This window comes from Melampsora larici-populina (genome assembly GCF_000204055.1).
Source record: "Melampsora larici-populina 98AG31 unplaced genomic scaffold MELLAscaffold_65, whole genome shotgun sequence".
In the NCBI taxonomy this organism is placed as follows: domain Eukaryota; kingdom Fungi; phylum Basidiomycota; class Pucciniomycetes; order Pucciniales; family Melampsoraceae; genus Melampsora; species Melampsora laricis-populina.
In genome coordinates this window covers 130,313-200,087 of record NW_006768829.1, presented here as the reverse complement: position 1 = coordinate 200,087, position 69,775 = coordinate 130,313, and the positions used below count along the sequence as shown (strand labels likewise).

Below are 69,775 nucleotides of genomic sequence, written 5' to 3'. Positions count from 1 at the left end.
ATATATCAGAGTCAAGCAACAGATGACAATGAAAATTAGCCGAAGTCTTATGCGCTTGCTTCGGGCCGTCAGAGGTATAAAGGCGCCCTCTTTTACGGTGGTAGGAAGGATTCTCTTTGTAGATGAGTCAAGACTAGAGCGCATCCTTGAGCTTGATGTAGTAAGTCTCTTGTCGGGTTCGATGTGATGTTCGATATTGAAGTGGGGATTAGAAGTCTTATGAAATGTGCAGTTCACCGTATGGCCAGGTCTTATCAAAGGCTACGATGTAAGAGAGGATTGCGAGCAGCGGCAAGTTGAGGGGCTTGCTGATTGGGTGTCAAGGCAGGTCGTGGAAGTTTTGGGATTGCATATATGGCGGCCCATGGCGGCAGTTAGCTCAATTGAAGCACGTTGCCAACGATACAAACGTGTTGCAAGGCTTGAATTACAATACATTTGTTGCGAGACGAGCTTTGGAACCTAAGGACCAGGTCGAGGTTTTTTAATCATCTCGCAATTGTTGCAACAGGTCCAATGACTTTTTTTACATGAAGAAACACAACTGAGAAAGAAAACAAGCAGGCACACTGTTTTACCAATGTTCCTAGCAGCCATACTTTCAGTGTGATCCGGGAAAACTTGAACAGGATCCGCAAAATTTTTGCCCGCGACTCCCAAGTTGCAGTACTTACAAATTTTAAGCCAGCGAGCAAAACTTGAGACTCATTTTTTGGGGTCTACTTGACCCCCCTAATGATTAAACTCAATGTTGCACCCATGGTGTAGTAGGCTATCTTGAGAGATTCAAGATCCTGTTTTTGTTTTTTGGTTTGTGTTTCGATTTTTTCTCTTTCTATTTTTGTAAATTTCTTTGATCGTAACCAGCAGTAACCAGAAGGTCCGCTACATTGTTATTTTATCTTCGGTCAACCTACACACTCAGTACTTACATACGAGGAACACAAGATGTTTGATTGATCATTTTTTGATGCATTGCTTCAAGTGCTGTTAGAGCCTTTTGGGTTGATCATTTTTCCCTTCTGAAAATTGATCTTTCATACTCAAAAGTTTTGAAAATTGTTTTTACATACTTTTGAATCATTCATCATCATCAATGTGATTGAGCAGAAGTCATTCTTATAAGAGTGAGTAGATTCCATAGATGGTGCACTAGTGGCATCAGCTGCACCTCCCCAGATGGAACCATAGGACTCCTGGCCTCAAAAATTCCTTTGTGTGCTCAGATTACCTGTTGATGTGCTATTTCTTCAATATTCCACACAAAGTCTATGCCCAGGTATGTCCCATGTGTAACACATTATGTTGATGGATAGCAGATTTGTTGGAAAGGATGGAAAACTTGCACAAGCTAGCACATAAATTTGAATCTATGATTATTCCACAAGTGCATAACAGATGAATGGGACCAAACAGCCACTCTCCAAATCTTTATGTTGTCCAATTGGCAAACCTGCATACTGGCTTTAGGTACAAACATTCTGGTTCATATTAAGTGTCCTACATAGCCTAACATAGCAAGCTTGCAAATGTCTTGCAGGTGGTAAAACCTGAAGCCTGCGTAGGGACTTGCACCAAATGTAGCCTGCCTGACATGAGAGTTTGTGAGAGGTTGTGAGATTTGGTAGGGGGGAAATGGACTCAAATAAAAATCTTTGCTATAGTTGTTACCATCAAGACTCAATGAGCCTTGGGTTGGAATCTTCAGACAAATTTGGAGATTTTCACAAGATTGTTTCTCATTTCATTCATCTCATCTGCCCTGTACATAGTCAAAATCATCAACATGGCCACATGATCTTGTTGGTTTGCATCAACCCAAAAATCAACTTGATCCAATCATGTTCAAAATCCTAAAAACCGGTTGGTGCAAGTAATTTTTGTGTAATAAAAAACAGCCAACCTATTCTAGAGCTTGATGATGGCAATCCAGTGCAATTTTCCAAAGTTGAATTACACACGGAAAAGGTGGTGAACATCTGTTTTTGGTGATTATGGCGGGTAATTTTGTAATTCCATGACCCAAGGCTTTTTGAGTCTTGATGGTAACAACTATAAGGGTGTGTTCACTTAAGAAATTTCTGACCAGAAATCACATTCTGTAAATTTTTAAATGCAAAAATGAAACATGCAACATCAAATAGACACTTTAAATTTTGCAGAATGTGATTTCTCACCAGAAATTGCTTAAGTGAACACGCCCTAAGTGCAGCTCTTTCAAAAAAATGACATTCCGATTTTTTTAAGGTTGCACTACAATTAATGACATAGCTCCAATCCATTCTTCAAAATTGTTCCACTCTTTCATCTTTATACATCATCGTTTCACTTATTCATAGTCATATGATGCCTTTTGTGAAGTACACAGTGCAAATCAAAGTGATTGCACTTGCTAAATTGATTACTGAACAACCCATCCAATCAATCAATCAGGATCTTACCGCCACAATCTTGGCCAAATCCTTTGGTTGATGAAAGGTCCTTTATGATCACACACATGCAGTTGTCAGAGACTCAAATAACTATCAAAAACAAGGTCAACCAATGTTGTACACCAATGAAGACCAAGAGTTCATGGTTGAACTCATTGAAGCAGATCCTACCCTCTTTCTTGACAAGATTCAACAAGCTATGTGCAATCACACTAATCTGCTTGCTGGTAAAGCCGCCATTTCAAACAAGCTGAAGGACAGGCTGTTCCTTACCGTCCACAAGGCCTCCGCTGTCAACATCAACCACTATCCAGAACCCCGGGCTGCATATTCTAGTCAAGTATGACATCTGCCACCCGAGTATCTGGTCTTTTAGGTTAGTCATTCTTTTCTTCTTCTTTTTTTATTGGATATTATACTGATTTTATTCTATTCAACATAACCATGTCAGGTCCAAGCAAGGCAAATGTCCACAAGCTTTGAAACAATCAAGAGCCAGCGTTCACTACAGAATGCTTGCTGCAATCTATGAATTAGGCCTACTGGTGGTTAATGCAAATGTTAATGTGTACCATCAGAACAAATTTGAAGCTTTCTTGAAGAATATTTTGGTAAGTGACTCTCACTTTCAAATTCAAATGATTATAAAAAACTGGTTGTGTTTATTTATTCAAGCTTCCTGTCATGGCTCCATATCCCATCAGAAACTCTGTCTTGGTGATGGATAATGCTACTACATATTCATTGCCGTGGAGCAATCAGACATCTATGCACTGAAGCGGGGGTAATGTTGGTCTACTTAACACCATGCTTGCCTGACTTCAACCTGATTGAGCACACCTTCAAGGTCGTCAAGGAAACCTTACATTGAACCCTGGATAAATTTGAGCGTTTACTAGGGTGATAAGCCAGGGTTGTACTAGCTCTTTTATTGTAAATATAGACAAGAACTTGTGGTTACATAAAATGTCATAGTATTATAATATCAAGTTGTACATGTCCTTATTCCTCAATGTGTTGTTTTCAAATTCCTTACAAAAAGTTGATGGTCAAGAAATAAAAAGGTAATTATACCCATTTCTCAAGACAAATCAAAAACAACACATTGAGAACTTGAATAAAGCTCACAGTAAAGAAGCAAAAAAGTTGATTGTACCCATCTCTCAAAGTGATTGACAAGGATCTTTGAGAAATTGAGGTTTATTGGTGGGATCTCAAGAAGGACCTAAGATTCACCTTCATTCTCTCATCTCAACACTCCTGATCAGGTTAAATTGTTGTTTGGGTAACAGTTTTGTTGATTGAACAACATGATCTTATTCCAAAGCAACCAAAAAACAAGCACAAATTCAGAAGGATGTTTCATTTATTTGATAGACCAATTTAGCTACAATAATATAGAGTATGATACTCTTTCACAAACTTGCTTCATATGATATCTTTTTCATTTGAGAGAGGATGAAGGCTACTTTCTCTGCTTTTTAAGAAAATCACAATACAATTTGGTGTTGTCATGGAGATGTAGAGCAGGCCCAAATTGGAAAGCAAACTCAGAAATCTTGGCAAAGTTAAGCTTTGGTGAAAGGAACATTTCAAAACTGGCTATGCCAAAGTGATGAAGTAGGTCATGAGATTTTTTGATTGGTTTGGTCAATTGAGCAGAAAGCAAGATACATAGTTTTCAAAGTCAAGAGGCAATCTGATTGGGGTGCAGGTGGTTGGTTGATGGGGTTATTGGACAAGGGAAATCCTCCAGGCAGAACTGTTGGTGTTTGATAGCTGAATGGGTTAGATTGAGTTTAGGGTGCAATATTCATCACAGGTTGGTTATCTTTGATTTTCTCATAAATGAAGTCAGGTCCCTTAGGTGGGCTCATCACCATGACACCCAGTGTTTTCAAACTATGTATTTCAAATTGAACAAAAGAAATTTGAAATATTGGAATTCAAAATCATTCTTTGGAGAAAAGAATGAAAGACTTACAAGTTCTGTTGCGGAGATATTGAACACAAAATGGGATAGATATTGCCTGGGTTGAGTCCCCAGGGTTGATTGTTCCCATACAATCCCTACCCCCAATCAAAACCTTGCCATACCTGATCACAAGATCTGTGTGGTGAGCCTGAACACTTGTTTTAACTCCAATACTCTGTTTCAAGACACAAAGTCAGTATTAAGATCAAAGTATGAAGCAGTAAGAAGAAAACTTACGTTCATTTTGAGCTCATTGTGTCAAGCAACATCGGACCCTTCCATATTCCCGTGCGCCAATGCTTGATTAAATTGCATCTCCTGTTGGGTCATTGCATTGAGATATGAGTCAAAAAACAGAAATTAGAAATGAAATGAATAATATTGTGATAAAGTCAGTTTGACTTACTCTGGAGTTGTTGTGTCCTGTAGTCTTTGGGTGCCCCATGATAAGAGGGAACCCAACATCTTTTCCCTTCTCAAGTTTTATCATTGCCTTGAATGCAGTGAAAGTTGATTCCATTGTCATCAATGCTATCAACTTCTTACCAAAAAATTTGCCATTAGTGAAGTAGCACTGGAAAGCAACGTAACCACATTCATCTGCTGCCTTGAGCAAGCACCCACACCCCAGGTTTTTTTGTTACAAAGTTTGTTAAGAGATTCATTCTAATTGTAGGGTGTAACACCTTAAACTTGAATCATGATATTGAAAGGTGGTCTGCCTGAATGATCACTGTAAGTTTGAGAAGTACTGTTTTGTCAATCATTGATAGAAAGTGCATTAGGGAATAAGCTCAAAACTTGACCTTGGTTGGGGTTGGTTTGGGTTTGGATCAGGATGAGTGGCTTGAGGTGCTGGACTAGGTGAGAGAGTCAGATCCACATCCACAACTCGACAAGATATCTGTTCCAATCTTTGGGTTGGATGTAAAATGAAGAGAGACTTATCAGAACTTATCACATGTCAAGTTTGCTGATTGTCCTCTTGAGATTCTACCATTGAGTTTATTCAACTATATTCATTGCCTACGGATGATGGCAATGCTGGACGGTTTTCAGGGTGGAGGCGGCATCAGAACTCTCAAAGCTCAAATTTGGCATCAAGGTCTATGTACACTACTTCAGTGTTGACACATTGACATTGAACCAGTGTACAATCCACCAAATAATGACCGGATCTAAAACAATAAAATCAAATCCTTTCAACCATCAAGATATTTTGATAAGACGGAATCAAACAATAAAAACTTACTTTTTGAGATGGTGAGGTGTGCCTTCCCTGCCACAATGAGGGCTAAGCCCCTCCGCTCCAGCTTGTTCCAATTTCTTGTTTGCACTAGCAAGACAAGAAATTGGTTGCTATTGTGAAAAAGAAAGAGATGAACAAACACAACTCACACATCTTGTAATGTTGGTTTTGCCTCTCCTTTGGGTCCCAATTGCTGTTTGCCTGGCTCTTGTGGCATACTCAACAGATTGGAAGGTAAGGGAAGGGTACCAATGATTGGACTGGTGGATCAAGGGCAAAGAGAATATCTGGTCAACAGCTCTTTGAACTTCAGCTCTTGATTGAAGCACATGCTTGTAAATGTAGCTGTATCAGTCATGTATCAAGTAATAAATAAATTTCAAAATCTTGACCAGCCAAGCAAAACTAGTTTGACTGTACAAGCTGTAGTCAACTTAATCAGGCTACAAAGCGTGCAAAAGATCAAATAATTGCTTTCTTTGTATGTATTCCAATGCACAACCTTTTGTATGGTTGTAACCAAACTTGAAAAAGTCCCTTGCAGGTGGTACAACCCAAAGCCTGCATAGGGACTTACACGCAATGTGGCTCTCCTGGCATGAGAGGTCATGAGATTTAATAGGCAAAAAAAGGACTTGATTAAAAAGTTTTGCAGCAGAAGACTTTTTCAAATTCCGCCTGGGGAAATTTCAACTCAGATCACACATATTTGGAGTTGTTCTGAAGTCTTCATTGATGCCCAAAAAGCATATTTTTGATTTTAAAGAATCCAAAGCAGAGGACGATGTTTCACAAATGAAGTTGTATGCAAAAATTGAAAAGACACAATTTGGACATCAATAGAATCTTGAGAAAATAGAATCTTGAGAAGCGTTCAAGATAAGGAGGATCTGAATAGAGGGTCTTGCCCAGAAGAGGAAAGAATTTAATTTGTCAAAAGGAAATATGTTTGCTGTAAATTGCTGTGAATTTCACACTCTCTACACTGTGCTAAAAACTCTTCACAATTGTCTAGGTATGAATTTCACAGTTAACATGGCTAGGCATGGTTGAGGGAGGACCAAGGGATTTGGTCAAGTTTTTATGAATGTAAACTGTGGTGAAGTGTGTGTAGTGTAAGAAATTTTTTTACATCATGCACCTTGATAAGAGCTCTCCGGGGTCTTGGAGAGCCACATTGCGCGTAAGTCCCTACGCAGGCTTTGGGTTTTACTGCCTGTGAGAGACTTTGTTAAGTTTGGGCAGTCACCAAAACTCAGCATCAACTCAGCATCACAATGGGCACCCTGGCACCATCAACAAAAGGGCTAGCAAGCTTCATTCCTTGCAATTCATCTCCAATTGTTCTGGTCAGAGTTCACATTTCAGCTCAACACAACAATGTCCAACCAGCGCACTCACAATACCCCACTGCAAGTCAATCCATTTGTCATTTGTTCAACATGCTCTCTAAGCCGTTGAAAGGGGGATTTGTACATACAATCTTCAACATTGCTTGTATGTAGAATCTACACCAGTAATTTTTGCAGTGCAACCTCAAAAAACCCCCCAAGGATGACCTTTGTTCTCAAAATATTTTGATTTCCTCTTGAATTGAAGTCCTGCTTCTTCCAGGCATGACCCTTGATTCAGATCCTCCATATCTTGAGACATTCTCAAGTTTTCATTGCCATCCAAGTTGTTTCTTTTCAACACTTATATACCATTGTGTCATTTGCGTAAAATTGTCCCCCCTTGTCCCCCGCTTTGGATTTTTGAAAATCAAGAATATGCTTTTTGGACATCAATGGAACCTCAAAAACAGCTCAAGATATGGTGCATCAGAGTCACGGGTCCTACAGGACTTCAATTTCCCCAGGCACATCTTGGAAAAGTCTCCTGTGGCAAATCTTTTTCTTGGGGAACATCTTTCCCCTACTAAAACCCACAACCTCTCACCCCAGAACAGCCGCATTTGACGTCCCCTAACCCAAGAAAGGGTGAGGTGGGTGAGGATCTGAATCTTTACAGCGAATCAAATGGCCTCAAACAAGCATAGATTGATGATTTCAAGGTTGGGACAATAGAGGATCAAAGGCCTGATGGAGCTTACCAGCCAGGAGGAGCGGAAGGTTGAACAAACATAGGAAGGCAGGCGATATGACATCAACACTCACCAGGTGGAGATAGAAATTGATTTGGTAAGATGTACGACTTGGATCAGTCAACGAGAAGATGGGGAAGAATAGGGATGAAAGATTCACATCATCAGTATCAGCAAGAAAAATCTCTGGGTCTGCTCACTTGGAAACTTGGCATCTCGAAATCTGAATCTGGGATGCCATATTGTGCGCAGTTCGGAGATGCAGAGTCTGCTGTTTTCCCTGCCAAAAAACCTTGGCAACTTGGAAACTTGGCAACTTGAGAGATATCCCTGTCAGCTAACTTAATCAAGGACGAGGAAGTAGTTGAGAGAGGCTACTCGCTTGTCCGAGAGGGGAGTTGAGTCAGCCCTTTGAGGTGTTTTTCTTCCAGCCAAGAAAAAGCTTAGCAATTTGGCGAGTCAAGATCCAACTTTCCAGCTCTTGATTGAGCACGACACCAAAAGATACCGGGTTTTAGGGGAGCTTCCGGGATAGTATTGACTGTGTCAGGGAATCCACACACACAGTTCCCGGTTTAGCTTAACAAAGCCCTCTCTGCGCGGCCACGTCCGCGCGCCTCGCAGAGGGGCTTACGACTAATCGTCGATTTTTGGCGTGAACACTCCAAGCGTTAAGTGGCCTTATGTTGTTTTTTGCATTTCAACGCTTCCCTCGCAAACAAACACCACTTCACCCTGCAGGGAAAGTGGTTCACCAATGTTGTCTACATATTTTCATCTATTCATCATCTGGGAAAACCTGCTTCATCATGCTTTTTTTGAGCTTGATTGTGAAGCCCTTATGTCTCACTAGTAACATAGCTCACGGCTTGTATTCACACTTTAAGTGTTTTCGAGGACTTCTTTATGTCTGAAAGTCAAAAATTAACCCAAAAGCCCGCTGTACAGGCGGGATTAGTGAAAATCTTCAAACCTCTTTTGTGGCCGCATCACTCAGAGTATCCATGGTGTTAGGCCATGAGGACATGTAGAAAGCATTTAAGAACCACTTTCCCTGAAGGGTAAAGCGATGTTTGTTTGTGAGGGAAGCGTCAAATTGCAAAAAACAACATAAGGACACTTAACGCTTGGAGTGTTCACGCCAAAAATCGACGATTAGTCGTAAGCCCCCCTGCGAGGCGCGCGGACGTGGCCGCGCAGAGAGGGCTTTGTTAAGCTAAGTCCCCGGTTGTTCCCCTTTGATTCCGCGTTCAGCCATTATGTACATAACCTTACCCTACCCCAACCGAATACCGATCCGCGGTGAACCGATCGGGTCTTGCGTCACAAGCTCTCGTATAAAAGGTCTTAAATCGCTCAGTCAACAAGCCAAGTCAACCACATCCTCACCCTCCTATATACCTTCAATCCATTCAAGTGTTCTAACCCACCGCACCATACATACAAAATGGCTATCACTAAGATCCACGCCCGCCAAATCTTTGACTCTCGAGGAAACCCCACTGTCGGTAAGTCAGCTTGTTGAGTATCTGAACTGGAGTCATCTCATCCATGACTGATCACTGACTTTAAAATCTTACCCCCTAACTCTTAACTTCTCAACAGAGGTCGATCTCACTACTTCAAAAGGTAAGAGAATTTACTCAACATCTACTGCGCCTCAAAGTAAGAGATGACGAATGGGGCTACGAGCAGGTCTCTATCGCGCTGGTGTTCCATCCGGTGCTTCGACTGGTGTACACGAAGCTGTCGAGTTGAGAGACGGCGACAAGTCCAAGTACCTTGGAAAAGGTTCGTTCAATTTTGTGTTGTCTAGCCTATGCAGTGTGAGCTGATAGCGCACTTTTTTCTACCATATCTCTATCCGCAGGTGTACAAAAAGCCGTCGACAACGTCAACAACATCATCGCACCTGAGCTGATCAAGGCTGGGATTGCTGTTACTGACCAAAAGGCAGTCGACGACTTTCTTATCAAGCTTGATGGTACCGCCAACAAGGGAAAACTTGGTGCCAACGCCATCTTAGGCGTCAGTATCGCTGTCGCTAAGGCTGGTGCCGCTGAAAGTGTGAGTTCCTATCTGACAGTTTATCAATTCACAATTGATCACAAACTGACAAAAACAATCATGAAGGGCGTACCTCTCTATGCTCACATCGCCAAACTCGCTGGCACCCGCACTCCCTACGTGCTTCCTCTGCCTTGCATGAACGTCATCAACGGTGGATCGCATGCTGGTAATGCATTAGCATTCCAAGAATTCATGATCCTTCCCACGGGCGCTGCTTCGTTCGATGAAGCAATGAAGATGGGCACTGAAACTTATCATGCTCTTAAGGGTGTCATCAAGACCAAGTACGGTATCGATGCTACCAATGTGGGTGACGAGGGTGGATTTGCTCCCAATGTTCAGGGAGCAGACGAGGCTCTTGAGATCTTAACCGAAGCTATCAAGAAGGCTGGCTATGATGGCAAAGTCAAGATCGCACTTGACGTTGGTAAGCCCATTTCCCTGCTTAACTTTGCGAACAATCGTCCCTTAATGCTGCTTGCTCTATCCATCTACAATAGCCTCTTCCGAGTTCTACAAGGATGGAAAATACGACTTGGACTTCAAAAACCCCAAGTCTGACCCTTCCAAGTGGCTTACAGGTGTTCAACTGTCTGAGACTTACATCGCAATGTCAGTTGTAACCTCGCATTCTTTGAATGAGCTTCAGTTCTGACAAGGTCATTTATAGGATCAAAAAATATGGTATCATCTCGATTGAAGATCCTTTTGACCAGGATGACTGGGAAGCATGGTCACACTTTACCAAGCACGCTGGAATTCAAGTCGTTGGTGATGACTTGACAGTCACCAACCCTCTACGTATCAACACGTGAGAACTTCCCTCTTGATCGTCGATGGTATTTGATAGCTGAGACCTCGAATATCATCGGTAGCGCTATCCAGAAGAAAGCCTGTAACGGTCTTCTCCTCAAGGTCAACCAGATTGGTACCATCACAGAGTCCATTGAAGCTGCTCGATTAGCCCAGTCGGATGGATGGGGTGTGATGGTCTCTCACCGGTCAGTGATTCAGAGACTCCCTCGAGGATTCACGTGAAAGCTCATCCATTATTTGTCTTTGTAGATCTGGTGAAACAGAGGACACTACTATCGCTGACGTGACTGTTGGTCTGGGATGCGGACAAATCAAAACTGGTGCCCGTACGTTTATATCATCTCTCCCGTCTGACATTTTCCTTTGCTTCCTTTATCTGACTGGTTATTCATATCATACAGCTGCACGATCGGAGCGAGTGGCCAAGTACAACGCCCTCATCCGCATTGCTGACGAGCTTGCACAGGCTGGTACCCCTGCCAGTTTCGCTGCTGGCCAGGGTCTTAGCGAAGGCAGCTCTGCTCCAGCGCTATTAAAGAAGTAAACAATGCCACATTTCACTACCGGCCGTCCGATATCCGCCTACATTCCTGACGGCAATAGATATCAACCTAAGCTCTTCTTGTGATCCTCGTCCAGAGTTCACGATGTAGCTGCTTGAACAAGTGCAAAGAGTTATGGACCTGGTCTTTTGGCTAGGTTGGAAAAAGGAAATAAGTTACCAATTGTCGAGGTTTTAGAGCTATCTGAACAAAAATAAAAACATGTATATAAGAGAAAGTTGTACAGCGACAAGTTGACGCAAGTATATGAAATCGTTTGCCTCCGCCTTTTGCAATACTGTACTATATACGAGGTTGAAACTGAAGAGAGTATACCACTTCTCAGACAATGTTGTGATACCCAACATTGAAAAGTAGAAACCACAAGGTATCAGACCTTGTGGTAGCTTGGAATACGCCAAATCACCTGCGTTGGCCATGGCTTTGCAAAATAAAGCTCCTTCCCAAAAATGGTGTGCTTGTAAGTTGAACATTCTTTCCACATGCTCTCCTTGTTGCCTGTGTCATTTGTTGAGAGACATTTAAACAGATCATAAGAGTCCAGAAAACCAGATACAAGGCAAGCTATGGATCTGTCAACCACCACTCTTCACATTTTGACTTATAATGAAGTAGTATCAAAATGTGAGATAAATGCTTATCTCAACTGGACCGCGACATTTTCGAAGGTGTGAAAGAAGCCAGGGCAAGAAAGGGTAGTCCAGAGTTTTGTGGGTCGTCTTTTATGGCTGAAGCTTGAAAACACTGACAGGAGTCAACGCGCTGAGCAATAAGGAGCGCATACACACCGATTCCGCACTTGCACTAGTCAATCCAGCATAAATGTGGTTGAGGCAACATTCACCCAACATCTGAATTGTATTCCCGCTGTATCTCTGACGACCAAATTCTACTTACAGGCATCAGATGACTGGAGCCTCACAGATAGCTGACCATCCCCAGTGCCCACCTAAAGGCAAGATGTGATGTGAAGCAACAGTGATGAGTAGAGGGCTCCCACAGTGACATCAAGATAACAGCACTGCTGGTTCTGGACGTGGCTTGCTCTGCTTGAATGACAAACAATTGTGATGTGCTTTCAGGTCTAGTTCTCGATTTTTGAGAAAACTGCTGTTGAATGAAGGCATCAGAAATTGACCAAACAGGACTCGCCCCAATCACTCGACAAACTGGGCCGTAGTTGCTGACACAGGCAAGCACATCAGTCTACAAAGATCAACTTCAGTATGATCAAGATGTACTGACGCGCGTTCACATGGCACCTCATGGCACATTGCCTGACAATGATCATTGATTGAACAGAAGGGGCTCAAAAGAATGTCGACAGGCTTTTCTCGCTGAACACAGAAAGGAAAAAGCGATTAATTGGTTCTGAACGGACGACAGATGAATGAAAACGGGGCAATGAAAGAAGCAATGAAAAGAAGTCTGCTTGACCGTGAGCTTGACTTTGGAACGGACCTCGAGATCAGGAAATTTGGGGGTTTTGAATCCACACCAGACGATTACAACCTTCTTGAACGTGGATCACTTGGACCCATGGTCATTGCCATCACATCACTATCGGTTGAGGCGTGATGCCCGTGAAAAAGTTGATTGTCAAACCTGGGTTCAAACAGGTTGAAGAAACCAATTATCAGCAAACTCATGTTGTCGAAGAAGTGTTGGAGGATTCTTAACTGCAATAGAATGAGAAGCGTGAAATTCGATGGTGGTCATGAAGATATCATGGACGGATCATGATACTGGAGTGTGAGGACTACCATGATGACAATCACCTTCCTGCTAAAAGAGCCTGCGTCACGATCCCTGACTAATCCGCGTAAGAACACTCTTCAGAACGCCAATCTTATGGCATCTTTTGGCAGATCTCCTCCCATAGGTAGAAGTACCTTGTCTCGTAAGTTTCTGGTCTGTGGACTTCCATAGAAGTCAAGGCGCCTGCCGGCGTACAGTTAGGTAAAGGAAGTTATTTGACTTCGCACATCATCTGTTTTGGGTCAAAGCTCTTTCTTTCGATCGCTCAGAGGAACCCGATCAGGAAATAATTTCATTTCATCATTCGCACGTCCATGGCTTCAGCCGCTCTACTTGACCCTCAACCGTCATAGTTCAATGCTATAATCGCTGTGAAAATTCGAATCGCGATATCGCAACAGACTTGCACGAGCTACGTTTCACACCTCTCCCACCTTACATCACCTCCTCAGCCTTTTCGAACTTGGAAACCGAGGTACTGCATCAGATACCTTGCAAATCAACATGGCTCGAAGTACTTCGATCAAATATGAACCCCTGTCGATGACATCACCAACACAAGACGCTTACTGCATACAAACTTCACCATCTCAGCGGAAGTTTGCGACGACAAGGTTAATTCTGAGGGCGATAGCATGCCTTTGTTTTTTGGTTTCGGCGTGTTTAGTGATCACATGGACCGGCATCCCTCGCCAGCCGATCAACTATGACAATGCCATACGTACCACCAAAACTTCGAGACCATTACAGCCCCCGGGCCCGCCTCAAAGTGACCTTTCACGTCAGAGACAGAAACAAATTCGCGATTCCTTCCAACTGGCGTATGCAAACTTTGTTACTTATGCAGGGGAACACGACGAAAGTGGGTTCCATGTTTTGTCAATCAGTTGCGCAAAGCTCGAATATGTTTTGATCTTGTGTGAATCTTATCAGTCCGACCTGTCTCTCTCGGGCACTCTGATCCCCGGAATGGATGGGGCGCCACTACTGTAGACTCTATGACTACATTGTTTGTGATGGACCTTGAGGTGAGTACTGTTAAAAATACAATCAATAGCCTAGATCATTGTTAGCATGCTGACGGTCATATTTTAGGAGCACTTGCAAGCTGCAATTAATCACACGGTGCACACTGATTTTACAAAATCGCGAGTACCCGGTCAACATACTTCAGTCTTTGAAACTAACATCAGGTATCTTGGTGGAATTCTCTCAACGTACGAGCTTACTGGCGCAAATCACACCGAACTTTTAGACAAAGCAGTGGACATCGCTAATGAGTTGGGAGTCGCATGGGGTGGAAACTCGAAAATACCCCACCCATCAGTATCCGTTGACGATAATCATGCTGTTTTACATCATGATACCACTCTTGCTGAAGCTGGTCAGCCGCTTTGAGCTTAGATTCCCTGAGCTTATTTACTCAATAACGAATTTGAAGCTGATATGAAGTCGGATGTCTGCAGGATCCTTAACTTTGGAGTTTGATAGACTTTCTTATTGGACTGGGAATGACTCATACCGATTCACAGCGGATAGCACAAGTCGTGCATTGATGAGTACGACAACCCTAACCTGATTGGCATCCATAATTATATCTACTGATCAAGACTGCATCAGGTAACCCCCAAGTATTCCCAGGTCTCCATGCACAAAACATCTATCTCTACAATGGATTGCCTCAGGGAGATTATGTAGGATGGGGCGGCAGTTCCGATAGTTTCTATGAGGTTGGCGCTTGGTACCATTTGGGTTGGAAATCTTGCGCTCATTGTTTTCTGCATTCGGACCTATTCTACAGTACGCTGTCAAATATTGGCAATTGATTGGGGACCAGGCTGTGGATTACGTTAGATGTGAGTTTTTTACCCTCTGCTGGTGTATTCATAAAGAAGACTCCCCTTGACACTTGATGATATCCCCTTTCAAATGTATAGATTGGCAAGAGGCTATCATATCTTCGCGAAAACATCTTCTAAGATGGTCTGAAGATCGCAAGCATCCTTATCTAACAGAATATTCCGCAAATGGAGGTGGCACTAGAAACTTCATGACACACCTTGCTTGCTTTGCACGTAGGATCATATCAATCCATCTATCGCCCGTTTTGTGAAAAATAACTGACATCACACTTTTGATCTCTATGTGTGCTCCACAGCTGGAAACTGGATGCTAGGTGGAAAACTTTTGGAGAAAGATGATGTTTTCGCACTCGGTACGGAAACAGGCCCGGTCATCTTTCAGAAAGATATCGTTCTAACTATCATGTCTCAACAGGTCTAAAACTAGCCGAGACATGTTATGATTCGTACAACTCAACGAGTTCAGGTCTTGGACCCGATGTAAGTTGAGCTATCAATCCCATCCATATCAAAAGTGTATCCTGATCAGTCCTGCCTTTTTAGAAATTTTCTTACGACAAGTCCCTCGTGGTGTTGAAAGGAGAATTTGTGATGCGACCAGAAGTATTGGAGAGTATGTGGTACGCGTGGAGATTGACCGGTGACCCTGTATGGCAAGAGCGCGCCTGGTTGATCTTTGAGGCTATTGAAAGAAATTGTAAAGTCGATGGCGGTTATCGTGGTCTCAGAAACGTCGAGCAGCCTGGATGGGGGTCTATAGACAGCAGGTATGTTTGATTTTTTTCTTAAGCTCTTCTCAAGTGTGAACTTAATAAATGCCTCCAACTTTTTGCGCTTTTAAATCATAGTGAATCATTTGTTTTTGGTAAGTTTCCGTGTGATGTTCTACCCATGAAAAACAGAAAATCATATTGGCTAACATTCCTCTTCAACCATAGCTGAAACTTTCAAGGTAATTGGTTATTATTTTTATCTGATTGACCAAGCGTGATTACCAATCTGACGCTTCATGACATTCTACTTCAGTATCTTTACCTCATGTTCTCCCCAAGGAGTCATTTCTCCCTTGATGAATGGGTCTTTAGTAAGTAGCTATCAAACTTCCATTGATATGTGAAAAGTACCTGAATATAATTTGATTGCTAATGATTTTTTCTCGTGATTCAGCTACCGAAGCCCATCCTTTCAAGATCAGAGTATCCAAGGATCTACCTTTAACAAATCTCTCGAATCAAACTGACAGCTCTAACAATCAAGCATGATATATAATTTCACAATCCATTGCATTCATAATCTCCTTATCTCATAAATTATTCATAGTGACTGGAAACTCATTGACTTGTATCAACGTCAAATGCTGTCTTAGTAATTTTTTTTTGTTATCTTTCTCAATTCTGAAGTACAATATTTGTTTAATTTATTTGATGTATGTAGATAGCCTTAAACTTGACAATCGTTTTACTCATCCCACTCTTCAAAGGACATTCTTTACTTGAATCATTGATCGGTTGTAATACACGTTCCCAGCTGTGGGTATTTTCATCACGTGATTCATTTTTATCATAATCTTACATTTTAATGCATTCCCAAGAAATTTTTAGTATCATTTGCTGAATCATATATTTAGACATTTGTTTTTGACATGATGTCTTAATGACTGCCGGTTGTACTGATCCCTTTTTGGTTTGAAAATGGCCAAAAATTTCTTGTGAGTTAAGTGACAGCAAGCTCATAAGTACTACATACAGTGAGATTCCTTTATAAGCATGGTGATGGTTGCATCAAATCCCATGCTAATATAAAAAATGCTTCTTATCGGAACAGACCTAATAGCCTATAGGAGCATAAAACATGCTCAAAATTATGCTATGCTTGAATGTCAGGCTTGGCACTTGCAACTATTGAAAAATATGTACTACAGAAACCTAGAAGCAAAAATTGACAGACAGTTTTTCAATTGATCTTCGCTTTTCTACTCAATGCAGCCTAATTTACTCCACTTCACCTACCTTTCTTCTCCTTTCTTGCATCACATAGAAGCATAAACACGTGAAAGAATCATGTTATGCTTCTTTTTTCATGCTTCACATGAAATTATACAAGCATATCAGTCAAAACCTGAAGCATATGCTTAAAATGCTTATAAATCCAAATTTACTGCCCACCAAAAATGGTCACATCATTTTTGATGCTTATCAAAAAATATGCTTGTAAAGGCAATGCTTAAAAAGGAATCCCACTGTACTCGAATATTGCAACAGATGTGAGACATATTGCTCCTGGCATCCCTCATGCTGGATCAAGTCTGTCACTTAGGAAGTGTCCAATTTGAGAAATAAGCTTCAGTTCTAATTAAGAGCCGTCAAAATCCAGGTCTTCATTAGACAAATAAATATAGCTCATTGTTCAGGCTCACAGGTTAAATTCTTCAAATTCTTTAAATTGTGGGATTTGGGTTTGCAATTGGCATGGAACTGAACAAAGGTATGACATCACACATGTGATGAGGGCCAACTTAATATTATTTAAGATCCTGGATGGGGTTGTTTATGTCTGATAAATGTCACCAGGATGCCATAGTTTTTTTCTAGAATATTTCCAGATTGTTCACGGTACACTCTAGGTTTCCCAAGGAGGCTGTTTCAAAAAGGGGTAAAACTGGTTAATCCAATTTAAGCTTTCCTTAAATGAAAGGCTTGATGGACGCAGGCCCAGGGCATGCAAGGGAAGAGATCAGTCAACTGTTGAAATTTGAGCAGGTTGTTGTTTGGTTCGTTGTTAGCATGTGAAGTGAAGGTGAAGTGATTGGTGGATGATCATAGTTATTCACAGTCACAGGTCAGAGTCCCCGCCAATTTGCTGGAGGTTTGCGGGCAAATTTGATCAATCTTTTGAAGATTGAGTTATCTTGAGCGGAATCAATACAAGGAGTGGAATGAAAGACCTCACACCCAGTGACACCAAATATACACCCTTCTTAGTGAAAATTGAAATCATTGGAAAGCGATAGAGTTATGATCAGTTTCTTACATCATTCGTCATCGCTTTCGGTAGCTTTCGGTTCAAAGGGTGACATGTTATAAGCAGAAGGGTGAACTAAAAACCAAGGTCCAATCTCATCAGTCATAGCCACTGGGCGTTTCAAATCTGATTCTCTTTCTTGACCTCCACCTTCCCTAAAACTTGCACTTTAGTCTCCTCTTCTCTAAACTGATCTTCGATTAGCTTAGGAGTTTAAAAAACAAACAACCTCGTCCATACTTCTCTCATCGATCAAGCCCATCTGGCTCTTGCATTGTAAATCAATCTAAACCTTTGATTTACTCATAATTCTGCTATTCTGATTTGCCCCTTTTAGTTTCCATCATAGAACTTTGGATGCCTTCTCACCTATCGATAGGTTTTTAGAAACATTGATTGCATGTAAAGTAAACCTCATTTTACTCTCTGGGAGTCCGCTCTTGGCTATACATATATCCAATTCATCGTTACGATCACTCAAGATTCACACCAGCGGTGATCGAACGGTACCGCTCATCATACACGGCTCGGCTCGGCTCAGCTTCGTCAACCCAGTAGCTTTTGATACCCCGGCAATTATACATGGCTCAGTTGAGGGCCTCAACAACTTCATTCGTGGCAGTGTCGATTGTCACCCTAGCCCTTTTCCTCTACGGGATCCACCGCCTCCACTCGTCTTACACACCTTCATATTCTATCTTCTTTCAACAATCAGTAACCACCAACAGCTATCTCGATATTGATCATGATATACATGGTCATGTACCTGGCCGGATCGCTTACCTTTCAATCTACAATCGGATCCCTGATCCACTTAAACTTTTTGGATTGGTCGGACTTTTGATCTGGTTATTGATCCTTTTTGGCTGTGGGTCTATCGTAGCAGGGGACTACTTTTGTCATAATCTGTCTACCATTGCCAGTGGGCTAGGCTTGAGTGAGAGTGTGGCTGGCGTTAGTTAGTCATTCATAACATCTCCCATCCTGTTGATCTGATTACATTGAATATGTGCTTACTTTGAGTCTCACCTTTTGATAGCATTTCTTGGGTTCGGCAATGGCTCTCCCGATGTGTTTTCAACTTTCACCGCTATGAGGGCTGGTACAGGATCATTAGCTCTGGGAGAGTTATTGGGAGCTACTCTCTTCATTGTAACTATAGTGGCAGGCTCTATACCTTTTATTCGACCTTTCCAGGTCCCTGCTCGAAGTTTTCTACGCGATGTTTCGTTCTTGGGGGTAGCAGCAGGCTATAGCCTCTTCATCATGATGGATGGGATAATCCACCTTTGGGAAGCATCTGGATTGATACTTCTGTATCTCATATACGTTGTTGTTGTTGTGATTGGAAGCTGCCAGACTGGTCAAGAGATTTGCTCTTCTGATAGGTTCGTATTTTCTATCAATCCCAATGACACCCTCGATAGCAAGAAAGTTAGGGAAGACAATGGCCTCTCAGTTCAATTGGCTGGTGAGTGCTTTATTCATGTGTAAAGTGATTTTTTCTGAGTTCTTTGGTTTGGCTTTATTTATAAAAACCTCAGCTAGTCAAGATATCCACCCAACCAGTTCCTCTCAGACTCCATTGGAAGAGGTGAACGGTCAGCTCCGAGATCCCGCCGGACCGAAAGATCAAGTTGGTGATGTAGCTCATCTACATCTATCATTGGAGTCGACAAGTGATGGTTCGAAGGCTCTACGGTGTTCCTCAAGTCGACCATTGAAGTGTGAACCTCATCAAGATTTAGAGGTCATGCCTTGTCACGTAGGCACAAGATCATCTCAACAATTTACCATTCGTCCACCAGTCCATCGACCTAGCTTTTTGAGTGCTATCGAATACCACGAGATGCTCAGCGAGTTGAAAAAGATACCTTCTCAACCCGACACTGGATTTCTTCCAAGACGGCGTGGTAGTCGTTCGCTTGGAGAAATGGATTTTGATCGAGTGGCTATATCTCGATCTATTCACTCGACCCCTTCAAGTCCTACAGATTGTCCTTCACATAGCACACCTATCGATTTTTTCAATTACAGCTTGAACCAGTCTTGTCCTTCACAACGCTCGCTACCGAACACAAGGAGGGAAGCCACGAATCCTGAACCATCTTCCGCTCACTCCGATATCTCATGTAACGCGACCTTGGATCACTTGACTTCTCCGACAAGGAGTCAAATCACAAACGAGACTGATCCAGCCTTGGGTGCACCAATTGTAAAACAAGACGTCATGAGAAGTAACTCTTTTGACTCTGAACTACCAAGAGCCTCTCAAAGTGAAATTCGTATGAAAACAATTACTCGAAGAATATTCAAGATCATGTTTCCAATGACAGAAAATTTTTGGGAAAAAAGTCTATTAGCCAAGATAGTCGGAGTCTCTTCCTTACCGGCTGTAATTCTTTTTAACTTGACTTTACCAGTGGTACGTACAGATCAAACCGAAGCAAATGAAGATGTGCAAATTAGCATGATAGGTGAAGGTGCGATAGGCGAGCTAGGAGACGAAGAGAATAGAGTTGGACAGGTTCCGCGTATCCAAATCACAACAGCTGATAGTATCAAATCAAGACGTAGCACAGAGGAACTTATGGAAGACGTGAAATTAGGAGAAGAACAAATTATGAAATTCTTGAGAGTGGTTCAGGTGATCATTGCACCTATATTTTGTGTGATTGTATTTTGGCCAGAAAATCAAACGGAAAAAGACTATCAAATTTATATGGGAGGTGCCGGTATTATTGGTTTGCTGAGCGGGACTTTGTTTGGGCTGATAGGTGATAGATGGCGTGGAATGTATATGTGCTTGGCAATGGTGGGATTTGCGGTCTCGATCGCTTGGATCTCTACTATCATCAATGAAGTTGTAGGTCAGTCAATAATGGATACTTCCATCGAGATATTGCTTCACACTGACCCAATCTCTATTTCCAGGAGTGCTAGAATGTATCGGTAAAATTTTGGGCTTATCAAATGCTATTGTCGGTCTTACGATTTTTGCTATTGGAAACTCTTTGACTGACTTAATTTCAAATTTAACGAGTATGTATCTGATCTAATCGAATCAATAATTGGTTCCTTGACAATGAAGAGCTACTAATCGCGATTGTTCTCGATGTTTAGTGGGTCGCATGGGATTTCAGGTGATGGCAATCTCAGCTTGCTATGGAAGGTCAGCATACTTCTCACTGAAACCTTGATATCCATCTAATCTGAACAACTTCTTTTTGTGGTCACTTTCAGCCCATTACTCAATCTTCTTCTTGGAGTTGGACTCTCTTCAACCTATTTAATCGGAATTAGTGAAAGTCAAGGTCCTTATGTCATTGATTTTCCACTTACACTTATCGTTAGCGCTATCGGATTACTGTTTATTCTTTCGGCTACTTTGATCTTTGTGCCATTAAATGGGTTTCGAATCGATCGAAGATGGGGTTTTACTTTGATCTTTAGTTATTTGGTTATCTTCTCGATTAACATATTGGTTGAACTTCGAACTTCTACTGATTAAAGTACCTTTTAGTTAGATTCTTCTTCTTTACCTATTGACATCGTTTTAGAAAGGACATTTGTAGGATCGGGTAATATTTATTCCTGGGTTGTTGGTCTGAAGAGTTATAGTTCATCTCATTGATTTAGCATTTGGTTTTGCATACGTATATGATTTCTTACCTCATTATATTTTTGTGAATCTTTGGTTTCAACAAGTCATAAAATTTGTATCTAGGAATTGTGCTGTGTCGTTTATACAAGATTATTAAGTTGTAATCTATAATCTAATGCATGTTACTTTGGTAAATATCTTGGGGATTTGTGGGTATCTATAGAAACAATGGATCATCAGTTTGGTAAATTCATTTATGCAGAAAGGTTGGGTCAAGTAAAGAATATCAATTTATCACAAACAAATGTTTAAATTCTACCATTACATTTAAACTTGTCGGTACCAAAAAATGATATGATGTATATATTAGGGTAGAATTGGTAGTAATCAGAGCATGAGAAGTTTGGCGCATGATTTGATCATGATTCGCACAAGAAAGGTTTGGCTCTGTTTCTTCCAGTGAATTTAACATGACATCTTCTGAAAGATCTTGAAGACTTTGGGTGCTCTCAACAAATGATCAAAGCATTCCCATCAAAGTATTCCCACCAGGGAAAACAAAAGTCAAGACTATTGAAAGTATTCAAAAGATTAGCATATAATAGCCCCATCAAAGATTTCAGACCTGCAAGTGTCAAGGCAGTTCACCAAAATTCCTAGAATCAGGTTCAAGTTTTACTTTTAGCTAAGACATCACATATTTGGCACTGGTTCAAGCAAACCTGTCTGAAGAAAGAGATGGTTGTTTTTGCAAAGGACATCTCAACATTTGGACTGTGATACAAACTTCAGATATGTACAAGAATGCTTAAGTCAGAGAAATCACAAGAAGCTCACCAGTGACCAATCCGTTAAAATACCCATCACACAACGATAAACTGAACGGGCCAATTCCGACTGTCGTCTATGTTGGCCCCGAGACCAAGTCGGGTACCATAGGATCGGGTAATGAAATTTGGCATGAGTGAGACGATCTCGAATGAGTTCATCCAAAACAAATTATCCACTCAAGATCGATACTCTCATGGATTCTCTAGAACCAGAATGTACACCACTAAAAAAATCTTACGATGGTTGCTTCAATCGATGGTTTGAAAGATATCTTCAACTATCTAATCAAGTACCCAAAACTAACGGACGTGAAGAAGGAATGCTTAAGATGAAACGAGAGTATGAAATCGAGTGTGGTCAACAATGGACAGCTTATCAGACTTGCTTAAATGTTAGAATCTGTTTCTCTTTATCTGATTCTCTCTTTCTTTAATTTGTCCTGAATCTTTTCAAAATTTATGTTTTATGACCTTTCCTGGAGATTTAGAAAGCCATTGAAAGTCGACAACTTAAGCCTCTCTTAGATGCGGCTCGGCAGGAAGATCCTTTGAAGTCTTACAATGATATCGAGACTAGTACTGGACGTTAAAAGTCTCAATTGATCAATACTCTTGATTGGCAAAGTCTATGAAGTGGCACAATATCAGGCGTATTGAGGTTTCAATTTGTCGACGGTGAATCGTCAATCTCGGCAGTAAAAAAGACTTTATTTCCAATGATTCATTACAAGGCCACACAAAATATTCACAAATGTATAGAAAAAAGTGGTCGGGCTTATGAAAGCTTTGCATACTGATGTGTTAACAGGCCAAGAAGCAAAGCATGAATTATAATTCACATGATTTCGTCAAAACGTAAATAGTTGAAAAGATGGTAGCCGTACAACATGAGGATCATAACTGTTGAGATTGAGGGATACAATCAACTTCAGAAGATAAGATAAATGCAAAAAAGTCGAGGTTTTTTTTTTTGAAAACTCGATGTGTTTTCTCTCGTTTAAACAATATGCCATGCAAATGAATGACAAATGTCCTAGGATGTAGAAAGAAATCATCATCAAATGTAACGAGTTGTGGTCGGGCTATTAATGGGGGACATTGGCCTTTCCTCGGAACCTTGTTCGAGATCATGCTCTTCCGTAGTTTGAGGGGGAGGTGAAGAAGATCTGACCAGCGCTTCTCTCGCTCCTGCCCCACCCATACCCATTGCCATACCACCTGGCATGGCGATCAAAGCTCCTAGGTTTTTGAATGGTGGGACGGGTTGACGCATGACTGGAACACCTACATGACTAGGAGCATAAATTGTGGGGCTCATAGGACCTTGCCCATAGGGAAGAGGGTGAACGGATTCGGCTGGTTGTGCTCGGTAGACTTCAAAAGATGGATGCAGAGGGTTTTGAGGAGCTCTGTGAGCTGGCTCTTCTTCCTTCTCTCTACTTCGAGTAGATTCATCGAGGCCGTGGTGTCGACGGCGCATCTTGACCTCAATCCCACCGAGATCGGGAGAATCGTCGATGTCATCTGAATCTTGCTTGGGTGTTAATGCATAGTAGTCCACACTCTTTAAGCTATGAGAAGTGATGTGGATTGAAAGCCATAAGCGGTTAGCTACTACTCGTTCTCAAGTACAAAATGTAACGCTTACAAAACATAGATCATAGTCGCGAGGACTGCACCAACGGATGGGCCGATCCAGTAAACTATAGATCAAACCAAAGCAGGGAATGGTTAGAAACAGGTGCGGTTGATTGAAGACTCCGGTGACACATACTCCAATGTTCTTTGTTAAAACCAGTAATCTGAAATGTGTCAAAGCAAGGTGCAAAGCAAGATGTCAGTTTCGTGCGGTGAAATTTATGAAGCGTATATTGGCGCGTACCACAGAAGGTCCAAAGGCACGAGCGGAGTTCATCTGAAGGAATTCAAATTAGTGTGTGCGATATGAAGGAGTGAATGTAAGTCTCTACTTACAGCGGCTCCGGTGAAGACGACTCCAAGCAAGTGAGAAGCAAAGAGAACCAAGCCAATAGCTACAGGTGCAAATGGAGTTGACCTATGCTTTTCGACGGCGACTTTGAAAGACACAGCATGTTAAATTGAGATCAAAGGCTTTGAAAAAGATGTCATGATGACTTACCAAGTAGTACAGTCAATGTGAGCGTGCACGTAAGAAAGGCCTCAATGAGGAATCCTTGAAAAGGTGTAGTATGGACACCTAGCGCACATCCCACGGCAAGAGGTCCAGGTAGACAAGCGTGTAATAGAGCGGAAGCTGCGATTGCACCCAAAATCTGTGGCAGAACACCATCATCATTAACTGTCTCGCCAGAGGCAGGGACATGGAATCCAAGGAACATACCTCAGCGATTACATACAGGACAAATCGCCTGAATCGTGAAGCAAACGGTGAGACTTTATCGGTTTAGACAGACTGAGACTAGCGATGACTTACATTGGTTTCAGAGCGCCGGTCAGAAGTAATGCAATGGCGACATTAGGGTTGAAAACACTTCCACTGACTCGAAAGAAAGTCCAGGCAGCAGCCAACAAAGACAATCCCATACTGATTAATGATGCAACATCATATTAGCAATTTGATTTTTTCACAATGCAACAAAAATGATAACAAACCTTGTGGAAATATATAAAAGTTGTTCAATACTGGCGACAGTGTTAACTGCAGTTCCAGTGTTTGTTGCAGCTGCCTTGAGAGATGCTTGATTGGACACGGCAGCAGCTTGGATTCCCCCTAAGCCCATCAACAAGAAAAGCATAGTTCCTGAAACAAATATCATGTTAGAAACCTGATTTTAGTGAAGAGATGAGAAGACAAATTTGAAGCTTACCAAGGAACTCGATGCAAGCTGCAACAACATCGCCTGTTTTTTGTATATACGTATTGATGATAGTGAGCTGGAGCTGGAAATATATGATCCAAAAGGAGGTATGAACGTACGTTTCAGTTGAAGCAAAAACGCGTCAAGATTTATGCCTTTCTCGGATGGCATTCTGGGTTTCTTAGTATGTGATTTCCTCTTTAAAACGTAGATAGCGAGACAGATGTAGTATAGTAATTCTTTATTTTACTGGAGACAAAGGGGGAACTGATTTTGGGTATTAATTTGATACAACGAAGGTTAGGAGATTGGTAGATTGTCCTTCACGGGCAGGTGACCGGAGTGATAGTTAGAGGGCTGGTATGTGGTGGTTTGGTGATTATGTTTTTAAATGGTAGACTGACACGAAAAATATAAAAATGAAGGTAAGTAAGCTATATATAAATGAAAGTATTGGTATAGGGATTGTCTGATGGGGCTTTGTGAAGACGAATTGACTGGACTACTATATATATTTAAGAAATAGAGAGCAGACAAAGTGCAAGAGATTTTATCATCCAGTTGAGGACTGTGCAAACGGAAAACCTTACCAATGAGTCGCCAAATTGAGGGACGGGCTCCTATGCCGATGTGATTTGTAGCAAGCGTTGTATTTGCGAATGTCGTGGTGATGAAGCAGCTCAGGGTCTATGCAAAAGGCCGAGTCTTTATTGACACTCAGGGTACAGAGGAAATGTGGATTGTGGACTTTATGATATGCTGATGACAAATTGAAATGGTACACAACTGCGTGTATGAATGCGTCCAAATCGGGAAGTCGAGATTCCTCAAGAGGGTCTTGACTCTTAAAGAAGAAGAGAGCTCCGTAAAAGAATCCCACCCAATCCAAAGTCCGAATGTTTGGATGAGCGTTAGGAAGTTAGAGAACATGAGAGACTTGATGTCATCATTTGACTTGGTGTAGTTGGTGTATGGAGAGACGGTATCTCGTACGTCAGGATCTCAATCTTACATTAAAATACTATTCATTGAATCTCCACTTTCATACCTCGAGAGCATACCTCTACATATAATAATCAAATGGCCTCCACGTTACATAAAGAAAACTCTGAGATGAAGCTAAGTAACTTAATCGCACAAAGAAGTAGAACTTAACGAAGTCCCTCGTCCAAATTCCCTCTCGGACGAGCGAGTGGGAATTTGTCAAGTGAGAAGGAAATGAAATGGAATTGCATCATTGTCAATTCGAAGGGGTCCGCAAGAATAAATTAGATTTGATTGCAACGAGTCACTTCTCCTCGCTAGCGCTAGTGACTCGCTGGCGGCCATCAGAGCATGAAACTCAACCAATCCGAGCTTCTTATGTAATACGCTACATGCTCTCTATGCTCTACATAGCACTGCCAATTGTACATCGGATTCATAAATCCTACTTGGATGTCGGCTTCTTCTCTTGGACTAGCTCCAACCTTCGAGGGCCTCCTACATTATGCATACATATTATGTCATATGTATTAAACTTATCCAAGTCCCACACACTTCGAGGCGAGATTCGAGAAGCAGTGTGGGACTTGGTCCTTGGATTAGCTTAACTAAGCCCCTCGCGCGGCCGCGTCCGCGCCCTCGAAAGAGGGGCTTATGACTAAAACGGGTTTTTTGGCTGTGTGACTCCATGTTTTAAGTACCCTTATGTTGTTTTTCTCGTCTCTGCTCTTCCAATTTTCAACAATTTTTCAGACCTTTGAGTATGTTGTTCTTTGTCAAATTGTACATATTGTGATATACTTTTCATGAGCAACAGACACCCCTGCATGGCTTGAGAGCTGTGCTGAGGATGCGAAAAACAGGCCTTACGCCGTGTTGTAAATGCCCTAAGACCACCTAAGCCAGCTGGATTTCCCTCGAATGAAATTCAAAAGCCGCTTAATTACCAATCTTACATCACGATTTCAAAGCACTTCTGCTTCATCTAAACCAAAGTAAATGGTACTGTGTTATGTACAACTTGATGAGGAATAACATACTGGAAGGTCTGAAAAATTTAAGAAAATGGGAAGAGCAGAGACGAGAAAAACAACATAAGGGTACTTAAAACATGGAGTCACACAGCCAAAAAACCCGTTTTAGTCATAAGCCCCTCTTTCGAGGGCGCGGACGCGGCCGCGCGAGGGGCTTAGTTAAGCTAAGTCCTTGGATAAGTTTATCCATGTATCCTGTTTGCTCCGACTTACATAATTGACACTTCTTTTTGCTAAAAAGCGTGTGATCAGTGGCTCCGTGTTTGTGCTTGATGTTCGATAAGCTAATGTGCCAGCGCGCTTTTCACATGATCCGTAGATGAGCAGTTTGGAATAAACTCAACAAAGTCCCTCGCTGCGTCTCGCACGCTTCGAGCGCAGCGAGGGACTTATGACAAACTCGTAACTTTTTGCCTGTGAGGGGAACCAGTTTTTGCAGGAGAAATTTGCCTTCCTTATAAAGCTTTTTCCCCTATTTGTGAAAAATTGAGATGCAAAGAAACTAAATGTTCGCCTCTATGAGTTGCATCAATTGATCCAAAAAAATGCCGAGGAAGCCGAGGAATGTCCTTTCAGATTCCTTCTGAAGTTCAGCATTTTGGAGTGTTTTCGAGTGTTTTGACCTGTATTTGACCCTCGAGAGTGGTTTATACATACGAATACGAGGCAATTTCATCAAAAACTTCGAGCTTCAGAAGCCAGTAGAGGAGGATTCCTCGGCTTCCTCGGGATTTTGTTTGATCAATCGATTCGCCTCAGAGAGGCGAAAATTTCATTTCTTTGCATCTCGATTTTTCACAAATAGGGGAAAAAGTTTTATAAGGAAGGCAAATTTCTCCTGCAAAAACTGGTTCCCCTCACAGGCAAAAAGTTACGAGTTTGTCATAAGTCCCTCACTGCGCTCGAAGCGTGCGAGACGCAGCGAGGGACTTTGTTGAGTTTAAGTTTGGAAGAGTTTGGGTGAACGAATCCGTCATCTGACCAGTTTTCTGACTCTCGCAACTATCCACAATAGACCATGGAGTGGTATGGCCGACTGGCCGACCGGCGGGCAGCCTTGACCGACGGCCCAAAGGCTGCCTATCTTTACGCTCGTTGAGGACCCAGAAATCCACCTGGTGAGGTTCCCGACGAAAAAAGGGAGTTTTGGGGGCAAAAACTGGCGGATGTACGAGACAAAAAAATTGAGATTGAGATATCAGAACGTGTCTCTTCTTTCATGCGCATATACTTTCTCTTTTTGCTTACATCATTCACCTGTGTAATACTGTAATGATGTCATAAGTTTGAGTTTGTAATTACTATTAGGGTCTTTCAATTGCTCTCTTTGTACCTTTCTCTCTTCATCGAACTCAAACTTATTTTGTCCTCAAACAATCTTCTTCCATCAGATTGTTTTGTTTCTTTTGATCAGCGTGTTAGCTTTATTAACAAAGCTAGCTACCTGTTCTCCACAGGTGTAAGTGTCATTTGTTTTGGTTTTAGTTTCATGTAAGAAGACTGGAAGTATCGGCTGTAAAAGTCACAATTCTGCCAACAAGATAGTTTTACATGCTCTGTTTTTTACGGGCCCCGGTTCTTTACGGAGGATTAAGGTCGGAAAAAGATGAACGTAAAATTCAATAATTCGGCAACTGTAAATTATTTTTGCGAATAACTTTTTGCATTGGTTTTTCTTGCGCGCTTTCGAAACAGTCGAAAGGCGGCAAAATTAAAGATTGCTCCAGGAATATTCAATTTTACGGACAAACACTTTGCGAACATTTACGCCTGCAGATAAATGTTTGTAAAAATCTACGATTCCATCAAATAATGCGCTCTCTTGAGCCGGGGTTAGCTTAACAAGATGCGAGGGCGCGGACGCGCAGAGAGGGCTTTGTTAAGGTAAGGGCCGTGGTGACCTCAATGGCATTATTCTATCCTCTCAATGTCATAGGGGAACATGAAACAGGAGAAAAAGGTCGATAGGGTACTCAGATGCATAGACGTGAATCGTTCACTCAAAACATTCTCAGCATCGCTTGAATTTTGTTCAAGTGGAACGGAAGTGACAGAGTCAGCCGGTTGGCCAAAATGACTCCCATGTGCGGGGTGAGGTAGGTTCAGAAGTTGTCATTCATTCATCCCTCTTTGAGCATCCGAGGGATGCTATGGAGCTTGTACAATCGATTTTCGTATCCCTTTACAACAAATGTAATTGGATACCGTTCCCATCTTTGCCATCAAACAAAATGATGTTGCCCAAGTCGAAGGCAGGTTTCATGACTTGGATAAACATTGCCTTCGACGACACTTAATTGATATCATAGGGGATCCTCTCAGCTTTCATCAAGGCTCTTACCCCCACATCAAGTTGATTTACCTCGCAGCCAGCTCGACGTGATTCTTTTAGATCAAGTCCTCACGGTATCCCCTTGTTAATCTTTCTCTCTTGATGTATTCCAGCAAGTTCAGGACTCCACTAGTGCAATTCAATCTATCCCTACTTGATTGAGCCTTTAACCTTGAAACGCCGGTCGTTCATGAATGGCTCTTCAAAGGTTCCTTCACTCTTTATTCTTTGCTTAAGTTTGAAGCTATGTCCGTTTCTTTCAGGTTATCAAAATATTTCATTCAGTTTGCTTTAACATACCTAGTCTTGAAGATCAATCTCTGCCAGTCTCAATTTATCGATTTCCAATATTTTACCCCAGCTTTATCAATCATCAATGGACCTCAACCCGATCAAAACATCGATGGTATGGTTAATTCTTTAGATTAGATCGTCATACATTATAATCCAATTCTCCAACGCCTCACTAACCTAAATTATTTGATTTCATAGCCGGCCAAAACCTTCAGTTTTCCTTAGAAGTAAGTGGCAATGGTAAATTACCACCAGCAAGCCTAGAGCCAGGAAACCAACAGGCGACCACAATCCTGAGCCTTAGTGTCTTCTTGATCAATGCCGATTTGAACATGACGATATTTGAAAATCTGAATCTTCTGGAACTAGAGAGGGGTAGCAGTGTCAAGCACTATGATTTCCAATTGCCATCAGTAGGTAATCTCAATTATATCGATATTATCATCAATACTCATGGTTTGAACTTGCTTCTCCATCTTTGAATAGTGTACACCTTCAGGCACCTATCAAGTAAGTTCAGACTCGTGTGTTCACATTCCTTGTCAGCTTAAATACGAAATGAGTGACATATATTGGTCTGTTATAATCTTCTTAAGGTCACATATCATGAGGTTGGTCTACTTGTGGTCTTCTCGCTCTCATCTTGTGGAGCTCAGTATTAATGAAATATACCCCCACAGCTGGATCGAATCAATTCCAACATTTTCTATTCCATCTATTCGACGAGTTGAGTCGTTATAACCATTTTTCAGACTTGGTTCGCCTTTGCTGTGTTGCTCACCTCTTTCGAAATTGAATTCAGATATCAATGTCAACAACCCGGATGGGCATAGCTCCAAAACCTGTCAGGGCGCAACACCACCAAAAGACAAGCCTCAGGACTCTAAACCACCAGCTCAGCCGTTCTTAGGGAAAGGGACTACAGGTTTGTTCTTTCTTACTAGAAAATATCTTTGCCTCACCTAACCATCCGAATCCCTTTATTCTCGCCTTCAGGTTTAGATATCAAAACAGATTCAATGGAAGCACCAACTGCTGCACCCGTTGATGTACCAGCTGCTAAACCTGTTGATGTACCAGTTGCCAAACCTGTTGATGCACCAGTAGCTGAATTTGCTGAGGGTTTGCTAAGTCACGACATCGTGAATCGTGCTACAGCGGCAGATTTAGGTGTATTACAAGCAAAGTCAGATTCTCAAAGTGAGTGTCACAACTCTTCGTGCTACCAAATAAATTCAAGATCTCAATTATGATGGATTCATAAATTCTCAGCTTCAGCTACCACTCCCAAGGCAGTACCATTCAGTCAATTCAAGATTGAAAATGTAAAGAAAGCACCATTAGCAGTCACACTTGTGTCTGAAGCCCCATCAACAAAAGAGGAGACTCCATCAGCAGAAGGATTAGCTGTTGCTGAAGCGTTAACCAAAAATTCATCGTGAGTTTCGGACTTTATATGACCTCATTCATCGACTTCATCTCTCAACTTGATATTTAATTAACGTTTATTTTTTTTGGTTTGCTCGCAAAAATCAAAACCTAACCAGTCCTTCTTCTGATGGGTCAAAAGCCAAATTCTCCTCACTAGGGAATCAAAAATTCACTAAATCTGTCGCCGATGCACGTCAAAAGGCCTCTTCAAGGTAAGAATCAGATATAATAATCTTCATATTCATCTTTGCTTCATTCACTTTAAAACTTTAATGACTTCACAATAATGGATTTCACTAATTTGAATTTTCTTTTCAAACAGTGCCAACCATCAAGGTTCTAATGACAAGAATGTGAGTATCCTTCCATATGAATTCAAACATCAACTCATTGTCAACAAAACTGATGTGTTCAATGTGACATTGTTTGTGAATCCACATAGTCTGACCCTCAATCTAACATTCATGATCCTCTCTCAAACCAGAAAACCTCACATGAAACTCAAAATCATGAACAAACTCTCAGTCCCAATCACTCTCAATCAGTCTTTTCAAACAAATCATCAAAAGATGGTAAACTGTTTGGTGTACCACTTATCTCTTCCGCATCATCTTCAACATCAATTGTAACTAATCATAGGACGCTGTATCATCTCTTGATCTTCTTGTGTTTAATTAGTCTTTCACTCTGAGTTTTCTTATTGTCTGTATTATAAGAAAAGTTTTATTTCCATGTCCCTTGGTTTCTCTCTGTCCACTGTATTGTATACATATTGTTGAACTTCTGGATTGCTTATCATTGTTTGAAATCTAATCTCTTTGATTTTTAACTCTCAAGGTTTGTTTTCCATCATTTTTTATGTATTAGGCATGAAATTCAAATTCCCTTTTACAACATCACAATATTTATTGAGCCTCTGACGACTTCAGCGAAGAGTATATAAACCAAAATAATTGGTTTTAGATCAAGTTTTCCTTTCAAAAATGATCAGCGATCAAGTTTTCGAAAAAAATGAAAGGGAATGGCTTGGCTTGGAGAACTCAATTTGTACTCAATAGTTTAGTATCGTATAGCCATTGCATAACCTGAACAGACATGTAGTATCACAGTCAGTCGCTACGCTACCCGTTTCTTGTAGCGGATGCGGAAACCGCGGCGTAAATATTGTAGTGAAAAACATTGTGATTGCAAGGAATAACGACTTTTGAGGACGTGTGTGTTAATCGAGCTTTATGTTTGAAGCCTTTATAAATGATGTAACCTTTTCAAACCCTTCACCCAAGTCAACTCCCTCTCGAATCCACATCCTGCTCGAGACTAGCCTCTCAATTTCCCTTGGAAGAAGTTTGCCCTGGCTACACGAGCACACATCAGCTACCACGGAAAAGGTTTGATCAGTAGCACAAGAGGAAGCTGTTGCAGCTAAATAATCTCGTGCCATTTCGGATAATACAATAAACTTTTCTTTGTGGTCCTACTCAATCAAAGGTTGTTCCTTATATGTCAGTCATGCTCACTGGTCGGCACAGAAAGAGATATTACTTACCGACCACCACTTTAAAGCAGACTTTGGTTCACTGATCGAGTAAGATTGCGTTTTCATAGGATAATTGTTGCGAAGATATTCTGTAAGGCTCAGTTCGTGATCTAATTCTCCTGAATCTTCATCATCACTATACATTATACTAAAGATTCCCATCTCTGTTTGTTTTTCGTTGCTTGGAAGTGCTGATACAGATGCGTTGGCTTGCAAGTGTCTTTGTTTGTAGTCGTTGTAGACTTTATTGAGAGTCTCTGAAGCCTTTATTGAATGTATTGAAGTTTTACCTCCCATAAACTTATGGAAGAACTTGAGTCGAAAACATGGGTGAAGGATTGTTGCAATTACTAAAGTCTCACAAGTAAGAGCCTCTTCTAAATATTGTTGAGTTTGCATTAGCATCTTAGATATCATGGGGTAGTGAGAATCTGTGGGTTTGAGTTGTGAAAGTCGGCTTTCCAAGTGGTTTCGAAGCTCTGCATATCGAGGTATGACCATGGCTCCGGTTGGTCCATCTCCTTCCATCTGCAAATTAAGATCAACAAAAGGCTTTCGAAATGGTATGAGTACTTTATAGAAAATTCAAATAATTTGGATCAATGTTTGAAGTGATCAGCATACCTTGAGTTCTTCGTTGAACAGTCGAATCTGTTCCCACTCAAGTTCACCAATGAGATACCCATAGAAATAACCGTGAGGTTTGTTGTTTTGGCGCGGTGTTTGATTCTTGGAACGAACCCGTGCAAGGTCCTCAGAGCAAAGTTGATCGATTACCTAAGTTAAATGTAAGAGTGTGCCTTTGGTTAGAAACAGGCAGATATCATACTATGAATGGGAAATTGTTTTTTACCTCTCTTGCCATCCACGCTTTATGGCGAGTCTGATACTTTTTGTTCCATTGAATACCGTACCCCGCAATTAGTGATCCCACCGAAGCCTCAAGCCCTTTCTCTTTCACAATCCGGTCAAACGCCTTCCGCCAAGGGCTGGATCGGGTGATGCGTTTAACGATGAAGTCAAGCTAGACGTTTTGGTTGAACAAGAAGCACGGTCAACGAAAATGGTGCGTAAGTAGCACTTTGATAGCTTACTTTGCGCAAAACTTCATTCAACTTCTTCGAGTCCTGTTGGTGTGTAACTCCAATATCTTGTTCCAAAACATGAGTTGGAATATTTTCGTCTTCTTCATCTGCCCTGTCGTACTCAGCTTCATCACCTATTTCTGGACCTAGTAACTCTACATCATCATCTTCAAGCTCTTGAAAATCGTGCGTAATTTCTTCCTCTTCTACTACAGCCATAGGAACACGGGGATCTTGAGGGGCGAAGTTACCGAAGTCTTCAAGCTCAGCTTCGGGTTCTTCTCCTACAACAGGAAAGTGCCCTCGACTTGATGTCTTCACTCGCAGTGGGGACGGTTCTTTAAGTCCTAGCTCGGCAAGCCCAGCATTCACAATACATGCAAGTTTGTGACAGAAACAAAATATCTGCATGGTGGAAGGTTTCCAAGTGTAGTCTGCAGAACTTTGAGCAACGAACTGGTGATGCATTTCTTGTGCTGTGATTAAGTTATTAGAACCAGGATCGGTTGTCTGACAGAGGAGGTATTTTCGAAAAAAAAAGGTGATTGTCAGTACACGCATATTTGATCATCAATCTCAAAAAAGACACAAAGGATTGGATGTTTATCTTATCAAACAGGCCGTGCTTTATCAGCACATTCGCCATAGGCTCAGCAAGCCATGGACCGTGATGATGCCATTCAACCACTTTCAGTGTAAGGTGTCGGACTTGGTACTGCCATTTAGAGTCAATGTAAGTCACCGAGCCTCCGATGAAACCATGTCGATTGCTTTTGGTGGTCCAACTATCATGGATGAGGGTGATCTTGCTGTCAAGTGACTTTGGTTATAAACACTTCAGTCAAGACTTCCTTTTGGTATATTTGAATTTGAATTGCATCTTACTTTCAAATCAGAGATGACCTTTTCTTTGAGAGAAAAGTTAAGTCGGTCTGATTCCTCAGACATCCATTTTCGCCCGTATAGATGAGCATCACGTCGAAGATATTTAACTATTCCTTGAAGCAAATGATCTTCAATCGTGTTTGACGGAAGAGCATTTTGTGCTAACCATATAGACGTCATCTGGTTGAAAGTAAGATTACTGAATTTAGAGCTAGGCGTAGATGTTAGAAAACCATCATTGGTGGGTGTAATCTTTTTCCCCTCAACAACCTCTTTTGCCTTGAGCTCGGCTACAGAAGGTGGTACATTCAATGTTTTATCTTTCTTAGCTTGATTACGACCAGTGCATCCTACATGATTACGACCATCTTGAGTATAACCATCACGATGGGTTTTCAAGTTACCGGTCAAGTTACTGTAACTGACCCGAACAGGATGGGCTTTTCCCCTTTCCGTACAAAACCTACAAGGATAGTTGAGTGCTGGCTTTGAACGATCCTATTTAAAGAAAGCACAAGCAGAAGAAACGTTCAGCTCTTACTTTGGAACCGAAGGCTGGCAGCGGCTCCTGAGGAAACTAATTCTACAAATACTCACTTCTGTTTTCAAGTAGAACGGTTCACCATAATACGCAAGTAGACATGCTTTTTCATTCGCATCAAGATTACGGCTTGTCTTCTTTACTTTTTGGTGATCATCCTCTGAACCGGCTAGAGGTGAATCAATTGTGACTCGTGAAGAACTTTGAACGGCCTGATACAATTTTCCGAGGGGAAAACTTATCAGAGATGCACTACAAAACCAAGCAAACCAAGTCTTTTCAAAGATTACGTACATTAGGGAGAGAAAGATCTTCGCCTGATGGGTAATTCTCCATTTTGGCGATTTTTGATTTTCTTGCCACAGAACCATCAGATTGATTGGCTGATGAATCTGAACCTACCGAGTGGCCACGCTTCTCACGAGGATTCACAACGTCGGAAATTGGCCAGTCACTCAAGGCTCGTCGACGTAAATCATCAGTAGTTGGTGACACCATATCTGGACGATCAAGTTGGGAGGAACGACCAGGGGTGGTACAACCACTAGAGGCTTCCTCGGGAGCTGGCTTGGTGGGAACAAACGATATAGTACTTTGAATAGGCATGACGAGGTCTTAAACGTGACCTAGGAACTATCCTGATTTGTTCTAATCGGATCAAACGCTGTGATGGAGAAAATTGAGCTCGAAAGGATTAATCGGTCGTTGGAAGTCCCTTGATTGACTGATTGTGGGGAGAAGAGCCATGCGCTAACATGCTATGGTAGCGAAGTTCTGTCCGGTAACCTAGCTAAAACCAAACTTAACTACATAAGTCCCTCGCGCTCTCTGAAACTCGCTACGAAAGGTTCGAGTACATAATTCAAGAAGAACCAAGCTGATGATGTGCTTTTGAGCATCCAAGCTAAGCAAAGGGACTTGAAGCTCTACAGAATGAAAGACCTCAAGAAGAACAACCATATAAAGCACACACAATCCAAAACTAAGAAAGAAAAGAAAAACAACCCTTGATTTCAATTCAATTAACAATTCCACAGCATCAGGTGCGTGATGAACTTGACCAGAGACTGAGTGACCATCCCATTTTACCACAACAAAGAAAACATCATGTTTAAATTGACAACCGAGTCTTGGACTTCAGCTATGAATTTTTTGACTATCTCAAATGAGATTAGGATGAATATATACTTGCCCAATGGGTCACAGCTTTCAATTCATCTCACAAGTTCATAAAAGTCCTTTCACATTTCCCTACAAACAGACCTCTTAAACTTTGGGCAATATCAAGACCATGATATTTCAATTAAGATCATTCAAACAAATTTTTATTGTCAATCTCATCTTCTAATCTAAAGTTATATCATTTATTCAAAAGACCAAAGAAAAAAAGCTTGCCATACAACTCTTTCAATAATGATCAATGACTCTATGGAGAACAAACTATCAAAAAAAATCACACCTAAACAAAAACAAAAAAAACAATCTTACATCAATCTAATTCCGATGCTCAAGTTGAGCTCTAAATCCGATCACAAAGTAAATCTAAATAAAAAATCCAAAACTGATTAATTGATTCTAAAAAATTCCAAACAATCAAAAGCCATTCAAATCTGTTTCGTTATTAATCTGTTTTGATTGATCGATAACCTTTCCAGAAACAACCTCTAAGCCTTCCCCAGTATAACTAACCAATGGACTGATCTCTACTTCTATATCTTCTGAAGCAAACTTAGCTCCAGCTTCCATCAACCAACGTTTCTGTTGTGCCAATAAATCCCTTCGACTACTTTCTGGATCATCACTTCCAGTTCCAGGTGCGTTCTTCAAAGGTGAGAATTCTTCTTGACGAGCAACTTCAAGTAAAGACAAAGAATTTGCAAAAGGAAAAACATCGAAGATGAAAAGTTCTAGTTTGATTCCATTCGGTTTAGTAGGCTTCACTAACTCTTTAGTACTGAGATCGATATGAGGAATCTTCTTATGTGCAACATGATAGGCCATCTGAGACTCGAAGGATTCAATAGATTTCAAAAAGTCAAGTGTGTAGAAGTGATTGGCGATGTTGGCAGACTTGAATTTCAATTCACCATTTTCAGCACGACTTGAAGCCATAGAAGCTGACATCTCTGAGTATTCAACTACCGACCAACGTTTCTTCTTGAGTGCTAAAATACCAACACTTTCATCAGGATTTGACTTGACTACCACCTTTGCTCCACAAGGCGTGTTTTTGAAAATTGAGTAGCCTAAAAAGATCGGATCTGCAACTTTGACTAAACAGTTATCCACGCAATAAGCATGAATATATTTGATCCCACGTTTGGTCATGTCTTCAAGTACAGAAACTCCTGAAGAGCACGAGCTACTTGATCGAAGTCCAGCATATAAGCCTCCGTTCCCATCTGGTGCGACGCTAACCCGAGATGGAGTTTCTAAAAACATCTTTCCATCATTGGTAAGAGCCGGAAGTACACCTTTTGGACATTCATCAACAGATATCAATCAATCGTAAATATACAATTCAAACTTCTTTCTAGGTAATGCAACTAACCTTGTTCAAAGAAAATCACATTCTTTTCATCGAGTCCGAAAAATGAAGATTTTCGGAAATACTCTTCAGTAGCTTTTCTCGTTGGACCACTAGTCATCACATACCTAACAAAAATCACAAAAAAATGAGATTTATAAGAAAACCTACTATGATATCTACAACTCGATTGATCAAAACAAACACTTACCAAGGAATGATCGAATGATGTCCAGCCAAGGTTTGTAACCGATCAATTTTCTCAGCTTGAAGTTGAAAAAGACTTTTCTTACTAGGAAGTCCAATATCATAACACCCTTTTGGATCACTACTACCTAACCTAGTACCCTGACCACCTGCCAACAAAAGTACAGCTACTTCTCCACCTTTTATAGCCTTTAATCCAATCTGTTTCCATTCTAAACTTTTACTACTATTTTCACTTTGACTTGATATAATTGATTCAATAGAATCAATCGGTGGTGGTTCTATATCTTTATCATCTGTGGGTTCAGATGAATCACTTTGAGTTGATACTTTAAAAATTTGGTTTACTCGGTTTGGATCGATGGTGTTTAATTGGTTTAAGAGTTGAATTTTTTCTTCTTCCTTTAAGCTATCGTAGAAACTCAAAACGTGCGATTGACCTGCATCGTTGTATCGTTTATGAATCGAATCGTAATCAGACATTTTCTCGTTAAGTTGGATTAATGGAAAGTTTTAGTAAAATTAAAAAGTAAAATAGTTGATGACGAAGGTTGAGTTGAACAGTTTCCGATCGAACTTCTCGATCATTTCATCTTAACTGTTGACGTCATCGTTGGCCCCGAAACCTCTACACACGGTACCAAATGCCACCGCAAATGTCAGCCTTTGATTTTTATGTGACAAGCTGCAGACTGCAGTCTGCAGCATATCTCGAATTCAATGCACTGCCAAGGACTTATGGTTGTCATCAACATAAACTGATCCATTCCAGCAAACATTTTTTGGTGTCTGTTCTTTTCATTCCTCCCTACCTCTGTCCGTCTCTACTCCTTACCTCTTTTTTTCCCATAATTCCACACTGTCTATGACCATGAAATAACTAAATCTTATCCTCAACTCAACTCTTCCAATCCTAAAAAAACAAATAATCATTTCAAATTACCATACCATGCAATAGACAATCAAACCCATACAAACAACTAATTATATAAAATATATAAAGTATATAAAGTACACATATATATACATTACCCAAATATCCTTCATTTTCCTTCAAAAGTTAAACCACAAATCTTACAACACTTTACACATTCACCAAACCAAAATACAACCTAAACCCATCTTTCAATCTTGATTAATCAATACAAAAAGAAGTAATACACTAAAGATAATCTAAGATCAATTTCCACTCACAACCTATACTTCAACTCATTCACACTTCTTCTTCTTCTGTTGCTGTAGCAGTACTCATTCCCATCCCTCTTTGTCCCATAGAATCTATCCTAGAACAAAACCCCGTCCAAAAAAAAACCAAATCAGTTTTCCAAAACCTTCAAAAAGCAAAAAAAGAAAAAACCGACTTTAAAGGTTCTAATCTCATCTTCAAATCTTTTAATCCTTTACTAACCGGTTTCCAATCCCCAAACTCATCTCTCAACTTCCTTAAATCATCTTCAAATAACTTCAAAACCAATCGATCATCCATTAATCCTCTTAAAGACCAAGTTAATAAATACTTATTAGGTTTTTCTTTAGGTGAGAATGAAGAATCTACTTCAAATAAACTACTGGGTAATCTTCTTTTGATCTGTTTGGATTTCGGTTCTATAAATTCTTCAGATAAATAAGTGGGTGATTCTAATGGTGAACTAGTTTCAAAAAAGTATCGTATAGCAAGTCTAAATCAATCCAAAAAATAAAATCAATAATCTTTCAAAACCAAAACCTATCAAATTTGAAAAAAAGCCACATACTCATAAACATCTTTATCTTCATAAACACTAGAATGACCCACCCCACTCAAACTACCTGCCAAAGATTCACTAAGATGGTTCTGTAATCCATGATCAGTAAGACCCGAGTTTTTCAACCTTTGACAAAAAGTCAACAAATTCGTCAAGAAATCTGTTGATCTATATACATCTGAATCAATAAAGATACATCTTAAGATAGATGGATGTGAGATTGAATTAAACAAAGCTGAATAGATTGGTACGACTTGATCGTTTAAGGATCCTACTAATAAGATCTTAATTCCACTTGATAAACAAAAGTTCATACTATTGATGTGCAATCAAAGATCGTCAATTTTTAAGATTAAAAAGATCAAGATCTGTAATTGATCAGTTTTTGCTTACCTAGCTAAAACTGATCTTGAAGCTTTACTACGAGGATCTTGAAATTCAAAAAGCTCATGAGCCGCAGGTCCTTCTAACAACTTCAAAACCGGTTGAAACGTAAAACTATTATTAAGTCCCATAAACGGTCCATTCCAGATCCCACACATACACAACAACATCACTTTCTGAGGCATGATCCCATCGATACGGATCAACCTTTCCATCAACTTACAACTCACTATACTTCCCTGACTATGACCCACCACAAAGATCGCATCCGATTCATGCAAGGCCTTCACCCAATCTTGTCGTTTATACAATTCGTTATAAAGATTCTCGACTCGGTCATCAATCTTTCCATCTCCTTCTAATGGCATCAAAGTAATAAACTCTTGATTCAGACTTCCATTCATCTCTTTCTCAAGATACTCTCGTAATGAGTTTCCCATCATGCTGGAAAACTTTTCAGATGTACCGGTAGGTTTACCCATCAAAGTTTCTAACCATGGACCAGGAAACCATCCATGAATACCAATAACTGAAACCTTTTTGATTCCTTTCAATCTTTCATGTCCATTGATACCTAAAAGCTTTAATGATTTAGGAAGTCGTGTACTGATATGTCGATTCTTTTCAAACACTTTTTGATTCATTTGATCTTTTCTTTCCTGATCGTTTTCAAATCTTACAGAATCATTCAAAGTAGGAGGAACCGAAAACACATAAGCTTGTACTAAATCAATCGTCTTTTTTAACTTATGATTGGTTTTCGATCGGGGTAAGAAAGATCTAGGTGGATGCATAAACGTATCTTCAAAAGTAGGTAAGATCAAATTAGGTATCGTCGCTCTAGCTTTTCCATTAATGATCGAAATCTTGGGAGCTGGAAGTTGACTGTCCGTCAATGGTCTATGAATCTCAGATTTAGGTGGCTCTGGCTCATTATCAGAAGTAGGATTAAGAGCTGATTGCTGAGGTGTTGATGTTCGCCAATACCTACTGGTGAAAGACGAACTAGGTTGTACCGTACTATCCGTCCTCATCAAATCCGCGTCAGTGGTCATCTTCATATGCTTTGTTGAACCTGTATTCATGCTTGGTCCCATTGGTTCTTTTCTTCTCAAACTCGGAATTCTTGCAAGTAAAGATGAAGTAACAGGTTCAGAGACTCGACTCGAGTCAATCGCCTTTGGGTCTTCAAAGCTAGATCCACTTGATCCAATTTCCATTGTTTCAACACTCTTTTGTTCTTCATCTATGTCACGTGCAGGTATCACTCTACGGCTTGAGAACATCCCTGCCCATCCACGACTGTTATTTGGGATTGATTCGGATACCGGATTCGGGATCATGTCACTTAGGCTACTTTTACGCGGATTAGGTGTCGTTTCAGTAGCCGACTCTTCAAGATCGTCATGAGAAGGCTGAGCTTGGTCTGAACCGTTCGGATGGCTTGACAAGGCGGATTGACTGTCGTACCATGAATAAACCCAACTACCCACTCGTGATGTGTAGGTTTGATTGTCGGGATTGTTGGTTGTTGGAGTAGTCTGAACTTCCGGCGTATCAAGTGAACTAGCGTCTATCACACTGGGCTCCTCACTCATTGCGACACTGTGAGTTTCAGAGGGTGTTGGAAGTGGAAAACCTGAACTTGAAGGATTACTCCATCCCCACCAAGAAGTACGAGACGACTTTGTCGAAAGCCCAACTTTAGGACCAGAAGCATCATTCTCCTGCAGAGAAGGTTTATTTTCCTGAGGGTTCAGTGGCGTTTCATCCGGTGGGACGGTCTGGATAGGTGTGGTAGATGAGCTCTTTTGGTCAATGAGATCGTCAGACGGTTTGCGCGTGGAGCTTTCAGTAGAAGTTGAAGCATCGTGAGTGGCTGCAGCAGATGTGAGTATGCTCGGATACCAACGAGATAAATAAGGTTGTGAAGTCTGTGTAGTAGGAGCTGGAGGGTAAGTGGATTCAATGGAAGTGTCGTGGCTGACATGCTGTGGATGTTGGATGGATGAGAATTCAGGAGTACTGCCTAGTGCAGTACTTGGTTGCGATGGTGTTGGCTCATTTGAGACCTTGTTGCTAAAGCCAAACCATGTGGATGATCGCGCTGGTGCAAGTGGTGAATGAGTGATGGACTCCTTAGCATTAGATAGTGTATCGTTTGGGTTTTGGACAGGAGTGGATTTCGATTGAATCTTCTGTCCTGAGGGAGAGTCTTGCACGTCAGATATTTCGTGGCTAGAGGAAGAGGATGGTATTTGAGAACCACTTTGAGGAGTATCAGGTTCGTTTGGAGGAGATGTCGGCTGTATGGTTCCCGCAGACCAAGTGGGAAGCCAAGTAGTTCTCTTGGCCATGCTGGATCGGCGGCGTTGTGAGTCTGATGGCCCTTTGAAAGACTCTTCTGTTGTTGGATGAAAGTCTTGAGTAGGAGAACGCGCTGTTTCTTGACTTGTGCTAGGTGAAAGATTGTGCTGGATAGAAGATATTGGTTCGCGGGTTTTACCAGATTCAAAGGATGAAGAAGAATTCGTGCTGGTTGACTTTCGAATGGAAGAACTAGAGTTGGGCGCAGGAGAGGATGGAGGATGTGCAGAAATGATTCGGTTGAGTGCTGAGCGAGAAGAATGGTCGAATTTCCTTTCGCCTTCTTTACGAAGTGTGAGTCTTGAAGGCGGTGAAGTGACAAACTGAGTGATGGGTTGAGGAACTTGAGCCTTTCCAGGTGTAAGAACTGATGTTAATGGATTATGATGAAGTCTTGAAGTACGTTTAGAAGATGTTGAATCTGATCGAGATGGAGCTTGGATGTTTGGATTGAAGTTTGAAGAAGAAGAAGATTGATGAGATTGCATTGTTCATTAAGTTTGTTTCTTCAAATGATTATGTAAAGCACTTTCATCCAATAATCCAATCAAAACTTGAAATTAGCATGGGTTACCGCTGAAGTGAGAATTAGAACCTCAAAGAGATAGAATCTTACTGCTCAAGATAGAATCTTACTGCTCAAGATAGCCTTTCCCCCGAGTTCTTCAGAGTTGTATGGGTTGATGTGATCTGAAAGATAACCAGAATTGAAGTCAGACTCAATGATCATGATTTCTAGTTGATCGGTTGGTCATATCGACTGATTTGTCACTGACTCCTGAAGATATTATCCAATCCAATTGTATATTTTGTATCGAGTTGAAGTTGGAGAGCTTCAAGTCTCCTTTCTCAATACGAACACCATTCTGAATCTGTCAGGCTAGATGTCACAGATCTGTTACTGACCTGTAGAGCTAGATATCACAGCTCATAACACATTCCATTCAATCCAATCTTGAAAAATTCAAAGTTGGATCGCTTCATTTGATCTCAAGACTCAAGCTCAGCAAGCTCAGCAAGAATTCAGGATTTCATTAAAATGTTATCTCGTCAATCAAGAATCCATCATCATCATTCAAAGCTCATTCAAACAACATTCTCTAGATCTTTTCATTCTTCACATCATCCAAATGAACAAAAACCAACTAATCCTCAAATCAATCAACCTGTCAATCAACCTTCCTTAAATCCTACTTCAAATCAAAAGCCAGTTCAATCATCAGGACATCAATCTTCTCGTAAGTCCTAAGAAACTTTGATATTACAATGATGGTTCAAATTCTAATACTACTCTTTGGATTTCTATCATTTAACTTGTAGGAGAACCGATCAATAAATTCACTCCACCAAATCGTCCTCATACTCATCCCGTATCATCACCTCCCTTCGCAAACCAACAAAACCAAAGAGGAGGGTATCCGAACCAACCCTTCCCCAACACTTTACGTGATTCGAGATACCCTTTTCCCAATCAAGTCACACCACAAGCTTATCAAAACCGTCAAGCTCCCTTTCCAAGGCAAGGAGCTCAATGGCAACCACCACCGAGACCGATCCAACCATCTCATGGGTCCAATCCAGCTTTTCAAAACTTTCAAGGACCTTACCATCCTCAAAGAAATCCATCCAATGTTTCTCAACAGGGTCACTTCAATCCATCTCAAAACTATAGACATGATCCGAATATGATGTATAATCAATCACAGCCTCAACGTCCTCCGTTCCCAGGTCAGTGGAGAGGACCACCTAATCCACAGATAAGATCCATGAACCCAGCGGGATTTCAAGCTAGAGCTCCAGGACCCGATCCAGAAATCGGATCTCCCCAATCTTCCTCAAATGTTCTTTCAGCTCGGAGAAAATCGGGCCCAGGAACTAATCAGGCTTATAGCTTAGATTTGAATGATGTATCAGGATTACATACGATTGATCGATTTGTGGGAAATAAACCGAACCAATCAACCCCCTTAACAAACTCAGCTGTTGATCAGAGTACAGGATCAAGACCAGCTCATCCAAACCAATGGAATCCATCACAATACCCACCACCTCCTCATCATTACTTCCAACAACCGAATTCATCATATGGAACTCCAGGATATCGAGGAGGACATCCATCCTCCGCTCCATCGGCATTCGCTCAACCCCCACCAACTTATCGACCACCGATGCGTGAAGGATCCGGATTCCAAGCTGTACGAGGTGGTGGTATGTCGGCCAACAGACAGGGAGGAAGAGGGGGAGGAGGAGGAGGGATTGGAAGAGGAAGAGGAAGAGGAAACGGACCTGGAATGTTAAGAGGAAGAGGAAGAGGAAGTTTGTTTAATAAGAATGATGAACCTAGTTTACCACCTCCACCTCATTCAATCTTAAATTCAGAAGGCAAATTTGGAGAAGATTTGAATCCGTCTGGATGTCCGTATGGAGAAGTGAAATTAAGTTCGGATAAGTTGATGATCGAATCTGTTGGCTCGAAACCTAAAAAAAATAGTGAAGTTCAACTTGATTTGAGGAACATGACGACCCATCAAACCGTCCTGAACGAATTACTTAACTCTTCAGTTCCGATTCGATTACCAGGATTTGAGAACCCAATTCGAATCACTCCTTTGAAAGATGAAGCGATCAAAGCTCATTATTCGATGGAAAGCCTTACAGGTGGTGGTGTGAGTGATCAGATCAAACGAGATGAAGTGGTGGGAAGAGCTAGGAAATTGGTTAGTCAGAATGGCTCTATGGCTCTTGAGAAGAAGAAACAGGCGGTTGGGGTGGTGGAGTTTTTGTTGATGTCTAGTAAGGAACGGGTTCAGAGGGTTGTTTGAAGTTGAGATCTTCTGGTAAATCGGTTTTCTATTTGCTTGTGTGTTTTTTTGTGAGGGGTGGGTTTGGTGGTGGTGGTGTTGGATTTTATAAGATCATGTGCAAAAATTGGTATCAATAGATATCTATAGAAAATTACTTCAATGACATTCTAGTTTATGTCTAACTTGATTGGTGTTTTTGCGTCTAGACTTGAACTTTACTCAGTTTTTCCTTCAAAGAATTCTGAACAGTTTGAACTTCACGTTATAACTTATAAGATGATTTATTCAAATTCTTGAAGAATTATAATCATCTGTTTTGGAAAACACTCAGGCCCAGGGTTTAGAACATGCAGGTAATGAATATTAAAGTTGAGTGTCATTAGAAAGACTTTCAACGAATTCAATCAACACAGTCCCCACAATAGCCAAGAACAAAGTACCAAGAGGGGATTGATTTGTGGGAGTGTGTTGTTTTGTCTGTTTGTGTTTTAGTACCCGTGGCCTTTCAGAGAGTGATCGGAGTGATCGGGCCCCTACATATTACATAGTGCATATTACCACCAGTTTAGTATGTATTACCACCACAATGAGAATATGAAATGAACGCTTCTGTTCTTTATAAGTGACCCCAGATCCATTCTCATCGCTGGTATCTCTCATCATCATCATCATTAGCTCTTCAAACTTCTGTTTCAATCAAACGTTTCAAAACTGAAACCCTAATCCAATCACCAAATCTCTACAATGAATACCAAAGAAACCTTCAATTTACCTACCCAAACCCAACTGAAAGATCACTTAAAACTTTTAAAAGCATTTTCAAATCTAAAACATCAAGTTCAATCATCCTACAAATTCAATTCCATCAACTTAACTTTGAACAATGATAATGAGTACAAATTTAATATCTTTTTACATTTGGCAGTCGATCGATTTGAAAAATGGTTAAAGATTATGGGTCATAAAGGTTATAAAGAAATCCGGTTGGATGATTTACCTCCTTTGGATGTACTTATGGTTTGGCATTCTTATTGTTTAAATCCTAGGTTAGTGTTTTTTCTTCACACTTTCCAAAAAAAGGTTAGTTTTCTTTACTTTTTTCTATGAATGATTTGAATATTTTGGATGATAATGTTTATGTGATAATTGGATTGGGTTTTACTAGATGGTATTGTGAAGATAGTCTTAGGTTACATTCTGGTTTACGGATTCCTTTTCCTTTGGAAATAGCGGTTAGTTTTTTTTTTGAAAATTCTCAATTATTACCCATTTATACTATGACTTCATTGGGCTTTTTGATGATCCAAACTGATGATGACATGAATTCTGGATAATGAATCAAAGGCCAGTAATATTCAATTCGATTCCACTGGCGACGTAATCACCAGTAGTCTTAATCCTTCTCAAGAAAAAAGTTGGATTTCTGAAGTACCATTCGATCCAAGACTGAATGCTTCCATCTCTTCAGGAAGAGTTATAAGCTGTCCTAATTGTCAAGCTGATCTTCACTTAGGTCAGTACTTATCTATGACCTCACTCACAAACTTATGAGTCACTGATCTAACTATTTTCATAGCTTGGACCAGTGCCGATCATACTGGTTGGGTCGATGAGGCATGTTTGATAAAATGTGATGAGTGTCAGGAATGGTCAGGTGATCGATTAGTACTTGGAAGAGAACGATTCATCTCTGATCTTCGTCAAGTAATCAAATCACCCGTTGACCATCACACCATTGCGTAAGCACTCAAGACTTGTCAAACCTTTCCTAATAGATACCTTCATCATTGACCTTGAATATGGTGCATTCAGTGGAACATTGACAACTTTACAGAACCTAACCGATTTTGAAAATGCAACTAGACTGAAATTAAACTTGATCAAAATCATCACTGAATCCGGGACTTCACTCGATTCATTAAGTGGATCTTCAATCGAAACTATTCTCAAAAAATCTTCACCAAAAGCAAGATGGTAAATCATACTTGATTGATAGATTCCTCAAAAGATGTTTAATTTCTTTAAACCTAATTCGCTGGCTCTTTTCTTGACTCTTTCAATTGAGCAGGCTTAGAAGATCATTAAGTGCTTATAGTTCTGGTACTCCTTTTTCAATTGATCTAGCTTCAGCTGTAAGTAAACTCCTTCACATTTTCCATCTTTAGAATATCATTCGACTTTTTCTTTACTACTTTTTGAGTAGAAAAAGAAGCTCAACTGATTCATGAATCTCTTTGGTTGTTGATTAGGTGATTCGACAATCATCTTTTGTAGGTAAGATGGTGGATTTAGGGTTCACTAACTTGATTGAAACTCGTGATGGACAACCAGTCTTGCAAAGGTGTTTGGATCGATACCAAGCGTTAGTTTTCTTATTCCTCAATCTGTCACTCGATTTTCCTGATTTGATTATCATTTGATAGGTTTTTAAGCCTTATGCGTAGCGATTCTTCTACCTTTTTTGTTCCAACTATAGATATGTAAGAATCAAATCATTAACTTTACTCAAGCTTTCATCCAAATTGTGAATTGAATCTTGGGTTTGTTTTGAAATTGTAGTGATTTGGCTTGGCATACACATCAGTTAGTTCGTGGATGGAAGTATTGTCAAGATACGATTGATCTTGTAGGAAGACTTGTAGATCAGTTAGTCTATCTCTTTTTTCCCAAACATTTTTAGATTTCAGTTTATTTTCATATTTACGTATTTTTTGGATTTTTGGTTGTCAAGTAATGATGATGTTGAAGAAAGTCAACTTTCTGATTCATTTGAAAAAACATCGAAAGCTTGGAAAGTAAGTCAACTAACTTCTCAATAAGCCCTTCAAGGGGTTTTTTCTTTTCTCATTTGACTCTTCATCATGAACGTATGGTCAAAGGTTTAATGATTTGATTTGATTTGTAGGATATGTTTGGTGTGAGTTATTCTGGATGTGATTGTTCATTAGATCATTTTGAAGAAAAAGATCAAGTTTGTAAAGAGATTATCACTTTACTTGATCATGAACTTCAGTTTGAGGAACCGATCTTTAAACGAATTGATGATCACAACCGTTCTGAAAGTCTTGGGTTTTCTGAAACTGTGAGGATCATTTTCTATCAGATATTTCTTACTCGAGTGACATAATAGGCTGAAGGTTTTTATTTTCTTTTTTATAGAATGGTTTCGTATTTGATAATTTAAAACAAGTGATTGGATCTGCTTGTGGTGGGTGTGGTGGAGGTGGTGGGTGTGGTGGTTGCGGTACTGGTGGTTGTGGAGCTGGAATTCAATCATTTCAACAAAAGATTTCTGCTTGTGGTGGTTGTGGAGGATGTGGGAGTGGAGGTTGCGGTAGTGGAGGCTGCGGAGGTGGGATGCTGAATTCTTATAATAAGAAGATTTCTGCCTGTGGAGGATGCGGAGGATGCGGGAGTGGTGGAGGATGTGGTGCAGGAGGATGTGGAGGTGGAATGCTAGAGTCTTTTAATAAAAAGATTTCTGCTTGTGGAGGATGTGGTGCAGGAGGATGTGGAGGGGGATTAGTTTGAACTCCAAGTCTAGTATACTTTCTTGATTTGTTTTAACAGATCATTGGTTTCTGAATTCCCCTTCAATGGTTCATTTCATCTCTATTATGGATATATGTCTAGTCATTTGTTGTATTTCTTTTATGAATTGTATTATTGATCATTTATGAAATCCCAACTCATTTGAATTTTGAATTTTGAATTCTTATTTAAATTTGATGAGATGAGTTGGTCAAAGCTGATAGAAATCTTTTTGGGGGGGATTTATTGGAGGTGATAGGTTAGCCAAGGTCAAGACTAACAAATTATAAGTTCTAAAGCATCTTATTGTTTGTTCTTTCTAGCTATATACTGAAGCTATACCCAAACCAGATTTGCTACCTTGCTATGCATTATCTTTTGAGTAAGACCCAAGGTGATCATCAATGCACAACACATAAATCAAGAAAAATTCACAAAAGCTTCAAGAAATTTGGTTGATCACCTTTTCTTTTCCTTTCACCTTTTTTTCTGGCAAGTAAATTCCTCAAAGAAGAAGAAGAAGAAGAAGAATTGATTAGTGCATTCAATCTTTAACTTTGTAAAACTTGTAGCGTGTTGCACATTTGTACCCCAAGAGTCTTGAATTGCCATGAAAGAGGATGTGTTACCTCTGACCTATTGGGAGTGATTCATTTGACCAGCTCACTGATATAATGATGTAAATCAATTTCAAGTAATAATACTTTCACTGTTTAAAAGAGTGTTTATCATCAAGTTTCCAGAGTTTGTGCTACAAAAGCGGATTCTGGATTAAGGATTGAATCTTTATTTGAAGAAGAGAGAAAGAAGGATTTTTGACCAGAAGTCCTAAGATTCAGATGGCCAACACGGTGTGCGTCACACCGTATTAGTTGTCATCTGAAACGAGATCTCTCAAGGAGTACTCAAAAGATTCACCTGGCAGGATTTCCAAAGAGGCCATGTGAGGTGATTTACTTTTTGAAGAACTCGTCAATAACTCAAGTTAAGCCACAGATAGATTGTGAATTGAGAATAGTTGATTGGAAAGAGAACACATCTCATGGAGTGGAAGCCATTTTCAGAATTTGAAGCACAGCAGGACGGCGGCCCCGATGATTCGGTCCGATCGAGAGTTGTATTTCGATCTGATTACTGGGAGTGGTGTTGCTGATAAGTAACTTCAAACTGCTCAACACTTCAACACACTTCATTCAAAAAAACATGGGTAAGCATTCATTTCTTCATTATCAATCAAACCATCAAACCATCAAACCATCAAACCATCAAACCATCAAACCATCAAATCACTAATGATGTTTTCTAAACTGATCAACAGTCTTACTCTTAACAATCGGTGATCTTCATATACCACTTAGAACTCATGATTTACCTTTAAAATTTAAAAAGTTATTGGTGCCAGGTAAGATTGGTCAAATAGTTTGTACTGGTAATGTTTGTGATAGAGAAACTTGGGAATATCTACGTTCGATTGCACCTGATGTTAGAGGTGTAAGAGGTGATTTTGATGAGGTTAGTCTTTCCTATATATCTTGAATTCTTAACTAATGACTTCCTTCTCAAGAACATTTTTTTCTTTCTTGAATATCTCTAAAAAAAATCAAAGCTCAAACAAAAATATTATTCTTCATATCCTTTTCTTCTTCTCTTCTTATCAACATCAATTTTGTTTCTTCTATAAATCCCAATCAAACAAATTTCTACATTTTCTTTTGGACCGATTATAGACACCTAATCTACCACCTTCTCTTACTCTACAACATGGATCACTCAGAATCGGTGTTCTACATGGTCATCAAATCGTTCCTTTGGGTGATACCGAATCTTTGGCGGCTGCTGCTAGAAAGTTAGATGTGGATGTCTTAGTCACAGGTGCGACTCATAGGTAAGAGATACTCTATGAATTTGTCTGGCTCAACAAAACCGTAACTAAAAAGTAAATTGATATCTTTGCTTGTTTTTACATGATCTGTTTGGATAAAAAAAAGATTTGAAGCATTCGAATTCGAATCCAAGTTTTTCATCAACCCAGGAAGTGCTACTGGAGCCTTTACACCCATGTGGCCCATCAATCCACCTCTTAGACCTTCAAATACAAATCAATCATCACTCAAATCACCTGTACCTAATTCAACACAACTTAATCCATCTATCCCCAATGAAAAGAGTCCCAACGAAACATCTACACCTACTTCACCCAAACCATCAAGTTTGAATCAAACCCCTTCAAATGAATCTCAAAAACCAAGTAGTCCTCAAAAATCAGATGAAATACGAAACGATGAAACCGTCGGCAAGGAATCTAAAGAATCTGCTCAAGAAATCGATGGATCTGGAAATCCTTTGAATAAAGAACCACCACTTTCAGAAGAAGAGTCAACTGCTTTACTTTATCCTCCAGGTCCGATTCCTAGTTTTGCTTTACTTGATATTCAAGGATCGGTAGTGGTGACATATGTCTATCGTTTAATAGACGGTGAAGTCAAAGTTGAAAAGGTATTTAGATCTTCTTTTGATTCAATCCGATCTCATCAACTAAACCTTTACTGAATGATAATTCTTTGTCCTTGTGAAAATCTCAATAGATTGAATATCGTAAAGAAATGCCCAATGCATAAATTAATACGAAGCCACGCGTCGTACTATGCGCTTTTAATTCGACAATGTATTCACAATCAACTCATGATAGTTTTCTTCTTTGATTTACTTTGTTTTGTCTCCTTCCTTCTTCGATATTCAAAGATCTCTCTTCTTTCCTTCACCACCAAAGTGACATGAATTTTGCTTAATCTATCTTTTGATTCATGTTGTGACTGCTTTGAAATGAACGCGTATTTGTACTTTGAAGTAACCTTTGCTGTGAGGTTTTGTGATTGTGGGTTTGGTCGATCCTACAGCAAATGTCGGAAACCTGTCTACCGCGATATCATTTATTGAATTCAATGATGATCGCATTCAGAATTTGGCTGTTGTCAAATAATCAGATGAGGTTCAATTTTAGGGATCTTGGGTTTCAAGAAAAAAAAATCAACTCAATTCGTCAATCACTGACACCACTTCAACGAAAATAAGTCTTCATTGACAAATGAGATGAAAGGTTAGAGAGTGGTAGTTGGTATTGAACCTCATGATGTTCACAAAAGTTTTGTTTACCAAATGGAATGTAAAAGTACATATTTTTGAATTGGATATCATCAAGTAGAAAAGTTAGGAAGTTGAAGCCAAATGAAAAAACATCATGTTGAGAAAATAAATAAAATGTAAACACTAAATACAAAATAATAATTGTGATATATATAACCCATATTCAATCAAATACATAAAACCTAAAAGCAAAATTATCAATGATCGATCCAAAACCAGTTCATTAACTAGCCATCAAGAAAGCATATCAGTTATCTTGATCATTCATTCTGATTTCTCATAATTGCATCAGCCTGACTTTTTTCAGTAGCTTTCTTAAATACTAAATCACCTTCTTCTGACCATTTCTGACGTTGATGTGATTCATACTCATCAGGATAATCTAACCATCTTTCTTGAATTTCTGATAAACTTTCGATTGGTAAATGAGTGATTCCTAATGATTGATTAGAGTCTTGGTTTGTGGGTTCGTTTGATGAAGTTTGATTTGGTACGGTTTCTTTTAGAAATGAAGATGTGCTTGAAGAATAATAGCCTAGTGCTTTGTCTATTGCTAAAGTTAGTTTTGTCATTGATGCTTTATCCTATAAAATCATGATGATTTATAATAATTTAAAACCAAAATCTTTAGTCTTTTTAAACTGCCTGAGATTTCAAAAAGGTAAAGCAAATTGACATACTTCTACGTATAAAGTTTCGAATCCTACTAAATTGAAATCTTCAATTAAATCAATCATAGCACGATTCAATTGACTAAATTTAGGAGTAGTTTGTTGATCTAGAAGTGGTAAAAGATATGAAAGGTCTTGAACATCTGTATAAAAATCTAAATTTAATTCTAGAAAAAAAAATCATTCAAGTTTTCGAAGTTCGAAGATTATATAAAAAAACCAAAAGTAAAACAATGTCAGTTTATCAACGAGAAGAAAAAGTACAAGGAAATGAAGAGGTAAGAAAAAGGGTTTCCTTACTAAACTCTTCATTGAGACCTTTAAGAAGATCGATTTTACTTAAGACATTGATATGAGGAAGTCCTAAATTAAGCATAGCTTTTAAGTTAAGTAAAACGATTGAAACGTATTTTGCTGCATCCACAATATGAGTAGCATCAGTTAATTGGACAACAGCTAGCTTGTTGAAGAAAAAAAATAAACAAATCAAAAGGATCTCATCAATTTCTAAAGAAAAAAGAATACGAAGAATGTAAGAATTAATCATCCACATACCCTCCAATCTAATTTTTCTAATTTATGTAAAATGTTTTTAAGACTTTGATGATCAGTAGAAAGTTCAATTTGACCAGGTAAATCAAGTACAATAAAAGGATCGATTTCTTGATCATCATTAATCTTAAGTTTTTCAATTAACCAATCTAAATGATTTTCAAGATATTCTAAACAAAATAAAATCGATCCATTCGGTCCTAATCGATTATAAACCATCACTTCTTTTAAATTAATTAATTCTCTAATATCTATACTTGTTTCATATGGGATTTCTAGTACGGCTGGATCTAAATTAATTATAATTGATTTTCTTCCAATGGCTTTGAAATACTTGATAAATGTTTTTTGACGAAAATAATCGATGCATTAGTTAAGAGATTAAATCTGAAAGTAAAAGATTTTCTTTTGGTATGGATTTACTTACTTGTTGTAATCCCCAACAATATGTTGTTTTTCCGGATCCAGGTGGACCAATCACGACTTGTCCGAATCCCATTTTGTCTTGATTTGATTCGATGGAGTATGAAGTAGAAGAACAAGGGATGAACAACAAATTTCCCAATTGAGTCACACTCCATAGGGTATCGACTATCGGGTCTAACCCGAGCTCCCGAGCCTCGAATCCGCCACGGATCTTCAAAACGAGGCTCAAACGAGGTACCGGCTTCAAACCACACAGTCTCACTGTTCACAGGAGTCTTGGAGATGGTGTGATCACAGATGACTTTTTGTTCCAATATCTATCTTGCCAAATTGGTCATTATGAGCCTCCCAATGTGCCCATTTGCCTTTTTTAGCATTGAACACATCACTGATAACCAATTGAGCTCGATCACTGCTATTTTTTTTGTTTCAATTTCATGTTGAGATGAGCTGAGAAAGCCATGGAAGCTACAATCTCCAAGTCATCCACTCACAACACCTCCATCCTCTGGTCAAAAATTAACCAGAATTCTTACTACTCACAAAGATCATTTGATAATAGATGTTCTCTTGGTATGACTTAACTCTGGCAAAATTATCCAAGTTCAACTGACTGTTTGTTATTGCAAGAGATTCACAAAAATAAAATATGATTAATAGATACTGTAAAAGTTAAACCATACCAAATATCAAATTTTGATGGGAAACAAGTCAAGTATGAATTTCATAAAGTGATAAACACAACCTCAAGCTCACAGTAAGAATTTCATACACAAAGATTGATCACAAATCAAAGGAACAATAGACAACAACCAAACTGATAGGAACTAAAGATTGAATCTCAGCTTTGATGGACCTACAAGAGCAATCTCAAAGTATTAACCCAGTAACACCTAACACCCAATCATTGAAGTGCACATTGTATTGGGCCCAATAGCGGCTGGTGGTGTAGCCACTATGTGAGATTAGAGGTTACATTAAAGTATGTGTCATGACTCTAGCCGCTAGTAAAATCAAATATTTAGACTTGTGATCTTCAAGTAACCACTGGCCTTCCCTTTTCAATTGTGACTTGGTAAAATGCAATGTGTTTTTAATTGGATTAATATTGGGTAAATAAGCTGCCAAATGGATGACAAGAATTCCAGAATTTCTTGGACAAGCTCAAGAATCCTTCCTCTGTGGTGAAGTTGATCATTGTCTAATATGAGCATTGAGTAGGGAGCTGGAGATGTGGTCATGGCAGGAAGCTAGAATTGACGATAAATCTAAACACCAGAATAAATTATGACTTGATGGAGAGCACAGATATAATTTCTTACCAAGTCATTTCTGAGAAAGAGATCCATGTCAATCCTGTGGACAGGACCTTCTATCACCACCCCTGTGATCATCCCCTGCTGGCTTACTGCAGGGAGTAATGTCCAATGAGATTGCTTGGTGTATGACACACCTGGCATTTGGTTTTTGAACCATGCTTAACCCAACTATGTTTTTGAGTGGCATCACAGCTCACAACACAACTTTCATCTGGAAGTCAGAACAAGTTAGCAATCAGATCAAAGAACAAGTAAAAACAGATCAACTATGTACCAATAAAAACTGAATATTCTGGTGGGATTCAAGCCAACTGCACCATAAAGTCTGTCCATGCCTAAGGGACTGATTTGGATGAACAGCGCAAGTAACCAAAAGACATAACCCTAGGTGGTTGCAGACTTCTTGTGATAAGGTTGCACAAGAGATGCTCAAATCTGTCAAATCAGGGAGCAGTTTTTGCAACTTGTCCAAGTAAATCAAGGGACAATCATTCACTAGAGCCTAAAGGATGGTGAATGATTGTCAGAAAAGATGTGAGGTTGACCAATACACTTTTGGACTCCATGGTTGGTCAGACCAAATATTCATTTCCATTGGAAGATTGAAACCAGAGAAATGGAAGTGCATAGGCAGAAGTTGAAATTGGCAAGGGGAACATTATTCCTGGCCAACTGAGTAGCCAGGAGATTGATGTCTTGTGATTGTTGTCTCCTATCCATGTTTGAGGGTACAAAATAACAGGTGCTCAGATGAATGGAAAGAAACTCAAGAATGGGAATGGGGAGCAGTGTGAGGGAAAACAATTCAATCAATGGGGTTCACCCCAACAAGTAGAAAAAAGGAAACAAGAATAACAAAGAGTACCTCTGGCATGGAATACATGAACATAAGCCCATCTCAAACCTGACATGGTTCTAAAAAACCTGGTTGACCCAGTTGACTTTTGGCTGGGATCTGTCAACAAATGTGAACTTTATATAAAACATTACTGCCAAAAAGTAACTGGGTCAACCAGGTATTTTTGGAAGCAGGTCAGGTTTGAGAGGGGCTTTAGTTCCCAAAATTGCCAAAAAACCACCCAAAATCCAATGAGCTCTAAGCCAAATCCTGACCACATCTAGGGTGTCAGCCCTGAGCCCTGATTACACGACCACGGGCTAACAGTTACATATGTAATATTACATTATTGTATAAATCCATAAGTACATCTCACGGCTCAGTGTCAAGAGCCACATAAACACATCTCTCCAAAACTTTGGAAAACCTTTTTTTGAATAATCACAGAGGAATGGAAATGTGAATACAGGTACAACAACAAAGATCATTTATCACATAGTGATAGAGGTCCACAGTTTTACTGTGATTATTCAAAAAGTTCTGGACAAAAACTATGGCTACAATAGACATCCAATCTATGTTTCTTACTATGTTGTTTAGCAAGCTCACAATTGAATAGTTTGATATGCTGTGAAGATACTATTACCATGGCATCTATCATCTCTCTTATACTTTCTGACATCAAAACCATCCCTGGGCACAGCTGGCCTAGATTCAGACCTCTTGGTTCAGGGAAACAAACAGTGAATTTCAGAAGCATTGAGATGTACAAACATATATACTCACAAGGCCTAAACACATATGTCAATATATCAATGGCCAAGTCTAGTGGTTGTGAGTAAAAGTTGTGCTGTGGTGTAGGACATCTTGTCTTACTACATCTCACTTGCTACCTATATATCAATGTTCATTGGCAATGTATTCATAGGTTGCCAAAAGTTTACATGTGAAGCTTTTTGAACAAATATGTTAATACTGTTGTATCTTAAAAGTGATCAGTGGAAACACCTTACATCATTACATATCCTCAGGAAGGATTAAAATGACTTGATGAGATTCTTGAAATGATAGAGATCACACTTTATCCAGCTCACCAGCTCACCTCATAACCAGTTGTAGTCAGTATTCCTTTGAACATGATCCAATTTCAGCTAGATATGAATATTCCAGTGATGTATACAAGATATCTCACACTGCCAATATAATGGTTACTTCCCACCAAAGACACAACATGATAAGTGATTTCCATTGTTGCTAGGAGGGTAAGGGAAGGCTAGGTGCACATGCAACATTACATACGTGACATAGTTGCAGGGTAAGTACACAGAAGAGAAGAAGAGGAAAATTTTCCTCCTCTCCTTCTCACTGATCCTTACCTGTACCAGTTGACAATATAGCAACAAGTCTCTTCAAGTCGTTTGGCAGCTGGAAAGAGTCAATCTTTAGCACCCACCCACCATCCCTAGGCTAGGACAGGACTCTCTGGTACACTTTCAGGCACTTTATGTAGTTTTAGAGCACTGAGCGGACCAGGGTTTAGACCACTCAGGGCTTCAAATGTAAGCCCTGGAGTGGCCCCCCAGTCCCAATCCCAGCTCAAGGCCCCCCCACACTACTCTCAACTTAGTATAAACTAGGTTAGGGTAGCATAAGGCTGAGAGACCAATAAATAGACAAGAAAGACTTGTAACCTAGTACTTACCCGTATAGTAGAGATGAATGCATTTCTCCAAGGTGAAAAATGATTGCATTTGATGCACAAAATGATCAATCATGCAGAATTAATGCACAAAAATCTGGATTGAATTTAATCATTTTTCACTTTGGAGAAACATATTATATTTGCAGTGTCAATGGACTGGTTTCTGTGTTGGAATTGTTGAGGAGCACATCAAGAAAGCTTACTAAACTTGCTTGGAAGTTGACAATGAGGTACCTGTGTATGTTGGATAACAATTCAACAAGACAATTCAAATGTTTTATTTTTTTGTTTGTTTCTGTGCATTTGGTTTTGAATTTACAATCAAGCACCGTGTCCGGGTAGTGTTCGCTTGTCAACGAGCGCACACGACTTTCCTTTCTACCTCAAAGGGAGTCAGTGTGCGCTTCTTGACAAACAAACCCTACACGGACACGGTGAAGATTTTTAACAAATTTCAACAATGACTGACTTCTTCAAATCAATTCCAGCCCTTTTGGTAAGTCTACAAAACTTGTTTAGTAGATCACTTATAAGATTCTTTGTAAGATTTCTCATAAGGCCTTGCAGGAAAAATATGAGCAGAAATCAATGAATGGTATGACATTGAAAGACAAATAATGAACTCACCACATGACACCATGTCCTTGTGGCACTTGCCCAACAAAAAGAGCACACGGACAGCCTTTGAGGCACAAAGGCGACTTGTGTGTGCTCATTGATGAGCAAACACCACACGGGCATGGTGTGTGCTGTTGAAAATGCAAAGTGAGGTATGATGGATTGAAACTGGATTTTGTTAGATTTTCAGTAGATTTTTTTTACTGGATTTCATCAAACTTGAATACATTATAAGCCAGTCTCAAAGCAAACCTGGTACACCTGGTTGTCTTTTTGGCTGGGAGGTGTCAAAAATCTCAACTCAATACACAAAGTTACCACCCCAAAAAGCAACTGACTGGGTGTACCGGGTTTGCTTTGAGACTGGCTGTTTTTGTCACCATTCAAGGGTCTCAAAATAAAAAAAAACTCTCCATAGAAATTAAAAATCTATTTTCCATCTGTATGGATCTCAATTATTCTCAAAGTTAAAACCCCTATAATTTCTAGACAGACCTCCAATCTTATATTTCACAAACTCTTCAAAAACTGTCCTTGTAATAGACAATAATACTGATCAAAAAAACTTTTTCTTATGGAGTTAAGAATTATTTGAAGTTTAAGTGATTTTACATCTTATATCAGGTAATATCATTTCCCCAAACTTCCAACCAAACTTTACCATATCAAACATCTAGGTCCTTTTCAAAAACAAACCAAAACAAAAACAAACAATTTTCTACAGATGATCTATTACACAAGACCTTCCTTACCAGTCGACTCCAACCAGTATACATTTACTTTTTTTTACCAAATTCATGTCAGCCATACACTGAAGCCATAATAATTCAATCTTTGAAAGAAAAAAAACTTTTGGTTTTATTCATTTTGTAATTTAGTGTAATAAAAGATAAATCTTGATGATGATTTTGGTGATGATTTATTAAAAAGTTTCAGATGTAATCAAAAAAATATATACAGATTGAACAACCCATCAACAAACTTAATAAAAGAATGAATATCATATTTCATTTACAAACACACACATACAACACAGTTGACACATAATATCAAATTCATCCTCCACTAACACACCATACCAAAAAATCAAAATCCCTTTCCCTCATGCACCAGTACTAGTAAACTAGTAAACTGACTCTGTACTACAAAACCCCAACTTAACCCAAAACAAATGTGTGTGTGTTTTTTTTGGGGGGGAGAAGTAAAAACCATTTTTTTCACAAGATAAAAAAAAATTAATTTTTTTTATTGTATATCAAAAAAATATGCCAATAAGAAGACAAAAAAACAAGAGAAAGAAAAAAACACAAGAAGAAAATTCACAACTTGATAAAAAATAAAGAAAAAAATCACACTAACACACAACACACTAACACACAAGACACAAGACAACACACAGACACAACACAGACACAACACAAATAAGTTTTGATTTTTTATATTGATGACTACTTTTAATAAGAAACATAAGACGTAGAACCCCAATCAAAAAAAAATGAACACACACACACAGAGAGACAAAAGAGAATGAGACTCCCAAGAGGTTTTTCATTAAGAACTTATAAAATTTTCTTTCTACTACTTTACTAACTTTGACTCTCATCAACTACAAAAAATGAAAACACTCAAACACTCAAACACTCAAGTAAACACTCAAACACTCAAGTAAACACTCAAACACTCAAGTAAACACTGAAACAATCAATCAAACAATCTAACACTTAAACAATCTAACACTTAAACACTCAAAGATAAGAAAAGAAAAGAATTTTTTAAAAAAAGAAAACACTTCCACAAAAAAAACAAAAAAAGAAATTAAAAAAGATCATGTGAATGTAAAAATGTAAAGATGTAAAGATGTAAATGAAAAAGATGAAAATACGAAGATAAATCACATATTCAATCAACCAAAAAAAATGAGAAAAGTTTTAAAAGATAAAGAAGCGAGGAAATAAAAAGTCAAAATAAAAAAGTTGTAAAAAACCAAATCAAGATCCACGCAAAAAACCCTCAATATTTATCAAAAAGACGAACCCCCCTCATCTGGCACCTTCTATCTATACCTCTATAAGACCTCCAAAGAAGCGACCCAAGAATCCTTCAAGACTTCCTCAATATAAACCCGATGTTCCGGTTCAGGTGACCAAATCTTTTTAATAATCAATCTAGATTCTTTAATCAAATTCGAAATCGGTGGTGGTGAGTTTGTACCTGATTCGAATGCTTGTAAATAAATTTGAAAACTTGGATCATTCTTCTTGGCTACTCTCCATGGTAATTCTTGCATACAACAACAGTAATAAACTATTCCACATGCCCAAACGTCTACTAATCTTGCATCATATTCTTTTCTTTCAAACATTTCTTTGGCTACAAATAAAACAAACAGATTAGATTGATGAACAGGGTTTTTGTTTCGTTGGGAAAAGACAACTTACGTAAATAAGGTTCAGAACCACAAAGACCTTTACTAAGATGAGTCGATTTTTCCCAACACATTCTAAAGACATCCGAAACCCCAAAATCAGTAATCTTGATCTTCCCCTTTCCATCCAACAACAAATTCTCCGGTTTGATATCCCGATGAGCCACTCCCATTCGATGTAAATAATCTACACCTAATAAGATTTGTTTAAAGTATGAATGAATCTCTAATTGGTTCATCGATCCTCTTTTGATAGCTGCATATAAATCTCCTCCTGGACAATATTCCATCACTTCACACCAATGTTGATTTTCATCTTGTACTAAATCAACAGTCTCTACTATGTTTTCATGATGACTTTAAATTATAAAAACATCAAGTCAGAAGAAAGACAAAAAGGTTGATTAGTTTTTGAATTATCGAGAATTGTGAAAGAATGAATGGATTACTAACAGAGTAGAAGAGATACAAAACTCGCTCGTCAATTTCTTAACATATTCCTTTTCACTTTCATTCTTTCTACGTTTACGAAACTCTTTAACCGCATAAAGCTTATCAGTTCCTCTATCCCATTTATGTGCCAATCGAACCACAGCCGTAGCACCTTTTCCAATCGCTGCTTTTTCACATACACCATACTTTTTCAATAAGGTACTTGTACCGGCTTGTGATTCTGATTTACCATCTTCCGATCTGGCTCCTTTTGATGAAGAGGATGGTTTTCTTCCCAACTTGCCTCCTACCATTTCTCTTAATTTAGATGATGATGATAAAACAACGACTTTTTCTTCTGGATTCGTTGGTTTTTCATTAGCTGTAGTCCGAACACTTGCATTCAAAAGTTTACTTGCAAGTCCTTCAGGAGCCGTTGCCTTTTTGATCCCATTATTAGCTTCACCGATTATTTTACTATTTGTTTGAGCTCCGTTTGGTTTGTTACCAAGAGTAGATCCAGCAGCCGAATGATTGGATGCTTGACGTGAAAGGAATCCCATCATACTATTGCCTGTTTCAGCTCCATGATTGGAACCACCTCCATCTGATCGTTTATCACTCGACTTACGTCCCAAGATTGTCGATTTCTTATTATTACTCTCTCCACTTTCATTTCCACTATTACCTCCATCTACACTCGTACCATGTCCTCCTATACCTCCTTTACTGTCTACTTTTAAGTCTCCACTATGGGCTCGTTTTTCAAATAGTTTTCCAAATACACTTTTACGTTCAGGTTGAAGTTGAGATTTCTATTGATTTTCAACCAAACGTAACAGAATCAGTGATGTGAAATAGGTAAGAAAACAGATGAAAGAAAAAAAAGGAACTCAGAACGGTTTGTGCTTCAGCAGGTTTGGTAGCCACATCTAGTTTAGTCGTAGGAGCTAGTTTAGGAGCATGTGAACCTAATGCAGAATGTGATCTTGGACTTGTACCCCGAGTAGGAGATGCAAAGGTAGTATGTAAGTTTTGAGTAGGAGTTTGATTGGTAGGAGTGATAATCGATTGAAGAATAGGTTGGTTGTTGGGATTGATGATGATTTTAGATTCATTGAGAGTATGAATTGAATTTGGATCTGAACTTAATAGATGATGATAAATCGGTTCAGTTTCAAGTTGATTCGGTTGCTGAGTCGCGATGATGTGTTTAGCAATAGGAACCGTCATGGCTGGAGTGAGAGTAGTTTGATTGTTGTTGTTGATTTGATCAAGAGTAGCTTGGTTGTTATTGATTTGCTGAAGATTAGATTGATCTACTTCAAGTTTGATTGAAGCTTGACGAGGAGTAAGAGAAGAAGAATGTAAAGAGAGTTGATTGAGAGGGTCTAAGATCTCAAAAGGAGGAGAAGAATCAATCGGAGAGACCAAGGTAGGAGTACTTTGAGAATGGTTGTTGTGATGAGTAGAAGTACCTTCTAACCAATCTGCAACAGTAGGAGAGTTATGATCTTGTTCATTGTTGATAGTTAGATTGTTAGTTAAGAGTGAGTGATCTAAAGTTAAATTCATACAGTTTGAATCTTGAGGATGAGGATGAGGAAGAGTAGATTGAGGATTGGGAGAATGAGGAGATTCAGGTTTTGTGATGGGTTGTAGATTGATTAAAGAAGGTAATTGTAGTGGAGAAGAAGTAGAAGAATTAGAATTAGAAGTGATAGAAGAAGAACAAGTTGAAGGTACAGTTGAATTTGAATTTGAGTTGGGTAAGATTAACAAGTTATGATCAATGGTTGGAGTTTCAGTTGATGATGGATTTGGTTGAGACATGATTTGATGGTTTAGATTGAGATGAATTTGATGAGTAGTGATTGGATTGAGTTGATGATTTGATGATGATGGTAAAGGAGGTAAAGAAGAGAATGATGATTGATTTTGATTTTGATTTGATGATTGATGATTGATAAGAGTGATGGTAATAGTAGTAGTAGTAGTAGTAGTGTTAGTGTTGTTGTTGTTATGTTGATGAAGTGAATCGGTTACAATCATAAATTGATAAAGTCGAGATAATACTTTAATTAAAAATCCTATCTTTTCAATCAAACTTGGATTTAAATCTCGAAGACTAATGATCTGATGACCAGTGGTTCGATTTCCTTGTTGACTATTCTCTTGTTGATTTTGAATCGATTCTTTTGATTTTGATTTTAATTTTGATTTTGGTTGATTTTTAAATTTTAATAATTTCAGTTTTTCTCTTTTCAAAGTCAAACCATCCAAAGTGAAATTTCAAATCAAACAGTCAAATCGATTTCAGGTTTCGTCCGTCCGTTGGGTTCAGTACAGTAATCAAGTGTAATCAGTAAATCAGTCATCAGTTCAGTTCATTTGGGTTTGGGTTTGAGTTTAGTTTGTTTGTTATTTTATTCATCAATCATGTTGATCAATATTTAGGTTTATTATGATGATGATGATGATGATGATGATGTCATCACAATCCATACAACCCAAACCAAAACCAAAACCACAAACCAAGAAATCAATAGAAAAAGGAAAAGAAAAAGAAAATCAAAATCAAATCCGTTAATAATTCTCTCTTTTCCTTTTCCAAGGTATTTCGAAGCACTCGAGTTTCAATAAACAACCCTAACTTCGAGTAATGAAAAAACCTCAATTCACTCACCTTTGAAAATCAGTTTCTTGATCATGATCAAACTCATCTTGACTTTTCTCATCATTCTCATCTTGTTTTGTAACTTGAAATTTTAAATTCGAATGTGATCTTCTTTCAAACACTTTACTTATCTTTCTTTTAATCGAAATCAATGAAAGTTTTCGTTTCATTTTCTATAAAATCAAAATCAAAACCAAACAACTCTAGAATCAGAACAAGAAAAGCGAACAATTTCAAAAAGAGATTGAAAACTTACTGATCTTGTGTATGTGTGCGTGTGTTGTTGACTTGGTTTAACGGGTTGGTTCTTTTGGTATTCAATTGAATTTACTTGATTTCCTTCTTTACTTAAAAGACTCGTGATCTCGTACCAGCGAAAGTTGAATAGAAAGAAATCTAGACGATATATAAAAAGGGAATCTATAGATTCTTTAAAGGATGACGCATTCAACCAATATATATATTCCAAGAAAACCTATTTAGAAATAGGAGTGATAAACTTATACGTAAAAAGAAAAGAATGGATCTGTTTGGGTTTGATCAATCAAGAAATGATGAAAAGTCAAGAAATCTACAAACAGAAAACCAAGATAAGTTCTCAAGAAAAGTGTGTAAGAATGATCCCGATTCTCAGCTATCTATGATCTGTGTTTTAAAAGATCTTTTAAGCAAGACTCATGAGTATGTTACTATAGAGCTTTTGAATCGATCGATCTCTTTTACGTTACGGTTTAGAGTCTTCAGCTAGGAAACCAGTCTTGACCTTCACTCTAATGAAAGTTTTATAGAATTTCCTATCTATCTATCTACGTATCTCCTTTGTTAAAATCAAAATCAGATTGATATAGAATCAAAGAAAAAAATGGATGGATCAAATGTAATACGGGAAAAGGATTCGAGTTGTACTATATAACAAGTTTAAATGATCAGCTGAGTTTTAGTTATTTAATGATCTCAAGCTCAACACACTTTCTTCCGAAATCCTTGAAACTTCATTCGAAGTCTTGTATCACACAAAGGCAATTCCTCGACCTATACCTTGTCCCCCCCCAAAAAAAAGTCAAGCTCATCTTCAAAGTTACAAAACCAAAGTTCTTATCATGAGAAAAAAAAATTCCTTATCTATACCTAAAACTTCTTTTTTGAGAAATTCTATTCAAAACCGGTTTCAAAGAATATACTTAACGTTATTTTCAGACTTGTGTCTTTCCTTGGATGACATGTCTTCTGTTATCTTTTAAAATTGCCTCATCTGACTGCGTGAAACAATGAATCGAGTCTTGCAGTTGGTCTTGGCGACATCGCTTGAAGTGTATGCACTCACATGATCCAACAAAGAAACACATAGGACGATTCACGACTGACAAAAAAAACTCGGTTTGATAAACGGATCAAAGTGTATGTTGTATTGTATGCCAAGAAATGATGAATGGAAAGATAAACTTGAATGATCAATCTTCAATCGATCCATAACTTGTACCCCTCTCTGTTTCTCTGTCTGTCTCTCTGAAATAAAAGTGGAGAAGAATTCAATAGAACGTGTTGGTTAGTTTGTATGACATATCATAGAGATCTGACGATGGGTTTGTGAAAAGTTGGTTTTGCTTGAGTTTTAAAATATGTACGGGTAAAGTAAAAGGCATCAAGTTATTTTTTGTGTTCTGGCGAACAATAGCAAACAATTGATGATCCTTGAGATAAATTTCCTTTGTTTTGTTGACTTTTACTTTTTTAGGTATGTACATACATGCATTATTTCCGAACGAGGAATACAAAGATCAAATCATCAAAAAAATCTTCCCTGCTGTTTTTCTTTTACCTCTGCTTCCAAATTCAATCTGAAGGGATACATAAAAGGTTGTCCATAAATGATTTGATGATCTTTTTTTTTGGAATTCGGTATTACATTTTGGATATCAATTTCATGAATGGAGATTGGAAGGAAAAATCAAATCTTCAATCACTTTACTCAAAGTCTTTATTTTCAAAGTATCCATTTACCAAACTTAACAAAATCCCTCACATACGGTCAAACCCAAAGCCTGCGTAGGGACTTTACAACGCGCAATGTGGCTCTCCTGGCGTTAGAGGTTGTGAGTCTTGATACATAGGGGAAGAAAGGAATGAAAAACTTTTGCTACACAAAAGGTTTTCAAATTTCCTCATGAGTAATGGAAGTCTTGCCTCTTCCGGGCAAGACTCTCTATTCAGATCTTCCTTATCTTGAACCCTTCTCAAGATTCTACTGTTGTCCAAATTGTGTCTTTTTGATTTTTACATACAACAATCTCATTTGACCTCTGCTTTGGATTTTTGAAAATCAAAGATCTGCTTGCATTTTTGGGCATCAATGAAAACTTGAGAACAGCTCCAGATATGGATGATTTGAGTTGAGGGTTTTACTCAGAAGCAGCAGGACTTGAATTTCCCCAAGTAGGGATTGGAAAAGTCTTCTGCTGCAAAACTTTTTCATTGAGTCCTTTTTTCCCCTATTAAATCTCACACCAGGAGAGCCATGTTGGGTGTAAGCTCTACACAGGCTTTGGGTTTTACCACATGAAAAACCAGGCCCAGACAGGAAAAAGTAAGATCTCTTGGTCCTTGCCACTGGCCAGGTACTTACTTTGTACAAAGCCTGGTCAGCCACCCATTTGGCTATCAGGTGCCACCTAGGATCATCTCAATGTTCAAACCAACAGCCACATCAGTGTCATGTTGGTGAGGAACTTAACTAATTCCCCAGCTGGACCTAACCACCAACTCCAGCATGGGACTTAGGACTTACACCCAAAGTTGGAATCTTGGCATGAGTTCTGTTGGATTTTTTTGCAAATTATTGCATTTCACATACTTGCCAATCTCACTGATGAAGGCTCTCTTAGTTTCCAATGAACAAGAAGCACACCCTTCCCTTCTATATTTTGCCACTCTTGGCTTCTCACTACCACAAATCCACAAAAATTAATCTCAAATCATGCATTTAGGGCTAAACTCAAGGCCCAAGCGGGATGATGAAATTTAGATGCTACATGTCAGAATCCTTGTGGTCAAACCCAAAAGCCATGTGATTAAAAAGCAGTTTGCACTGAGCAAATGTACTCACAATAACACATTACAAGCCAGACCTCTTGGCCTACTGCTTCAGCACAATGGACACAAATCTGATTACATCAAACAGAGTTAGATGTGTGCTCACCTGGCCTTCAATATACTCTGTATAAAAGTGGTGTCCCACGCCATTGGTGTATAGCAGCCTGTTCATCCTGTTGAGAACCATTCAAATACTGGCTTGGGACTCTCTGTTCTCTCCCTGTCAGTGTCTACAATAAGTCCTGAACTCCAGATTGGTGAAGTCAAAAAAAAACAATGAAGGGACTGGAATGCTGAAATTCCTTGAATTTCCATGCAATGAAAAATGTGATTAACTCTATCAATGAGCAAAGGAGGTTCTAATTTGAGTGGCCGTGGTTTTACTGACTCTAGAGAAAAAAGCAATAATGTGACTGTCAAGCCTTCAGCTTGGATGGCACCTAAGATGTTTGAAACAGCTGTGTGCTGATCAGGATTGGGGGTGTTGGGTTGATTCATGCTCATGGCTATTGAGGAAGTAGATTAGTAGATTTGATGAGCTCTAATCTGAACAGAACAATGCACACCTACTATATATATATATGTAAGTGTATCTAACTCTTGGGGACAAAACACAAGATGTGTTACCCTTGGGACTCTCCTGGGAAATACTCTAATTGTGTGTTCATCAGTGAAGACAAGTTATAGGTTTAGAGCTACCAGACTCATTGGGCCCAGGGATCATTTAGATTGACTTATTGGATGTTTGGCAATCAAGAATTCAAATGTGAATAGCCTGATATGTATCACATGAATAGCTTTCACCCATGCATTTGGATGTGATCAATGGCCAAAGACACAATCCAAATGTGTTTTAGCACTTCAGAAGCACATGGTTGAGTTGTCTGCAAGGGATTCACGTGAATTTAATCAGCAAGCATGACCATGGTAAAGGAGTTACCAGTGGGGTGCTGACTTTGTGAAGCACAAATTGGACATGGTTCAGGTGTGGTAATAATTCAGGTTGCATTTCTTTCTTTGGTGGCCCTCCCATTAGAGGCTTTGATTGTGACTTGAAGAATCCTATATTTACCTGATTGTATCCCATCATACCCTGTGATCATGTCAAATCCACCAATCCCAAAGACAGTAACTCAAACTTTTCAATATGTGAATTCATGAATTCACTTGGGGATAGTACCCCCAAAGAATTTATGGTGACATTCCTGTCATTGAATCATCCAGACCTTTTCCATTCAAATGAAACTTGGCACAGGTTCCAAGCAAAAGTGATCTATTTTTAAGAGCTTTGGCTGGTTGGCTGAAAGCTGCTCAAGTGGCGAGGCTGATTGGGAAGCATGAATATTTGAGGAGGTTGGTGGTGTTTTCTCTTGGACAACAACAAGAAGAGGCACTCATGTTGAGTTAATTGCCTTTGTGCAATGATTTTAAGCTTCAACCATAGTAAACACTCAAGAAATCTCACATGGCCTATACCCAAATGGGTTTTATGTCAGCTCTCATCAAATCACACTGGATTTCTTTGGGAATAGTGCCAAAAAACATTGGGATGAACAAATCAAAAGCAGGATGAACTTTTTACACACCCTCATACACCACAAGAACTCAGGTGCAATGCCCAATGAAACCCCTGTGGACCATGATGATACCCTTCTATCTTCCCAAGAGGATGCTCCACAAACAACTTCCCCAGAGATGCCAGGCAAGTCTGTATTCAATGATGTCATTGACAAGTCAGGTCTTTTATCCTTGGACAACTTGGTATATACACAGCAAAATCCTGCAAACCAAGTAGATTATAAAGTTGAAAAGGTCAGAGACTTGCTCCATCCAAGTGAGATACAGTGTGCTGCTTATGTTCTTCAGGTTTGTAGGTCCCCACAATGGCCTGTCAAATTATGCCAGGGCAACACAATCTCATTTTCCAAGAGCCTCCTGGCATTGACTGGGAGGGTTTGGTGTTGAGTACACAAGCAGCTGTATTCTTGGGCCTCACTACATCCCACACAAGTGTCTACCAATACCGCAATCGCTCCACACAAAAAATGGTGTGTGGAGCGTGTTTGGAGCGGTTTTTGAATGCTCACAACGCTGCCCCATCCTGAGCGCAGCCTGCGCAGCGCCATCACGGGCCAAGATTTTGTGAGCGGAGCCAATCGCTCCGCAAGGGCCCGGGCCCCGGGTTGCTCCGCTATATAGCGGAGCAATAGCCTGTATCCCAGGACCCGATCTGATTGCTGTAATACTACGCCACCATTACCCAAGCGAACCAATTCCACTACCACATCCCAGTATTGGACACATCTTCGAACGATGGAACCAGCATTGTTCCAATCCACCCCTTGGCGAACGAAAACACCCTGGCCAGAATGTGGTTGGTTGTATATGGGCTTTTTTTTAAATTGTTTCGTTCGGTAGGTATCTTTCTTTCATTTATAACCTTCTCATCTCATCGATTACCTCCAAATCAAGATTTATCGTTCTGACACTAACAATCCATCATTTCCTTTTACATCTCATCCATTTTATCACTATGGCTCCCTCCCAAAGACTGTCTCAAAGCTCAACTTCAAGTACCCTTCAGGTACCAGGTCGGTCTTCGGGTAGGACTCTTCGACCACCAAGCCCAGCACGAAAGCAGCCAGGTTTCATTGTACCTCCAAACGACTCTCGTAGCTCTCTCTCTGTACCATCAGCTCCTGAGGATGGCTCGCCTGGTCCTCTTGCTCAACGATCTATGTCACCCCGACCACCAACTCCAAGTCCAACTGGCCAAAGAAAGAACGGGGGTCAAAAGGCTAAGCCAACTGCACAAGGAAAGGTGAGTCTCAATTCGATTCATTTGATCTCAATTCGATTCATTTGATCTATCATGAGATCACATACTGACACTCGAATTCATTTACCTTTCTAGAGTCGTTCATCTACAAGCAAACGTGCGAGATCAGCATCAGCCTGCTCATCAGGCTCATCCCAATCACCACCAGCCCAATCATCAAAGAGAGTAAAGAACGGGAAAGATGTAAGTTCCTATGTCATTTTCGTTTTTCTTTTTTAATCGGTCCAATACATTTCTTATGATTTGATCTC

General features: G+C 39.5%; 14 protein-coding genes across 14 annotated transcripts; 9 read left to right on the top strand and 5 right to left on the bottom strand.

Moving 5' to 3' along the window:
* Positions 1 to 9,085: 9,085 nt before the first annotated feature.
* MELLADRAFT_45638 (uncharacterized protein) lies at positions 9,086 to 11,515 on the top strand (the record flags this gene model as incomplete). The annotated part of the gene is made up of 10 exons (XM_007416830.1): positions 9,086 to 9,247; positions 9,345 to 9,368; positions 9,435 to 9,530; positions 9,610 to 9,806; positions 9,873 to 10,236; positions 10,310 to 10,421; positions 10,480 to 10,620; positions 10,685 to 10,810; positions 10,875 to 10,951; positions 11,027 to 11,515. 10 exons carry the CDS (start codon positions 9,187 to 9,189, stop codon positions 11,167 to 11,169), a joined length of 1,341 nt encoding a protein of 446 aa, XP_007416892.1.
* Positions 11,516 to 12,009: 494 nt separating this feature from the next.
* Positions 12,010 to 12,921, top strand: MELLADRAFT_57758 (uncharacterized protein; the record flags this gene model as incomplete). The annotated part of the gene is made up of 4 exons (XM_007416835.1): positions 12,010 to 12,371; positions 12,434 to 12,525; positions 12,650 to 12,793; positions 12,869 to 12,921. Coding segments are annotated over 3 exons (172 nt in total), but the record flags the coding sequence as incomplete, so codon positions are not given.
* A 434-nt stretch (positions 12,922 to 13,355) lies between these two features.
* On the top strand, positions 13,356 to 16,523 carry MELLADRAFT_73317 (family 47 glycoside hydrolase; the record flags this gene model as incomplete). The annotated part of the gene is made up of 14 exons (XM_007416845.1): positions 13,356 to 13,808; positions 13,880 to 13,974; positions 14,042 to 14,330; positions 14,413 to 14,505; positions 14,567 to 14,676; positions 14,748 to 14,802; positions 14,884 to 15,021; positions 15,105 to 15,161; positions 15,224 to 15,288; positions 15,352 to 15,575; positions 15,657 to 15,673; positions 15,747 to 15,760; positions 15,835 to 15,892; positions 15,976 to 16,523. 14 exons carry the CDS (start codon positions 13,451 to 13,453, stop codon positions 16,068 to 16,070), a joined length of 1,668 nt encoding a protein of 555 aa, XP_007416907.1.
* Positions 16,524 to 17,822: 1,299 nt separating this feature from the next.
* Positions 17,823 to 21,340, top strand: MELLADRAFT_94077 (uncharacterized protein; the record flags this gene model as incomplete). Its single annotated transcript, XM_007416858.1, has 7 exons — positions 17,823 to 17,877; positions 18,087 to 18,105; positions 18,167 to 18,236; positions 19,556 to 20,699; positions 20,764 to 20,871; positions 20,953 to 21,001; positions 21,073 to 21,340. 7 exons carry the CDS (start codon positions 17,823 to 17,825, stop codon positions 21,338 to 21,340), a joined length of 1,713 nt encoding a protein of 570 aa, XP_007416920.1.
* A 1,117-nt stretch (positions 21,341 to 22,457) lies between these two features.
* MELLADRAFT_40100 (uncharacterized protein) lies at positions 22,458 to 22,853 on the top strand (the record flags this gene model as incomplete). Its single annotated transcript, XM_007416829.1, has 3 exons — positions 22,458 to 22,553; positions 22,605 to 22,655; positions 22,752 to 22,853. 3 exons carry the CDS (start codon positions 22,458 to 22,460, stop codon positions 22,851 to 22,853), a joined length of 249 nt encoding a protein of 82 aa, XP_007416891.1.
* A 101-nt stretch (positions 22,854 to 22,954) lies between these two features.
* Positions 22,955 to 25,274, bottom strand: MELLADRAFT_79395 (uncharacterized protein; the record flags this gene model as incomplete). The annotated part of the gene is made up of 11 exons (XM_007416850.1): positions 22,955 to 23,834; positions 23,912 to 23,966; positions 24,038 to 24,065; positions 24,146 to 24,178; positions 24,238 to 24,338; positions 24,404 to 24,557; positions 24,626 to 24,653; positions 24,719 to 24,829; positions 24,898 to 25,045; positions 25,113 to 25,145; positions 25,223 to 25,274. The coding sequence occupies 11 exons, from the start codon at positions 25,272 to 25,274 to the stop codon at positions 23,321 to 23,323; spliced, it is 1,257 nt and encodes a 418-aa protein (XP_007416912.1).
* A 3,920-nt stretch (positions 25,275 to 29,194) lies between these two features.
* Positions 29,195 to 31,869, top strand: MELLADRAFT_112382 (uncharacterized protein; the record flags this gene model as incomplete). Its single annotated transcript, XM_007416892.1, has 11 exons — positions 29,195 to 29,217; positions 29,717 to 29,859; positions 29,946 to 30,160; positions 30,234 to 30,257; positions 30,294 to 30,358; positions 30,500 to 30,672; positions 30,744 to 30,947; positions 31,020 to 31,185; positions 31,295 to 31,390; positions 31,501 to 31,531; positions 31,621 to 31,869. 11 exons carry the CDS (start codon positions 29,195 to 29,197, stop codon positions 31,867 to 31,869), a joined length of 1,389 nt encoding a protein of 462 aa, XP_007416954.1.
* Positions 31,870 to 35,222: 3,353 nt separating this feature from the next.
* On the bottom strand, positions 35,223 to 35,832 carry MELLADRAFT_112381 (uncharacterized protein; the record flags this gene model as incomplete). The annotated part of the gene is made up of 2 exons (XM_007416869.1): positions 35,223 to 35,438; positions 35,521 to 35,832. 2 exons carry the CDS (start codon positions 35,830 to 35,832, stop codon positions 35,223 to 35,225), a joined length of 528 nt encoding a protein of 175 aa, XP_007416931.1.
* A 987-nt stretch (positions 35,833 to 36,819) lies between these two features.
* Positions 36,820 to 38,443, bottom strand: MELLADRAFT_68306 (uncharacterized protein; the record flags this gene model as incomplete). The annotated part of the gene is made up of 3 exons (XM_007416841.1): positions 36,820 to 37,700; positions 37,778 to 37,881; positions 37,965 to 38,443. The coding sequence occupies 3 exons, from the start codon at positions 38,441 to 38,443 to the stop codon at positions 36,820 to 36,822; spliced, it is 1,464 nt and encodes a 487-aa protein (XP_007416903.1).
* A 5,052-nt stretch (positions 38,444 to 43,495) lies between these two features.
* Positions 43,496 to 45,440, top strand: MELLADRAFT_118212 (uncharacterized protein; the record flags this gene model as incomplete). The annotated part of the gene is made up of 2 exons (XM_007416893.1): positions 43,496 to 43,694; positions 43,777 to 45,440. 2 exons carry the CDS (start codon positions 43,496 to 43,498, stop codon positions 45,276 to 45,278), a joined length of 1,701 nt encoding a protein of 566 aa, XP_007416955.1.
* A 490-nt stretch (positions 45,441 to 45,930) lies between these two features.
* Positions 45,931 to 48,981, top strand: MELLADRAFT_118211 (uncharacterized protein; the record flags this gene model as incomplete). The annotated part of the gene is made up of 12 exons (XM_007416894.1): positions 45,931 to 46,306; positions 46,426 to 46,492; positions 46,605 to 46,773; positions 46,837 to 46,999; positions 47,073 to 47,234; positions 47,329 to 47,392; positions 47,510 to 47,622; positions 47,684 to 47,740; positions 47,820 to 47,906; positions 47,992 to 48,055; positions 48,166 to 48,342; positions 48,420 to 48,981. The coding sequence occupies 12 exons, from the start codon at positions 46,005 to 46,007 to the stop codon at positions 48,789 to 48,791; spliced, it is 1,797 nt and encodes a 598-aa protein (XP_007416956.1).
* Positions 48,982 to 49,994: 1,013 nt separating this feature from the next.
* On the top strand, positions 49,995 to 51,640 carry MELLADRAFT_118210 (uncharacterized protein; the record flags this gene model as incomplete). Its single annotated transcript, XM_007416895.1, has 5 exons — positions 49,995 to 49,998; positions 50,110 to 50,303; positions 50,519 to 50,676; positions 50,780 to 51,287; positions 51,377 to 51,640. 5 exons carry the CDS (start codon positions 49,995 to 49,997, stop codon positions 51,407 to 51,409), a joined length of 897 nt encoding a protein of 298 aa, XP_007416957.1.
* A 555-nt stretch (positions 51,641 to 52,195) lies between these two features.
* MELLADRAFT_94067 (uncharacterized protein) lies at positions 52,196 to 53,657 on the bottom strand (the record flags this gene model as incomplete). The annotated part of the gene is made up of 5 exons (XM_007416857.1): positions 52,196 to 52,519; positions 52,616 to 52,773; positions 52,907 to 53,066; positions 53,162 to 53,491; positions 53,586 to 53,657. The coding sequence occupies 5 exons, from the start codon at positions 53,655 to 53,657 to the stop codon at positions 52,196 to 52,198; spliced, it is 1,044 nt and encodes a 347-aa protein (XP_007416919.1).
* A 6,469-nt stretch (positions 53,658 to 60,126) lies between these two features.
* Positions 60,127 to 61,232, bottom strand: MELLADRAFT_40072 (uncharacterized protein; the record flags this gene model as incomplete). The annotated part of the gene is made up of 3 exons (XM_007416825.1): positions 60,127 to 60,431; positions 60,500 to 60,843; positions 60,940 to 61,232. The coding sequence occupies 3 exons, from the start codon at positions 61,230 to 61,232 to the stop codon at positions 60,127 to 60,129; spliced, it is 942 nt and encodes a 313-aa protein (XP_007416887.1).
* Positions 61,233 to 69,775: the final 8,543 nt, after the last annotated feature.